This window comes from Zingiber officinale, chromosome 6B (assembly GCF_018446385.1).
Source record: "Zingiber officinale cultivar Zhangliang chromosome 6B, Zo_v1.1, whole genome shotgun sequence".
Taxonomy (NCBI): Eukaryota; Viridiplantae; Streptophyta; class Magnoliopsida; order Zingiberales; family Zingiberaceae; genus Zingiber; species Zingiber officinale.
Genome location: NC_055996.1, coordinates 79,653,307 through 79,725,395, shown reverse-complemented (window position 1 = coordinate 79,725,395; position 72,089 = coordinate 79,653,307). Strand labels below are relative to the sequence as shown.

At 39.3% G+C, this 72,089-nt stretch overlaps 1 protein-coding gene across 1 annotated transcript; it reads right to left on the bottom strand.

Moving 5' to 3' along the window:
- Positions 1-28,435: 28,435 nt before the first annotated feature.
- Positions 28,436-31,350, bottom strand: LOC121992816 (F-box protein At4g35930-like). Its single transcript, XM_042547402.1, has 6 exons — positions 31,164-31,350; positions 31,025-31,073; positions 30,186-30,568; positions 29,968-30,042; positions 28,926-29,035; positions 28,436-28,843 (listed from the first exon to the last, which is right to left on the bottom strand). The coding sequence occupies exons 3-6, from the start codon at positions 30,531-30,533 to the stop codon at positions 28,588-28,590; spliced, it is 789 nt and encodes a 262-aa protein (XP_042403336.1). The 5' UTR covers positions 30,534-30,568; positions 31,025-31,073; positions 31,164-31,350; the 3' UTR covers positions 28,436-28,587.
- Between the last annotated feature and the right edge of the window lie 40,739 nt (positions 31,351-72,089).

The window sequence follows — 72,089 nt, the reverse complement described above, 5'->3', positions numbered from 1 at the left end:
CGTTACATAAACGTGTTATAGATTTGATTGTCTTGGTTATTGCCTCTAGGTTTAGCTTTCTATTTGTTAGATTTGTTTTGTATTTCCGTTGTGCACTAATAAGCGTAGGAAGCGACGATTTGGGTGAGACTCTATTCATCCCCCCCCTCTTACAGACGTCAAGGTCCCAACAAGTGGTATCAGAGCAAGGTGAGCTCTTGTTGGACTAATCGCCAAGGGAGTAAGTGCTAGAGGAAGAAGATGGAGTTGGAAGGTCCGCTAGGATGGGACATCCGAATCCCACCTCCATACGAGCATGAGGACTTCGACTATTGGAGGAAGCGCATGGAGATGTGGTTCCAAATGAATTGGAACCAATGGATTGCATTGGAGGAACTGTTTAAAGCTCCAATGGATAATAAGGGAAAGCGTCTCCGACCTCGATATTGGACCGAAGAGCAAAGGGAGCAATCGGAGATGGACAAGAAGGTAACTAGAATTTTAATTAATTTATTGCCTCCAAATGTGATATTGAATGTAGGTGAATACGAGAACGCAAGTGACCTTTGGAAAAAGATAATTGTGCTTCATGAGAGTCCTACACAATCCAAGAAGAGGAGGAGCCCAAAGAGAAGGGCTCATTGGTCCAAGAAGAGAAGAATCAATTGGATGTTGACACGGGTTCAACATCTAAGGAGGAGAAGGAAGATGAGGAGGTCTCATCCACATCTTCAAGGGAAGAAGAAGTGGAACCGTCCACATCTTCAAGTGAAGAGGAAGAAGAGCAATCCAAGGAAGAGGAGATCTTAGAAGCTCAACTCTCCACCTCAACTATCAAGAAGAGCACAAAGGATCACATCAAATACTTTGAGTGTGGTAAGATGGGGCACTACAAGAGTAGATGTCCAATGCTCCAAAAGGTAAGGGAGGTAAAGCCTAAACTCAACAAGGTTGATTTAACTAATGTGAGTTGTAGGAAGGAGAAAAAGTACATTAGGTGTTTCACGTGTGGTGAGTGGGGACACTACGACACAAAGTGTCCAAGAAGAGGAGAGCTCAAGAAATTGGCGCATTTGAAGAAATGGGAGAAGAAGAGAGCTTCAAGGGTAAGGAAGGTAAACCCTAATTTGAATTCAAGTTCAAATTTAAATTCTTCCATACATTCTAGAAATAATTTTTATTATTTACCCAAGCATAATCATGGATTTAGATATAATGATAGGAATAGGGCTAATGTAGGTGATAACCCTAGGAAATCATTTTCAAATGATAGACCTAAAAGGAAATAACCTATCTTGCCTAAGGAGAAGAAGGTGGTTGAAAACCTAGGTATTAATCCCAAGAAGGGGAGACACATGCCTAGGAAGGGTAGGTCTAGGAATGTTCATGATGGACATGTTGATTCTAGGGTTAGAACCCTAGAATTGAAAAATTAAGCCTTGAAGGCAAAGCTTGAGGAAATAGAGAAAGTCCTAGAGAGATTCATTATTGGACCTAAAGGACTTGACATGTATTTGGGTGGTCAAAGATCCAAAAATGTCAAATTGAGTCCCTCCAAGACCAAAAGGAGGTCAAGTGCTAAGGTGACACATGATATTGGTAAGGGAGGAGTGACCAAGGACAAGGGAAAGTCATCCAAGGACAATAAAAAGGATTATGCTAGGGTGTCATATAATTGTGGCAAGGATAAGGTGTCCAAGGTTAAGGACAAAAAGAAATTAACCAAAGACAAGGTGTCTAAGGTTAAGAAGGTGAGTTTTGTAGGCTAAGTGTAACCCGAGGTGCACCGAAGTGGCCTAGCCATAGTAGATGAGTCACCTAGAGAGATGGCTAAGACTAAGAGCTCTAGGGGGAGCTCAAAGAGTCTTTGGGACATATGATAAATGATCTCAAGTGAACCAATATGTGTCAAAGGGATTAGAGATGGATTTAAGTCTCTATTGTAGTTGGTTGACATAATTGGGTTAAGTTTCATACATGAAAATATGATATTGGGGGGCATATTGCATGAAAAATTAGTTTTTGATGTATATATTTCATATAAACTAATGCTAGGGATGCATTATGGTTTAATATGAGCAGATACATAAAAAGGAAGCTAAAACTAGGACTTTAGGTCAAGGTTCAATTGAACTATTTAGCTAATTTTAAATTTTATGTCAATCTTGAGATATGTGAAAAATATATTTTTACATATATTTTTTCCAAGAAGACATGGATGAAATAGACATCTTTACAAAATTTGAGAATTTTTGGAGGTCTGTGGAATTTTTGGCGTATTTCTGAAAGTGGGTCAGAAAGGTTGATTTTTGCCAACATAGAGTACCAGTCAACTAATACAGTTACCAGTCGACTGGTAATAGTAATTTTGAGCACAGAATATCTCTGTAAACTCATTTTGACGATGTCAGTCGACTGGGACTTATTGCAATCGACTGATATGGTCTGAAAATATTTTTCAGCATTAGAAAATGACCAAAAGAGTGGTGAATATGTATGTAATTTTATGGAAGATTAATACATGATGTTTATAGTCATTAGAGGTCAAAGAGTCCAATAATTGGGATATTATTGGAGCTCTTTTTGATGTATAGCAAAGGAGGAGAAGTTTAGGTTTAAGTGGGGAACCTACATACCTTTGCAAGAAATCCTAACTCAAGGGAGAGCTTAGGTGAAGGGGGAGCGATTGCTTATTTATTTGTAAAGGGGGAGAAGTTTACCTTTTGCGGAGTAGCTTAGATGAAGGGGAGCCTAGGATTAGGTTATGCATGTGTAGATTGCATATTTATTTGTATATGTATTGCTATATTGTTTCCTTAACTTAAACGGGTAGCCAAACATCAGAAAGGGGGAGATTGTTGGAGCAATCTGGGCACCCTAGGTTTTGATGTTTGGATAAAGGTTTAAGTTAGGTTTATTGTTATATTTGATATGCATTGTAAGTGTGTAAGATACAGGTACAACAAGGAAAGTCCAAGGGTGATCTTGGCAGAGGAAAGTCCAAGGGTGATTGATCCTGTCCGAACGCTGACTCAACGGACGCTGGGCACGGGGCGCTCTCCTAGTCGATGACGTGGCCTCCGGTTAGTCGTACGAAGCTCCGGCGAACCTGCACAGAAGTCGGGCCGGGAAGGGGTTCCCGGCGGCAACCCTCCGATGCTCAAGTCAGGCAAGCAGATGGTGGAAAAAGTATCTCCAAAGCTTGTAGAACGCGTACCTCCGGCAAAGTCTGCGGCTCTTTATATAGAGCGGTGAAAGAGCTTCTACGCGCCCACCGAGGCGCGTACGTGTCAGCAGCCCATACCTCGGTATGGGTTTGTCAGAAAGCTTACCTGACGCCATACTGCAACAGTCCCATCGCGCCTTCGATGGGACAACAGGACACCCCGTTGTCAGACTAGGAGTATGGCCTAGCCATACGACTTGACGACTGTCAGCGGATGTTCCTGTCCCTAGTTACCCACCACCGGCCAGGACGTCCGTCCGGCCGGCTAGACGAAGAGCGCCGTCCGGACGGCCCTAATTCCCTGCGCCGGCCGGGCGGCGCACCTATTACGTCCTGCCTTCTCTTAGGCCTTCCGCTCGGTCGTTATTTACTGTTTCCTTGAGCGTCGGAACCCCGATCCCTGTCAGGGCGCCTTTTACTATCAGATGTTTACTGGCAGACCGATCGGCCTGCCCTTTTCTCATGAGTCCGGTCGGCTCACCCTTCTTCGACGGACCACCTGGCCTTTTGACCTCCACGTGGCGTTGACCCCTCGTTAGGGGGTCCCGGGCTTTTACCACCGGATCAGTGATCTTGGCAGAGGAAAGTCCAAGGATGAGTCTTGACAGTGTAAGTCCAAATATGTAGTCTTGACAACGTAAGTCCAAGTGTAACTTGACAATGTATGAAGTCCCGGAGGTGCGACCTCTTGGCAAAGGAAGACCCGACAACAATGACAAGGCTGATGGAAGCTCCATAAGGCAAGACATGAAGGATGAGGAGACATCCGAGGAACGCAAGGCTGATGGAGGAGGCTAGAAGGCTAGGTCTAGGTTGGTCGGGCGAGGACGAGTGCTGAGTGAATGTACTCGGGGGGTTAAATCCTAGGATTAGGGGTTACTGTAATAGTACTATAACGTTACTGTAGCAGTCAACTGGGCACAAACAGAATGCTTCTATTCGTTCGATTAGTGTGGAGCAGTCGACTGATGGAAGTATCAGTCGACTGGTATATAGCCGTTGGGTTGTAACGGTCGAATCTCCACAGAGGGCAGCCGACTGATGGTTTTAGCAGTCGATTAGTAGGCGGGATTTTCTAACTCGTGACCTATATAACCAAGCATTGGAAGCTTGGTTAAGGTTGACGAAAATAGAGGTGGTTAACCCTTATTAGAGTCTCCAAGGTCTTCTTGAGTGATCCAGAGCTTTTGCGAGTTTGTGGCGAGATTTCTCCACCCACAAGGAGCTACTCGAGCTAGCCAGAGGTTTTCCGGGGAGTTATCCACCGACGGATTAGGATCGCCCACCTTACGGACAGCCGTGGAGTAGTAGTAAGTGATCTCCGAACCACATTACATAAACGTATTAGAGGTTTGATTGTCTTGGTTATTGCCTCTAGGTTTAGCTTCCTATTTGTTAGATTTATTTTATATTTTCGCTGTGCACTAACAAGCGTAGGAAGCGAGGATTTGGGTGAGACGTTATTCACCCCCCCTCTAGCGGGCGTCAAGGTCCCAACACCAGTTACTCACTGGAAGGGAAAGTAGAAAATGGCGATTGATCTGCTATCCAGATCTGATAAGGCACTGTTAGTGGTCGCGAGGCTAGCCATGGCTGTTGCTAGTGGTGGTGGTGGCCGCAAACAGGCCGGGGTGGCTACGACAACCTGAACAAAGTAGAGCAAAGGTAAGATAGTAACTGCTGGTCGCGCTCGGCACAACCAATGGGGTGTCGGGCATAGGTAAACCAGTGGTGGAGATCGGAAGGTGGAATCAAGAAACCAACGATTTGTCCCCCATCATCGGCTCGAGTGCTTGACTTCTGGCAAGCTCCAGGTGTCCATGACTAGGAGAGGAAAGGCGGTAGCTAGATCAAGGCTCAAGTGGTCGGCATCGAACAAAGTGGAAGAGAGAGATCTCAGTCGGTGGTGGATCGAGATCTAGGGCACAACGTCAGTGTTGCTTGGCGCAAATGGAGCGCCGATATCTCGCAGTTGGTCGACAGCTGCTACGTCGCCGATTGATCTTTATGTTGTGCTTCGACCATCGGTGCTAGAGCAGTCGGCGTCGGCAATCGAGTGGCGGCGACAATGGATCGAGAGGAGAAGAGATGAGTCAGCGATAAAGGATCAGGAGAAAGGGATTTGAGCGAATAAACCTAGGTCCTGCTTTTATACCTTAGTTAATTAATCAAAACCTTAGGTTGATGAAATTAATCAACCCCTAAGTTAATTGATATTGCAAACAGACTTTCTCTGCCTATAAATTTATCCCCTTAAACATGTCATTCGGGTTCCGTTTAAATTACAGAAAATTTCTAAAAATTTCTGAAAAATCTAATAAAATTATTTCTCTAATAACACTTATTATTTAATTATCTTATTTTACATTCTCCCATACTAATAAAAATTTAGTTCTCAAATTTATTGCTCCAACTCAGGGATCCTCATCTAATGGCAACAACTAATCAACATACCCATATATCACTCCATCCAAGTATCGTGAACAAATCTCTAATCATGAGGGATTAAAGATATTCTTATAAAACTACAAATGATCCACTTCCAAGTAGATGATGATAACTCTATGGGTAATAAGCTCACCATGCTTCCACTACTCCCACATCGCTATCTAGCCAACTGAGGATAAATAAACTACCTTCGAAATCCATAATGCATTCTATATCACCTAATATCTATATAGTAAGCTCAGACTACCCATCTATCTAAGGGTGGAAAGTTGCACTGAAGCGGAGCTCCATACCCATGGTCTGCTATAAAATCAGCTAGAATCATAATAGGAATCATGGATCTCTATCCGATACAATACTTAGAGATATACCATGAGGTCTAGTAATCTCTCTACAGTATAACCCTGATAATCAATCCACAGAATCCGTCTTACAAATCGATAGAAAAGGTGCAAATTAGTCAACTAATCAACGATTACCCAAATTGTATCATATCCTCTCCATGTTCTGAGTAATTACAGAACAAAGTCCATCGTATCATGCTCCCATTTTCATTCTGGTATCTGAATCTACTGAGACAATCCTACTAGTCTCTAATGTTCATCCTCCACTTGTTGACATACTAGACATCAAGCTATAAAATTTACGATGAATGCGCTCTCCCAATAAGAACGCTCCAAGTCTCCAAACATTTGGGTACCATCCATATGTATTCCAACTCTGGATCAGTGTGCTTCCTGGACTAACTCCTCTCAGATAGGATATAACTTCAAAGCACACACAATCTCCCATGAAAATAATAAATCCCGTAAAAATAATGTCTCCACATTTTCAACGTGAAAATGGTAGCTACTAACTTTAAAATCATGAGTCGGATAATTCTTCTCATAATATTTCAGCTGTCGAGAAGAATATGGAACTACTCGACCGTGCTACTTCATAACTGCACCTAACCCTTAGTACGATACTTCTGTGTAGAGTATAAATCCTTCTACATGAGAAGGTAAAACTAAGACAAATACAGTTATCAGCTTTCCGTTTCAACTTATGAAGTCGGTCTCACAAATCTCTATCCAAGAAAATTTCATTCCTTTCCTAAACAGTCCAGTCAATAGCAAAACAATACTCGAGAAACCCTCAACCAATCTCCGGTAATATCCAGCCAGACCAAGGAAGTTGCAAATCTCCTATATAGACTTCGATTACTCCCAATTAGTAATAGTCTCTATCTTCTGTGATATGCCCCTGCTAGAGATAATGTGTCCCTAGAAATCCCACAGAAGATAGCCCAATATTCGCATTTACTAAACCTCACATAGAAATGTTCTTATCGAAGCATCTCCAGAAGTATGCGAAGATATTGTTCATGATCCACCTCGGATCAAGAATATATCATAATATTGTCAATGATGACAATATCCAAATTCTCTAGGAATACTAGATTCATCGAATCCATAAAAACATCTAGGGTACTGGTAAACCTAAATGACATTACCAAAAACTCATAATGTCTGTACAACAGCCACACTCAATTATAAAATTACTGACAACGAAACTGTAATATGATAATCCACCAATCACAATTCATCCTTAGCATCAATCAAAATTGATAGCTTCCAGGGCAATGATAGAGTTAGAGGAAATATGTTGGGGTTGCAAGGTTGTAAATATAGTCCCACATTGAAAATACATGGAAAAGATCATGGATTTATAAGAGAAAGTTATCTTCATTTGGCATGAGACCTTTTGGGTAGAGCCCAAGAGCAAAACCATAAAGGTTTAAGCCCAAAGTGGACAATATCATGTTATTGTGGAGATATCTAAATTCTTTTCGATCCAACAATTGGTATCAGATCCCGGACTACCAAAAGGTTTAACCACCGACTACGCATAAGAGTTATGGTCTGATTGAGCCATGCAGGTACAATATTGACCTTGAACAAAGAATTTTGGGACTCCTATGTTCGGATCAAGAGGACTAGACACCAGGCAGAAAGTCCTAGTTACGGCTAGGGAAAGAAGTCCTAGTAGGTCGGGTGGACCGAGGGGCAGGAAGACCTGGTGGGTCGAGGATCAGACATGGGAAGCCTTGTTGGGACCGAAAAGTAGCTAGAGGGGGGGTGAATAGCTCGTCACGTGCTAGGTGCTCGTCGTTGCTTGTTTCTTCAGAGATATGCAGCGAAAATACAAGAAACAAAAACATGCAACGCTAACAAGGATGGTTTACTTGGCATCCACCTCACAAGAGGTGACTAGTCCAAGGATCCACACCTACTCACGCACCCTCCACTATGAAACACTCCTTTATGGTAACTACCAAAGGCGGAGAAGCCCTACAAGACTCTCAATACAAGAAGAAAGGGAAAACTAATGGAATACAAGCACAAGCTTACAATGAGTACAAAAGCCCTAACCCTAGCTTCTTCTTGCTTTTGATCCGCCTCTTGACTTGGAAGAACCTCCAAGAACCTTCAAGAAATGGTGATCTGAAGCTTAGTGAGAGCTGTGGAGTTGCTGGTGAAGATCGTGATTGAACAGTAGAAGTTCTGCCAAAGAAGACGCACGCCAACGGCCTTTATCTGCGCCAATGATCGGATCCCGATCGATTGGATTGCTCCCAATCGATAGGGGAGGCTTTGGATCGATCCACGGATCGAACTAGAGCGCCTCTGTGCTCTGGAAATTCGCCTGGATCGATCGGCTGATCGATCCAGGGCTTATCGCGACATACAACACCTTCCCAATCGATCCACTGATCGATTGGGACCTCTGGATCGATCGGATGATCGATCCAGAGGCATTCTGTGCGCTCGCGACTTCCTCCCAATCGATCCACTGATCGATTGGGACGAAGGCTTCTCGCAGGGACACCCCAATCGATCCACTAATCGATTTGGCTCCAGCCAATCGATCAGCTGATCGATTCGGCTTCTGGTTTTTGCCCAAAACCAAGTCCCAAGCCTCCCAAACAAATATCCTGTCAACCTTGACATGTTGGTCCATCATGCCTAGCATCTGGTCACCCTTGACCTGCTAGGACTCCCTCACCAAGTGTCTGGTCACTCTCATTGACTCACTTGGACTTTTCTTCATCTTGCCACGTATCCGGTCACTACCTTGACATACTTGGACTTTCACCAGATGTCTGGTCAACCTTGACCCATCTGGATCTCTCCGTGCCAAGTATCCAGTCAATCCTTTGACCTACTTGGATTTTCACCAGATGTCTGGTCAACCTTGACCCATCTGGATTTCCCCGTGCCTGGCTTCACTCACCAGGACTTCCAATTTGCCTAGCTTCTCTCACTAGGACTTCTCTTCTGCCTGGCTTCACTCACTAGGTCTTTCACCTAGCTTCACTCACTAGGATTTTCACCTGGCTTCACTCACCAGGACTTCTAATCTGCCTAGCTTCACTCACTAGGACTTTTCTTCTGCTTAGCTTCACTCACTAGGATTTTCACCTGGCTTCACTCACTAGGATTTTTTTCTGCCTGGCTTCACTCACCAGAACTTTCACCTAACTTCACTTACTAGGACTTTCACCTGGCTTCACTCACCAAGACTTCCAATCTGCCTAGCTTCACTCACTAGGACTTCTCTTCTGCCTGGCTTCACTCACCAAGTCTTTCACCTAGCTTCACTCACTAGGATTTTCACCTGGCTTCACTCACCAGGACTTTCACCTAGCTTCACTCACTAGGATTTTCACCTGGCTTCACTCACTAGGATTTTCACCTGGCTTCACTCACTAGGATTTTCTTCTGTCTGGCTTCACTCACCAGGACTTTCACCTAGCTTCACTTACTAGGATTTTCCTCACTACCTAGCTTCACTCACTAGGTCTTTCTTTCTGCCTAACATCCCAGTTAGGACTTCCCAGTCAACTATCTGGTCATCCTTGACCTACTTGACTCTTCTTCAATTAACCTTGTATTGTCAAACATCGAAACTCAAACCAAGACTCAAGCTTGGTCAACCAGGTCAACCTTGACCTGAGGGATGTTGCACCAACAATCTCCCCCCTTTTTATGTTTGACAATACCAGCACCATCACTTACAATACCACATGTAAGTTAGGCTAATCCCATAGCCTAAACCTTCTTCATGCCACTAGGTAATGAATACATAAGTTAAGCCCTTCATTCTCCCCCTAAGAGGGCAAACTCCCTCTAGGTAATGAAAGCCTAACTTACTCCCTTTCATTCTCCCCCTATTGACACACATCAAACCATGCCTCATTTTTGGGCATTATCCACTTGAAACCACTTGAACAATGAGGATATTCACTCCCCATTAAAGTTCAAACGCTCAACTTTGAGCATGTTCTTAACGGAAGGTTAACCACCTTCCAAGGTTCATGAAAAATAATTTTCATGTCTTTAAAGTGTCCCTCCCCCTAAAGACATGGTGGTAACTTCTTTCATTACACCAACAATGACTTGGAATCCCTAAAACTTTAGGAAACCCAATTTTAGAAGTTTTGAGGTTCAAATATTCAAAATTTGAAACAAACCTCAACCTAAACTTCAACTTAGCCTTCCTTAACCAATCCATCCTTGTTTTTCACATGAAAACACCTTTTTTATGTATACAAATGTATTTTCAGGAGTTTGGAATGGTTACCTAGACTAAAATAGGTTCAAAGATGCTGAAATCAGGCCTTCCCAGCCAAAATCAGCAACTTGGATCGATTGGAGTTGAGTTCCAATCGATTGAACCTTGCTGAATCGATCAACTGATCGATTCAGGAGGGCTGGATCGATCCAGGAAGCTTCTGTTCGCGAGAAGCTTGCTCTCAATCGATCTCCTGATTGATTGAGACCCTTCAATCGATCAGGTGATCGATTGAGGTCTGATAGTTGCTGAAATTCACTTTCTGTGAATTTCAGAAGCCCCTAGAAAAATCTACAAAATTCCAAAAATCGTAAAAATTTGTGTAGACATTATTTAGGGTATATACTATCAAGGAAAAATAGTTTTCTAAGAAAATACTTCATATTTTCAAAGATTGACACAAACTTGAAACCTTGCAAAAACTTTAGTGTTTTCTTCAAGTTTGTGTTTAACTATTCAATGGTGATTACTCTCAAAAGATAGCCTTCACAAAGGTTTTTCCAAAATTATTTTTAAAACATTTTCAAAACCAATATCCCACCATATTCCTTGGGATTAATGCACATGACTTGTACATTAGCTTTCCCAATGATGGAAAAACACATAACTATGTGTTTTGATGAACTTAAAACTCAAAAGAATGCACTAAATCAACATCTTGAGTTTTGTTCATCATCCTAACATCTCACTTGTATCTAATGTGCACTAAAACACATACAAGTCATCTTATTGGTGTTTGTGAGATGTAAAGTTTTGTTTTGCCCTAATCTAAGGATCATGCATATCTATCTAGGCATTTTGTGGATATTGAACATCCACTTAGGATATTACTTGTTAATACCACTTGTTGACAACACTTGTTGATAAATTCCATTTGTCCTTGCTTTTAAGGAATTAAACATAATGCATGATAATGTTATGGCATACATCAAAATGAAATAGCTTTCAAAAGAAGGATTCCTATAATTACATGATGTATGTATGACATAACATGGTATTTTTTTATTTTTCATAATAAGTCATGAATAAAAAAATACAAAACTAAATATGGTGTCATGGCATGTGATGGGAAAACATAACATGGCAAGGTTTAGCATAAATAAAATTACCTAAATTACCTATCTAAGTATCCTTAATCTTAGCTAACTTAAAAATTAAACCTAGATTGCCCAAAAGTGCTTCAAGAAAATGCCAAAACCTATATTGGCATTTCTAATTCTCTTGATTAATTTTTTCCAATTGAAATTAAGCGTATTCCTCAAATATTGGCAAATTTCACTTTTCCACAAGAGTAGCACTTTAAATTAAGGCTTAGCTTGCCTTTAATTTCCTAAGAACATACCAAAATCCCAACTTGGTAGTTCTTATGTTTTCTCAAATTTTGCCAATTTAAAATAAAATCAATATTTCTCCAATTTGGCACATTTTACTCTTTCAAAGAGTAAATCATAAATCCATTTCATTTTCAAAGGTTAATAATAACCTTGAAAATGCTCCTTGAGTGTCAATTTCTTCAAAGTTGGGTTAACTACCCTTCTTCCTAGAGTTGACACTCTCTAGCCCATCTATAGGGTAGAGAAGATGCTCCTAGGAACCCAAAACCTATTGGTGCTCCTTGGATGCTCTAGGTATTCATTAGGGATAACTTCCCTAGATACCTTCCTAGTGACCTTGTTTGGCTTCTTAGAAGCCTTGGTCACTTTTTCTATGTCAACTCTAGGGATTGCTTCCCTTGTGACCTTGTTTGTGACTTTCTTAGACTTCTTAGAAGCCTTAGTCACATTTATTACAAAAATACTCTTAGGGATGACCTCCCTAGTATTTTTGGCTTGCCCACTAGACCTAGGATTCGTTCCATAACTATATGGAACCCTATGATAGGAAATTACATCCTTCTTGACCTTTGGTTTGTATCCCAAACTTCTATGGCAATTGGATGGTTTTGATACTCCTAGCCCTAGATTTTTACCCTTAGACCCTTGTGTCATATTTGTGATTTTTCTAAGGGTCTTCTCTAAATTATCAAGTCTTGACCTCAAGACTTGATTTTCCTGCCATAATTCTTCAACCTTAGGTTTTTCACTAAAACCTTGATTTTTCTTCTTCTTAGGCAAATACCTAGAATCCTTAGGGTTCTTGCCTAAATTTCTATCTACCTTTTTAAACCTAGGTTGAGAGGTTTTAGCATAATAAGCTATATGTTTTTCCTTAATACTATCATGCTTCCTATTTTCATGATAAATAGCATTAAAATGATATAGATTAGAATTAACATGCTTTTTACCATAATTTAAAGGGGTAGGCTCAATGAAAGTTACCTTTCTTTTTACCTTGGAGGCTCCCCCTTGAATTGAGCTTCCTCCTTGAGCCTTGACCATCTTCTTCCCCTTTGGGCATTGACTTCGGTAATGCCCCTTTTTATTGCAAGAGAAGCACACAATGTGCTCCTTGCTCTTCTTTGTTGTGGGGATGGACTCCTTGGGCTTTACCTTGCCCTTTAGTGCCACTTGGCCTTTTTTCTTGGCCAATTTAGGGCACTTGCTCTTGTAGTGCCCTTTTTCCCTACACTCAAAACAAATAATATGATCTTTATTATTTATTGAAATGTTTATACCTTCATGTGTAGGGACGACACTTGCTCCTCCATTTGACTTGAACGTAGAGGCTTCCTCTTGATCCGAGGATGATACTCCACCATTTGATTTTGCTTGACTTGTAGAGGTGGAAGCCTCTTCCTCCTCTTCTTCTCTTGACCCGGATGTAGAAACTTCTCCTTCTTCTTGATCCGGCATCACCAAGGATTGCTCCCCCTCAATCCTAGAGGTGGAGGCTTCATCATCTTGTACATGGAACAAGGAGTATGCTCCCTCCTTGTTCCCTTCATTGCATTCCCTCGAAGATGAAGCTTCTTCTTGGACTTCTTCTTATTCAGAAGTTGAGCATCTCTCAACTTCGGAGTCTTCCTCCTCTTGGTCTTGATCCAATGAGTCACCCTCTTTGGATTCTTCTTGATCTTGTATAGTGGAGGGGATCTCATGAATCTTTGCCAATTTGCTCCATAGCTCTTTAGCATCTTCAAATTCTCCTATTATCTCCAAGATGTTGCTCGGCAATAAATTGACCAAAAGCTTGGTCACTTTATCATTGGCCTCACATCTTTGGATTTGGTCTTGGCTCCACTTGCTCCTCTTGAGTACTTTGCCCTTGGAATTTGTGGGAGCTTCAAAACCTTCCATGAGAGCAAACCATTTCTCTATCTCCACCATTAAGAAGTTTTCGATCCTTGATTTCCAAAGATCGAAGCTTGTAGATGTGTATGATGGAGGCACCCTCGTGTTGAATCCGAGTTCATCTCGGAATTCCATTTGAAGTTGAGCTTCTTGTGATGAAGTCTTCGACTTGTAGAATTACTCCAACTTCTTCGCCCTCTAGCTTGCTTGCTTTGTTTGCCCCTTCCGGCGATGACTCCGGTGAAGAGCAACCTTGCTCTGATACCACTTGTTGGGACCGAAAAGTAGCTAGAGGGGGAGGGGGTGAATAACTCGTCGCGTGCTAGGTGCTCGTCGTTGCTTGTTTCTTCAGAGATATGCAGCGAAAATACAAGAAACAAAAACATGCAACGCTAACAAGGATGGTTTACTTGGTATCCACCTCACAAGAAGTGACTAGTCCAAGGATCCACACATACTCACGCACCCTCCACTATGAAACACTCCTTTATGGTAACTACCAAAGGCGAAGAAGCCCTACAAGACTCTTAATACAAGAAGAAAGGGAAAGGTAATGGAATACAAGCACAAGCTTACAATGAGTACAAAAGCCCTAACCCTAGCTTCTTCTTCTTGCTTTTGATCCGCCTCTTGACTTGGAAGAACCTCCAAGAACCTTCAAGAACTGGCGATCTGGAGCTTAGTGAGAGCTGTGGAGTTGCTGGTGAAGATCGTGATTGAACAGTAGAAGTTCTGCCAAAGAAGACGCACGCCAACGGCCTTTATCTGCGCCAATGATCGGATCCCGATCGATTGGATTGCTCCCAATCGATAGGGGAGGCTTTGGATCGATCCACGGATCGAACTAGAGCGCCTCTGTGCTCTGGAAATTCGCCTGGATCGATCGGCTGATCGATCCAGGGCTTATCGCGACATACAACACCTTCCCAATCGATCCACTGATCGATTGGGACCTCTGGATCGATCGGATGATCGATCCAGAGGCATTCTGTGCGCTCGCGACTTCCTCCCAATCGATCCACTGATCGATTGGGACGAAGGCTTCTCGCAGGGACACCCCAATCGATCCACTAATCGATTTGGCTCCAGCCAATCGATCAGCTGATTCAGCTTCTGGTTTTTGCCCAAAACCAAGTCCCAAGCCTCCCAAACAAATATCCGGTCAACCTTGACATGTTGGTCCATCATGCCTAGCATCTGGTCACCCTTGACCTGCTAGGACTCCCTCACCAAGTGTCCGGTCACTCCCTTTGACTCACTTGGACTTTTCTTCATCTTGCCACGTATCCGGTCACTACCTTGACATACTTGGACTTTCACCAGATGTCTGGTCAACCTTGACCCATCTGGATCTCTCTGTGCCAAGTATCCAGTCAATCCTTTGACCTACTTGGATTTTCACCAGATGTCTGGTCAACCTTGACCCATCTGGATTTCCCCGTGCCTGGCTTCACTCATCAGGACTTCCAATCTGCCTAGCTTCACTCACTAGGACTTCTCTTCTGCCTGGCTTCACTCACCAGGTCTTTCACCTAGCTTCACTCACTAGGATTTTCACCTGGCTTCACTCACCTGGACTTCCAATCTGCCTAGCTTCACTCACTAGGACTTCTCTTCTGTCTGGCTTCACTCACCAGGTCTTTCACCTAGCTTCACTCACTAGGATTTTCTTCTGTCTGGCTTCACTCACCAGGACTTTCACCTAGCTTCACTTACTAGGATTTTCACCTAGCTTCACTCACCAGGACTTCCAATCTGCCTAGCTTCACTCACTAGGACTTCTCTTCTACCTGGCTTCACTCACCAGGTCTTTCACCTAGCTTCACTCACTAGGATTTTCACCTGGCTTCACTCACCAGGACTTTCACCTAGCTTCACTCACTAGGATTTTCACCTGGCTTCACTCACTAGGATTTTCTTCTGTCTGGCTTCACTCACCAGGACTTTCACCTAACTTCACTTACTAGGATTTTCCTCACTGCCTAGCTTCACTCACTAGGTCTTTCCTTCTGCCTAACATCCCAGTTAGGACTTCCCAGTCAAGTATCTGGTCATCCTTGACCTACTTGACTCTTCTTCAATCAACCTTGTATTGTCAAACATCGAAACCCAAACCAAGACTCAAGATTGGTCAACCAGGTCAACCTTGACCTGAGGGATGTTGCACCAACAAGCCTGTGGTCATTTGTTTGAGAGGGGATTATTGGGTTTGCAAGGTTGCAAATATAGTCCCACATTGGAAACATATGGGAAAGACCATGGGTTTATAAGAGAAAAGATATTTTCATTGGCATGAGGCCTTTTGGGAAGAGTCCAAGAATAAAATCATGAGGGTTTAGGCCCAAAGTGGACAATATCATGTAATTATGGAGATCTCTAAATTCTTTACGATCCTACACTTACGACCATACAGGGATCATGGTGCAGAGGGGTGGGCAGGAGTGACCATCCATACATATGCTATTGTTATTTTACTTGCTTATGTTGTTGGTTGTTTACTTATGTAGTTCTCTTATTGTATCTATGTGATATGCTTACATATGTTGAGTTATATACATGTTGCATATGGTTCGACATTAGCTTACTTGTTAGTAGTATGTATATACCTCACATGTTACCATTGTAATTATGAGCAGTACTATGTTAGATCCTCATTATCCATGACTTACTATTATCAGCCTAGGATATGGTTTAGGTATAGACATTTACTATGATATCACTGTAGTATTTACTATTTTTCCTGTGAGACTATATACCTTTGTATCTCTAGTTCTTTATTATGTTCATGCACTATCTATCTATTACCTGCTGAGTCTTAGCACTCACCACCCCTTAAACTGCTATTCTTTCATCAGGGAACAGGTAGAGGATTTATGGAGTCACCTGGAGATCCAGTTTGCTAGTCCAATATCACATCTGAGGATGTTTTCTAGTTTTATTTCCTGCTCTACTTATGTTCTGAATTTGCGAACTTGTTATTGTAATAACACGATGTGGATTTGAAGTTTAGTCTTGTGGTTGCGTGTATTTTGGTTTGTTGTTGTTGGGTCAAGCCGGGTCGGCTCGCAGTTAGTTGTTTTATAGTTTTATGACCATTATTTTGTGACTTCTGTTGTGTTTTGTTACAGCCATGTGGGTTGCTTATTAAACAACTACGTGGTTATGTTCTTATTGTTCTAATCATGTGTGTTGTGTATATAATTGCGTGATTATGTATGTTCCAGTCGTGTGGGTTGTTGATAGCTTATGAGTAGCCTTGTAGTATTGTATACTGGTTTCATTTGTCACTACTACAGGGGTGGTGCTGTTCGATTTTCATTAGACAACCTTACCCTTGGGGTGTGATAATTTATTGGTATCAGAGCCACATGTTTATGATACCTATTTTCTCATGTCTTTAGATTTTCATGATTTGTTTCCTTGATGTGACTTTTCGAATTTTGGGACCAGGCAACGATGAGGCATCTCTAAGCTATAGGAGGCATATTTGTATATTGTTATCATACACTGATATACTTGTCCAATTATTTATACCATGTATGGCATGTGTGGGTCAACCGCCACTTTAGATTCATCAAACCCTACTAGAGATTAGGGATTATAGTCTCAGGGGATTTCTTCTATCATACCATCAATAGTACTAGCATCTGCAACTATTAGTTGGGTGAGAGTTAGAGTCACATACCCTTGTTTGTTCGGTCAGTAGATGACCGATTTACTCTTGTTAGTTCGATCAGTAGAGGATCGATTTACTCTTGTTGGTTGGTTAGTAGAGGATCAATTTATCCTTGTTGACTTGGGCAGTAGAGGACCGACTTACTCTATTTCATGGAGATTCTGACCCTTGGGTTACTTATGCTTGGTTAGATAACTTGGAAGCACATTTGAGTACACGACTTGTACCGACATAGAAAGGACTGAATTAGCCGTATACCATTGTCAGCTCTGTTAGGACCTTCGGATGGCGGCTAGAGAGGGGGGGTGTGAATAGCCGATCCCAAATTCTCGTTTCTTCCTACAATTTGAGTTAGCGCAGCGGAAATAAAAGATAGAAACGAAAATGGAGAAGATCAAATCTCAAACGCGACGATATAACGAGGTTCGGAGATGATACTCCTACTCCTCGGCGTGTCCGTAAGGTGGACGAATCCTATCAATCCGTCGGTGGATGAGACCCCGGAGAACCGGCTAATAAAAACTCCTTCTGGGTGGAGAAACCTCGCCACAATCTCTCTTGCAACAGCAAGATCAGTATACAAGAATTACAGCAAGAAGCCAAGAACAATATGAATGTAAAAACACTAGTTTGCTTGCCTTCTCGTCGACTGGTGATGAAGCAACCACTCCACGCCAACAACAGCAGCAACTGATCAGTTGGAGTCTAGCCGAGGGAAGCTCACACGAAGCTTCAGTAATGGAGAGCTCAGCAAAGCTCTGATCGCAAGGAACAAGAAGGAGCAAGAGCAACAACCCAGAAGAACGTCAGCTGCCCTGTAGTGGCCTTCTTATATGAACCTGCGAAGAAGACAAAGAAGAAATCTAGCTGTTGTGACTCAACGGCTAGACCTGGACTGATCAGGCTCCACCCTGATCGGTCCAGGGTGGATCTGATCGGTCAGGGGACCGATCAGGCCCTACGCTGATCGGTCCCCAGACTGATCCCAACTCTCACAGAGAGTTGGTTGCGATCCCTGATTGGTCTGTGGACCGATCAGCCTTGTTACTGATCGGTCACCAGACCGATCAGATAACTCACAGAAGGTTTCTGTGTGGTTACTGATCGGTCACCAGATCGATCAGATGACCCAGTGTTTCACTGGATTGGTCAGCAGACCGATCTAATTTCCCAGCCTTAAACCTAAAGCCTTCCTGATCTAGAGAACGAGCTACCGAGCCCTCTCTGGCCTAGTCCGGAGAACGAGCTACCAAGCCCTCTCCGACTTCCACGTCCGGTCCAGAGAACGAGCTACCGAGCCCTCTCTGACCTAGTCCAGAGAACGAGCTACCGAGCCCTCTCCGACTTCGTCCGGTCTAGAGAACGAGCTACCGAGCCCTCTTTGACCTAGTCCGGAGAATGAGCTACCGAGCCCTCTCCGACTCCATCCAGTCCAGAGAACGAGCTACCGAGCCCTCTCCGACTTCCACGTCCGGTCCAGAGAACGAGCTACCGAGCCCTCTCTGACCTAGTCCGGAGAACGAGCTACCGAGCCCTCTCCTACTTCGTCTAGTCCAGAGAACGAGCTACCGAGCCCTCTGACCTAGTCCGGAGAAGGAGCTACCGAGTCCTCTCTGACCTCCCATGCCAAGCTTCCATACTTGGACTTTTCCCCGTGCCAAGCTCCCTGCTTGGACTTTTCCCGTGCCAAGCTCCCTGCTTGGACTTTTCCGTGCCAAGTCTCCATACTTGGACTTTTCCCGTGCCAAGCTCCCTGCTTGGACTTTTCCGTGCCAAGTCTCCATACTTGGACTTTTCCCGAATCAGGTCAACTCAAGTCGGGTCAACCAGATCAACCTTGACCAAAGGTTGCACCCACAATCCCCCAAGTTCCTATTCTTGTCAAACATCAAAATACAACTTCTCTATTCTTGTCAAACATCAAAATATACCTCGAGTCAGGTCAACTCGAGTCGGGTCACCCAGGTCAACCTTGACCTAAGGTTGCACCAACAAGCTCGACAAGTTTTAGAGGATCGATAAATCTTATTCCACGGGGACTTTGACCATGGATTGTATGTACCTGATTGGATAACTTAAAAGGTGCATTTGGGTAACGCCCCCCACCGATGTGAAAAAGTATAGAGCCAGTTGCTAAACACTTACGAGATACAACCGTTATAGGATGTATAAATTGGAGAGTACATTTATATATATGACTTGTACCGGTGCGAAAAAAGATGAAGTTAGCTGCTTATCCTTAATGTGACCAGGCACCACGTGAAGGAAAATGTAGAAGATGACTTTTGGGAACAAAGTATCTCTTGTTGATGATTATGAGATGCTCTAGAGAGATAATATTTTTCTACCTCCTTTTGTATAGCTTGTCAGGACTTTTTGAACCAGAAAAAAAGTGGAATTATGACATAATGGTTTATAAGGCGATGGTTAGTCGACTTGTCTAACGTTGTTCCATAGGAGATCCTGACTCATGAATTGATCAAATATGGGTAGACATCTTCGGTGGTACATATAGATATATGACCCATAATAATGAGGAGAATGTGGTGTTAGTCGAATAACACCTATGAAATCCAACCGTTAATGAGGGAAAGTTTTAGATGATGATCTTCGAGGAGCAGAGCGACGATCGACAATTATGTCGGTTAGCTATTAGTGGTAGTGCTCCTCTACCTTTGTGTGCATGCCTTGTCACTAGAGATTTCTGATTCTTAGGTGGAGCAATTGTAATATGATGGATTTCAAGACAATTGTTAGTTGACTCAACTAACATTGTCTCCATCAAGTAGCTCAACACTTTGATCACGTGATCATTTACCCAAGGTCTTGAAGTCTATATTTCTGATTAGAGTGTGTGACCTTTTGTTGACATTTGTTAGGGAATATTTACAAGAATGATTATGAGAGTTGTGGGGATATCCTCCTAATTGATAGACTTTCAGTCAAGAGGTTAAGTGACCCTTTGGTCATTGGGTTGTTCTTTATTAGAGATATTTGAATATCGAAAATAATGAATTTGACATACTCTTTGGACATGTACGGGTTGATAATTTATTGTGCAATACTCAACGGTTGAGTAAGGGTAGCAAATCAATTTCTAGATGAACTTCTTAGCTTTCTACCTGAAAGTCAAGTGGAGTTCATGATTGAGATATTTTCGGGTACAACTTCAATACTCTATGTTAAGAAGGAGGAAGGATGATTTTGTTGGATCGAAAAGAATTTAGATATCTCCACAATGGCATGATATTGTCCACTTTGGGTCTAAGCCCTCATGGTTTTACTCTTGGGCTATATCCAAAAGACCTCATGCCAAATGGAGATATCTTTCTCTTATAAACCCATAATCTTTCCATGTATTTTCAATATGGGACTATATTTGCAACCTTGCAACCCTAACAATTCCCCCTCCCTCAAACAAAGGACCACAGGCTTTCCACGTCCGATCCTCGACCCACCAGGACGTCCTGCCCCTTAGTCCACCCGACCTACTAGGACTTCCTTGCCTAGACGCAACTAGGACTTTCTGCCTAGTGTCTGGTCCTCTTGATCTGAACATAGGAGCCCTCACTTTCTTTGTTCGAGGTCAATATTGTACCCACATGGCTCAATCAGATCATAGCTCTTGTGCACAGTCGGCGGTTAAACTTTCTGGCAGTCCAGGCTCTAATACCAATTGTGGGATCATAAGGAATTTAGATATCTCCATAATTGCATGATATTATCTACTTTGGGCCTAAACTCTTATGGTTTTATTCTTGGGCTCTCCCCAAAAGGCCTCATGCCAATGGAAATATCTTTTCTCTTATAAACACATGATCTTTCCCATGTGTTTCTAATATGGGACTATGTTTGCAACCTTGCAACCCCAACAGTAAGGTCGGGTCAGTGATAAATTGTACCACATTCCTGCTACCACTATTCTTGAGTGGCCGAGTGGACAGTTGCATAGTAGCTAACTAGCTACGTAACGACGGGAGTCTTGCTGCTCGCAACTCCAGCTATCACTACCCATGTGTGAGTGAGTGGGGGCACAACAGGACAAGCGGCATCTGCTCCAACTACCACTACCTATGAGTGGCTGAGTGTGTGACCCAAGATAACGACTCACTCAACCACAAGGTCTCATAGTCGTCGATATATAGGTAATGATATAATACGCAAGATGCAACAATCATTATAGATATATGTATAAATAGTAATCAGGTATGCTACATGAAACTAGTATGGTCAGTAAGGTACATGAATAACCAGTAATCAAAGCAAGTACACATGGTATCTAGTATCTACTAACTATTATATATGACAATGAGAGACTGTATAGATATAGAAACGAGTATCTCAAAGATCAAGTGGATAAGTATCAAGCACGGGAAAATATGAGTTGAGTCAAGGTAAATACAGTTATTATCCAAATATAGTTCATACACCAAGGTCAAAGAACTAAAAAATCAAGGTAAGACATACTACGCCTTTATTTGTCAATCGAATCAACATCCTACAAATCATATACTGTGCAGTTTAGCTAATCACATAAGCAACAACTAGCTAAATCCAAACCCAAACTAATTAGGAAAAATCATAATCGAATGATAATTAATTATTCTAATTAATGATTAATTTCAATTACCCTCATCCATGAATCCTTTAATTGTTCCAATCATAATCTATCATCCATTAATCAATCCAACAACTTAATCAATTTCTTAATCTATAATCAAATACTGACCAACATCATCACATTGCTATTCAATTCAATAATCATCAAATGATCACTCAACTAATCATATAACAGAACTAATCAACTAACATAGATAACAGATTAATCAAGTTAATCTCCAGATAAAACCCCCATTAATCTACAAATCTATCGATTAATCCTTACATTATCACAAACCTCAATTTACAATAATCATAATCACAACAAGACCCTTAATTCCAATTCATCCATCTGTTACCTTACTACTTGTTCCTACCAGAGGCTCGTTGTTTCTTTCTTCTCTCTGTCCGAGGAGGAACCAGTTACTCACTAGAAGGGAAAGTAGCAAATGGCGATAGATCTACTATCCAGATCTGATAAGGCACTGTCAGTGGTCGTGAGGCTGGCCATCGCTGTGGCTAGTGGTGGTGGTGGTTGTAAACTGGCCGAGTTGGCTGTGACGACCTAAGCAGAGCAGAGCAGAGGTAAGATAACAACTGCTAGTCGCACTTGGCACAACCAATAGGGCGTCAGGCATAGGTAAACCAGTGGTGGAGATCGTAAGGGGGAATCAAGAAGCCAACGACTTGTCCCCCATCATCAGCTCGAGTGCTTGACTTCCGACAAGCTCCGGGTGTCCACGACTAGGAGGGGAAAGGCGGTAGCTAGATCAGGGCTCAAGTGGTCAGCATTGATCGAAGTAGAAGAGAGAGATCTCAGTCGGTGGTGGATCGAGATCTAGGGCACAACGTCGGTGTTGCTTTGGCACGAGTGGAGCGCCGATATCTCGCAGTCGGGCGGCAACTACTACGTCGCCAGTTGATCTTCATGCTGTGCTCTGACCATCTGTGCTAGAGCAGCTTGCGTCGATAATTGAGTGGCGACGGCAAAGGATCAGGAGGAGAAGAGATGAGTCGGCGATAAAGGATCAGGAGAAAGGGATGTCCTGCTTTTATAACTTAGTTAATTAATCAAAACCTTAGGTTAATGAAATTAATCAACTCCTAACTTAATTAATATGTCAAACATGTTTTCTCTTAGCCTATAAATTTATCCCCTTAAACATGTCATTCGGGTTCCGTTTAAATCGAAGAAATTTCTAAAAATTTCTGAAAAATCTAATAAGGTTATTTCTCTAATAACACTTGTTATTTAATTGTCAGATTTTACAAGAGTTCATGTGGAGGGAAGTTGTGTTAACAGCTAATTACCTTTTAGATAAGGTGCCCCGAAAGAAAATAGATAAGAGCACTTATGAGTTGTGGAATGAAAGACAATCATCCTATAAATATTTACAAATGTGAGAGTGTCTTGCAAAAGTATTGATGCCTGATCTGAAAAGGATTAAGATACGATCAAAAACCGTTGATTACATATTTATTGGATATGCACATAATAGCAGTGCATATCGATTTTTTGTGTATGAGTTACAAATACTGGATATAAAAAAAACTCTATAATAGAATCGAGAAATATCTCGTTCTTCGAGCATATGTTTCCATATAAGACCTGAGAGGAAGCTAGCTTCTCAAAATAGGCATATGAAACACAAGATGAAGATGATGATAAGGAACCTGTCGAGGTTGAGCTTAAACGAAGCAAAAGAGCTCGAGTAGAAAAATCCTACAAATCAGATTTTATCACTTTCACGTTGGAAAGTGAGCCCCGAATTTACTCAGAAGTAGTAGGCTCTTCTGATGGTCCTCACAATGGAGAGACAATTGCATCTGAGATAGAATCTATCTTATAAAATCACACTTGGGAACTTGTGGGTCTTCCTCTAGGAAGTAAACTACTAGATTACAAGTGGATCTTCCTCTGGGAAGTAAATGAAGTCAGATAGCACAATTGATATGTATAAGGTCAGATTGGTAATCAAAGGATATCGACAACGAGAAGACCTTGATTACTTTGATACATATTCTCCGGTGCCAAGAATAACTTCCATTAGAGTGTTGTTGGATATTGTAGCTCTATAAAATCTCGAAATACATTAGATGGATGTAAATACCGTCATTCTAAATGGGGATTTAGAAGAGGAAATCTACCTGGAGCAACCTGAAGGGTTTTCTATACCAGGATAGTAAAATAAGATTTGTAGATTGGTGAAGTCATTATATGGCTTGAAACAAGTACAAAAATAGTGACATGAGAAATTTGATAATGTCATAAAGGAATGTGGATTCAAGATTAATGAATGTGATAAATGTGTCTACATGAAAGCCACAGAGAATGAGTACGTCATCTTGTGCATATATGTAGATGACATACTTATCATTGGAAGTAATAATAAGATAATCAAATCTACTAAAAATATATTGAATTTAAGATTTGACATGAAAGACACGAACTTAGCTGATGTGATTCTAGGAATCAAAATTCTTAGGACAACAAAAGGATTTGTTCTTAGTTAGTCTCATTATGTGGACAAGATTCTTGAGAAATTCACTAAGTGTGATACTGTATTAGCACGAGCGTTGATAGATATGAGTCAACATCTATCGAAAAATAGAGGTGAAAGATCTATCAGATAGAGTACTCTCGAGTGATTGGAAATCTGATGCACCTAATAAGTTGTACACGACCAGACCTGGCCTATGCAGTAAGTAAATTGAGTAGATACACGAGTAATCCCGGTATTGAGCACTAGAAAGGAATAACAAGAGTACTAATATACTTGAGGTATACTCGTGAATATGGACTATACTATATAAGATATCCTGCTGTGATCGAAGGATACAGCGATGCGAGTTGGATATCTGACATAAAAGAATCTAAGTCTATGAGTCGATATATATTTACTCTGGGAGATACAGTCATTTTCTGGAAATCTTCTATGTAAACCGTAATAGTCAGATTCACGATGGAATTTAAGTTTGTAGCTCTTGACAAATGTAGTGAAGATGTTGAATGACTTTAACAATTCTTAGAAGATATTCTGAGATGATCGAAATCGGTACTAGCAATTTGCATACATTCAGATAGTCTATCAGCAATTAGTCAGGCACAGAGCCATCTATATAATGGTAAGTTTAGGCATATATATTGTAGATATAATACCATTAGACTACTCTTAATGAGAGTTATCACTGTTGACCATGTGAAGTCAAAGAATAACCTAGCAGATCGACTAACCAAAGGGTTAAATCAAGAGTTAGTTGTGATACTGTTGTCAGCGATCAGTGTAGAGGACACCCAACCTATACTGACTGGAGATCCCAAGAACTAGGTTCAAAGGAACAACTAATTTGTATTGACTAAACACACTGTGAGAGATAACCTAATAAAACAGTAATTAAACCAAGGTAAGTCGATGGGCTTTTAATGATCAAGAAGAGTAGATGACTACTCTCGAGGGATCACCTATGTGAGAAAGAAGTAGGGTCGCTTCGAAGAAAATTAGAGGCACAATTCTTAAAACTTCTCATAGAATCAAATGTGTCCATGGCCAAAAATGAACATACTCATGAGAATTGAGTTGTATCAAGGAGAGTCTTGGATAAGATTTGTCAATGCTTACACAAACGACGGAATAGTTCAAGGATATCATGTCTACTGTCAACCAATATGCAAACAGATCTTCACAAGGGAAGGTTTAAAGGGTAAAACCTACCATAAATTCCATTCATGTAAGGAATTGTCGAAAATGTGAATGGAATAAAAAGGTGAAGACGAAGAGACTATTGTGCATGGGCTATTAGTCCCACATTAGAATTCTCTTAGCTTTATTGTTGGTTTAAATTATGACACACGTATTGATGTTATAAACATATACATGGGGAGAGACTCTCTCACGTGTGAGTGCGCCGGGGTGGGTGCAAATTTAGGACCCAGATTATACTGAACTAAGGTTGACTCATGTGCCAGCACGACTTACGGACGTTGAATGTCAGACCGGTTGACGCAAGATTTGCCTAAGTGAATAAACCAACGTTTTCCCACCTAATCTCTTTATGCTACTTGCTCAAGAGAGTAACAAAAGCATTAACATGAAATTAATGGTGATTCCGTAATGTCTCGACATTAATGGTGATATTAAACTCATTGCCAGTTATTTCGTAACGTCTCGACATTAATGATAGCATTAAACCAATGAATAATGATTTCGTAACGTCTCGATAATAATGAAGACATTAAACTCATTAATAACAACATTAAACCTAGCATTAAATGACTATAATTTGATCATTCATTACAGCAAGGTGAGAGCTCCTATATAAGAAGATTAGATCTTGAGAAAAGGATAGAGAGTAGCGAAAGAAAAAGCAAGGGGAAGAGCAGAAAGCGAACCTCTGTCCACCCGTGTTCTCCCACAAAACTCTCTCAGTCGTGCATCCGTTTGGCTAAACTACTCATGATAGCACTCGGGTGCATTCTCAGTTCGCCACGAAGAACCAGTGCTTAGTTGCATGCGTGGTTTTATCGTTGTTCCTAAGAAATAGACAACCTGAGTGAACCTCGAAGTACAGCTGGAAGTGGAATGAATCTGTTTCAAGGAAACTACGTTGATTGTAGGCATCGATATCTTAGTCAGTGAATTCTCTTCCCGATTTGGCAATCAACTCCTAATTCTGCTACGCATCGTATCAACTCCGCAACTTGGACCACCAGAAGCTTGGCAAAATTAGCCCCACTGGTAGCCTAAGATTATCTGCTCAAGTCATCTTAACAGATAAGTTAGAATTAATTGTGTAATTTTAATTCAATAATTTTTTCCAATATTTCTAGTAACAGATTGTCCGAGTTACAAAATTTATCTTAAATTTTATATTTTTATAATTTTTTTAAAAATATAGGTAATGAAATCTATCCCTTAAATATTAAAATATTATTTAATTTGAAAGAGAAAAAATAAAAAGAATGGATTGAATAATAAAAAAATAGTTATTACATATGGAAAGAAATAAAATAATAAAATTTTAGAATAACTGATGTAATGTGTAGTGAAAAATAATTATTTATTTTTAATAAAATGGATAATTTATTCAATTTTAAAGATGTTATAGAGAAACTGATATGGATATTCTTAGAGAATAGATTTTATTCCTAAATTTAAAGAAGTATTATTTATGAAATCTAAATTTAGCTGATATAAATTTTTTTTTTTACCTAAAATATAAAATTTAAGATAAATTATGTGTTTAGAAAAATTGATATAGATACCCTTATTGTGTTTATACGTGGCAAAAGATGATTCGCTCGCCCTCAGTGCCCCCGTCAACCCGTTCCTATACCAACACGGAAGAGGTAAATCACATATGGCTACTAGCCATTAATATAAGTGGTAAGACAAGGGAGGAGACATGCTCATACACACTTAATTTTGATTCCAAAACTTTATATGATAATACCTCATATTTCAACCATCGCAGAGGACCCTTATTGTATTTATATGATCTCTAATTGGGTAGCCAATAAATTCTTCCGTTTGATAAATCACAAGGGGAAAGCCGCTAATGTACCATCCTCATCTCTGAAAAGGGCAGGGGTTATGATACAATAATAATATATGTGGTTTAATCATCGCTAATAAATATGTATATATTCCTCAATCTTTCATTGTCATGGAAATTTATTAATCTACGAAATCATGGCTGGGAGTGTTAACTCAAACTAGACGATTTTTAGCTTTTTTTTTAGGTTAATATCTAATTAAATTCCAGATTTGAACACATTTACATTTCTTTGCCTGACCTATATATCCAGGGAAGAATCTAATAGTCAAGAAATCATGCTTAAATCAAGTATGAGAAGCTTGTATTTTAATACTCTCAGAAAGCAAAACATTGATGAACAATAAAGATAAACAATAAATAAATGAATACTTGCTATTTTGAATGAAAATTTAAAAACGAGAATACCTGTAGACCTTCAATTTACGGCCACATGAACAAGACAAGCAATCATGATTTCAGTTTTAAGCTTGAATGACACTAAAGGACCCAATAACTTGTTCTAGGAACTTAACCATTTGGAGGCTCATCCAATAAGATGTCTACCATCTCAAAGAACTTTAGGCAGCAGGAATCGAAAGAGATTGATGTTCAATTCTGTGCTATTATAAGAGATACAAAGGCTAAATTATACTCTATCAGGATCACAAATTGTTCTCATTGATACAAAATTCTTGCCAGATGTTTCTTATACAGCACATACCTGTGAAGATGTTATACATACCTGTTCTGGGATCCTATCGTCCAAAAGAAAAAGCCTATAAAATCTTGATACAAAAACTTGTAACAGAGTATGTCAATTCATAAACTGAAAAATAATGATTAGGCATACATGATGACAATGGAAAGCGAGTCTCCTATCAGTCTCTTCCTCCTCTTCATTTTGCTACAGAACGCTCTCAGATGACAGGCTTGGTCATGAGTTGGCTTCAGATGTTTTCAAGTTACATATTGAAGTTTCATATTGATATCCTCTAGAACAAGAAAAGGCAACTTTCCTAGAGTAAATTTTACACGTACTAGGAAAAACCAAAAATGCAAGTTAGCATGTTCTAAGGGTAAAAAAGGAGAGCCGGATCAATATCCAGACCTATGTACAATCAAGTGTCGGCTCATAAATTTCTTGCATATATGATCACTAATTCATAGTTTTCTGAAGACATAATGCAAAGTTTGCAAGCTGCAAACCTGCAGTATAGACTAGCATTACTACAACAAGAAAAAATAGTGCTTGTGGGCGTCGTACTCTGCCACAAGCTTCAAAGAAGTTTATTATGTGCCACTGCCTGGCAGAGCTCATCTTCATATAGTAGAACTCTGGTAGGAGCCACTGACTTCCAAGCTGGTCTAGGCAAACCTGGAGGTTTGCGTCTTGGATGTAATGAAGATTCATGGAAAAGAACAGCTGAAATCTGTTTCATGTCCATAGTGTGAAGATGAGAAGGGCGAGGCCCATGTCTTGGAGCTTTTGGGGTATGTGGGCTTGACATTTGTATGACCCTCCCATTTTCCATGCTAAAAGTGCAAAATGCAAGAATTCAAAATATAAAGAACTAAACACAATATCAAATTTAAAGGTCATGCTAATTCTTTTGACCTCGTGAATTGCCAATGCTCAGTAGGAGCAGGAGTTTTAGTCCTAAGCAACTCTTGCCTAGATCTGTCAGGAGTAGTGTAGTCAAAATGTTGTTGTCTAGCTGAAAGGACCTGGTTCAAGCACAACGTTGGTTTGTCAACATTTCTGTTATTGTTGCAAAAATAGTGAATAAGGCTAATCAAACGCTATGAGAATAATGCACTGGTTCATTATCATTTGTCATTGTTCACAAAAATAATGTATATAGCTAACCAAACGCTATGAGAATTATGCACAAGAAGACTGCCCACAAATGTGCACAAACATAAACTACGAATGATAAAAGAGGTGAAACAGGGAAAAAAAACTGAAGCTGCAGACGATTTGAAATAGTTTGTAAAATCACCATCAGAATCATCATTATCCATTTCTGTTTGTCCCACCAACTAATAGGGATAATTATTCAAAGTTTAAATAGGCAATTTCATTGGGCTTGACCATTGCTCATCATCATAAATAAGAACAAAAATTTCTTCAAATCAAACAAAATTATGCACATGCTATATTGAAGAAGTTAAGGATCACTTAGAAGAAGTCTCTTAATTATTTCATTAAGGCGGTGAATCCAGTAAGAAAATAGGGGAGCACAAAGGAAAGGAAAGACAGAAACTAGAGAAGGTGCTTAAGGCCAATAGTCAGGAACCTGCAAAATTTACTTGCCAATAGTATTCTAACCAGGATCAGAGTTTAAAATTCTGACAATTTCAGCAGGGTCTGTCTTATCATCAGGTGCAGAAGATTTTAAGTTCAGGACTACTGATAAAAAAAAGAGAATTTGTAAATAAATTGCCAAAATATATTACTCTCTCTGAGCAAAGCATAGTCGGTTAAAAGTTTCGAATGAATTTAGGAATCCTATGAGAATAAATCATTACCTTTTAAGGTAGGTGGGAAAGCAACCATTTAACATTTTTTTTTACTTTTCTTAATTGTAAGTTTCTCCATTATTTGACAGCCTAATTTAGTCAGCTTAGAAATAAAGAAGAAGAAAAAGGTAACTTACAGCTCCTCTAATCCGCTGGGAAACATGGAAAACAGCTCCTAACTGATCATGATGCAAGTAGCACAGGATTTTAACCTTTCAAAAGGAAAGCAGAATGGTAATTAAATTTGCAAAGAAATTACTCAAAGAGAAAATACATGCATCCATCCATATATATAAAAAATATTTTATAAAATTAATACAACCAAAGATCAATTCAATTTGTAGCCATTATTCACCAGAAGATCCATAGGCAGTGATTCAAGTCTTGACAAACCCTTGGGATTTACAGCTTTTGGTGTTTTTGGTGTTTGAGGCTGTCTGTGCAGCATATTAACTTCAGCTGCTGTCTGAAACTCCTTAATTGGAGAAAGGATACTATTTTGGACGGCCTCCTGATGATGTAGTTCATTTGTTTCTCCCCTCTTTTTAGACTCCAACAATAACTTTCTCTTACTAACATCTGTGGAATTTCTGGTGGTAGTCCTGCTGCAACTGAGCTGATCAAGTGAGCCAGCATTCAAGTACTTGTTTCTCGCATTCTTTGTCTTCCTTTTTGGCTTGAATGACATTAATTCTGGACTCATGGAAATGCATGTACCAAAATATGACCAACCTTTCTCTGTTTTCAGGTTTAGGAAATTAAAGAGGAAAAAAATATTCCAGTTAGATCTAACTTTACTAAAAACGATCGTCTGAACGTCAGAAATAAATGTTTCTTTTTTATATAAATAAGGTAGCTAACTTCAAAGTTCTTACAGCAAAGATAATCGAGAAAATTCAAAAGCATAAATATATTATATGAGATTTGTTGTTTCCGTTTGAAGTTATATTATAAGTATTAAAGCAGGACATTAACAAAGTATCTGAAATTCTTTTCTCAATCAAAATGGTATTGTCAGCGTTTGGGAGGACTAAACTAATGAATACAACAAAAATAACCATCAAATTCTGTTAAGGCAAAATCTGGCAGTAACCGTGGCCATTCAACAAGCGAAACCACAATAGAAAGGCAAGTTTTCCATTCTAACGAAGCTACCAGGAAGTAGAAACACTATGCTAAAGCTTTGCCACTAACCTCTCTGTTTGACGATTCAACCCTATCGAAAAAATCGATGAAACCAACACTGGCATCCATGAAAATAAAGATCATTAGGAAAAGATCAAGAAAGCAAACGAAAACCCTCTTTCCGAGACTAGATGGCCCTGAAACTTACGAAAGCGACAAGCTTCGACTCGCAGCTCCACCGATGCCTCGCTCTGCAACACGACCGCACCAGATCCGCTCGCCGGTATCAAAGGAACATTCCACAAATCCTGAAAGCCGCTGATGTGTTCGCCAACATCAGACTCACGAAGCAAACCTTCCGATTCGATGAGCGATTAAGCAAAAGCGAGAAAAAGGAATAAGGAAGGGCGAGACCGGGACCCGAAATCCGGAACCAACAGGGGTAGCACGGACACGCGGAGCGCTCTGATTCGCCGGACGTGCAGTTGTGGGCGCTCGGCGGGGCCGCCGCGCCGGTGATTGCGGAGGTGGCTTTGTGTTTTTACGGAAATTTTCAAAATTTTAAATCGAACATGATAGAGAGAAGGAAAAATAAAAATAAAAATAAAAATAAAAAGGATGTTTAATTATTTATTGAAATAATAATTGGAAATAAATATTGTATTTGATCTATAGGAACATTGGGTGAGTAGGGCCGGACGCGTGAGGAGAAGCCTAGGATGCTATGAGATGGTCCCTGACACCGCCTGTGTCAGTTTCCTGTGGGGATCCAAAAAGTATTATTTATTTTTTTAAAAAAAATGATAATGTTTTGATATGGGTAAATATTTTATAATTGTTGAAATGGAATCCGATGGGAGGAGATTCTTATCTTTTTATGGCCTTGGATAGGATTCGACAGACTCGGACAGAAATAAAAAATTTTGACGCTCGATTATAATTTATAATTATTGTAATAAAAATACTTCAATTTAAATCACACTAATAATGTTATCTTGTGATAATTATAAATTAAAAATTATAATATATTAATTTATTTATATATTAAAGGATGATTTCTTTTCTTAAATTCTAAATAAGATTTAAAATTCACTAACAGTCTTTTAATTTATAGATCCTAATAAAATATTTAAGTAGAGTAAAGATAGATCCTCCAATTAGTATAAAAATGGAGATCGATATAATAAAAAAGATACATACACTATCTTAATAATTTTTTAATATCGACTCCATTTATATAAAAGGAGAAATATATAGATATACCGATATTATGTGTATGGTGGAATAAATTTTATATCATTAATTTCTAAAAATTGATTCTGACATTATATAGAGATATTATGTATCCTCGAGATAGGTGATGAATATGATAAATTGGGATAGAGATGAAGAATATGAAATTCCATCCCTTTCCAATTCATTCCCTAATGATATTTTGATTTTTGCAAATTAGATTTTGAGTTTCGTAAGAAAATATTCACCTTATTTTTTCTCTTTAAAATCTAAAATTTTACGTATTTGAGGTCATGAAAAAGTTATTATAATACAATTATTATTTTATATTTTTATATATATTTATTTATTTCTTCGGGCCTTTCTTTCTGAAAACACAATCAAACATTATTATATTCTTATTTATAGATAGAGATTAGGGATTGCAATTGATGGACCAATTTTATATCCTTCCTCTTTATATCATTAAAAATCATATATTTATTTTCATTCTCATCTTCATACTCATAATCATATTAATAAAAGAATTAGATATTTTTAATATTCTTAATTTTCATCTTTACATCCAACTACCATTATTAAATCAAAACATATTATATATATCTAGATATATATAGAATTTAGACTTTTCACTAACTAATGAAAATCAAAATGAAATTATATTAATATCTATTTTTCTTTTCATGTTAAAATTAATTTTAAAATTTATTAATAATTTTCTCTGATTTGTTTTATAAAAAAACTTATTTAGTCTCATATTTTAAAATTGACAATACCGTAAATGGAGAAGCTTTCATAAATATCTTGCACCAATAATATTAGAAAACATATCTTTTTTAATCATTTGACTAAAATCAAATGTAATATTTGTCGTTATTAGTTTAATATTGGATATAAAAAATAATTTAATTTTTTATAAGAAAAAATTTGTTTCTGTATTCTCGAGCCCTCCAAATCGGATGATAAGAATAAAATTGTCTTCCCATATAGGATCAAACTATACCTATAACATATTTATTTAAAATAATAATAATAATTATTATTATTATTTTAGAGATGAATCGGATATGATTTATAACTTTAATAGCTCAAGATTATATTAATTTTAATTTCAAATTTTTAATCAGTTACTTAGTTACTAGAAATGATAATTCACAGACGGGCAAGAGGCCCCTTGGATCGTGTGTCATAATAGATGAAAGATTTAGAGTTCGAGATTCAGTAGCGATGTATTATTAAAAAATTTTCTTCACCAGATATGTGTATTTTTTCGATTTATCCTAGCGGATAGTGAGAAACTTCCGTGGGGCCGGTCGATTCAATCTGGAGGCGGAGAAACCTTGTACAACCTCATAACATGAAATACACCAAGAAGAGCAAGAACAAATACAATGAAATCTTACACGAGATTACAACAATGAAATCTTAGCTTGCTCTCTTCTTGTTGCTCATATCTATTTCTTGAATGTGGGAAATGCAGCAGCATTTGTCTCCCCCAAATCTCAAGAACTAGCATTGAGTGTTGTAAAGAGATGTGTCATTGAAAAGTCCACAAAATTTCTAGGGTCCTTCGACACCTCCCAATCGATTAGGCTCACTCATAATCGACTGTCACATCATCCGAACATCCAACACCTGTAGAACGGCTCTTTTTTTGAACCATAATCGATTGATGAGTCATCCCACTCGATTTAGATAGCCTTAATCAATTACCCAATCAATTTCATAACTCTCTATTCACTCATAAAAAAACCTTAATCAATTAACCCAATCAATTCACTCTCCTCGCGATAAAAACATTACCTAATCAATTGGCTCAATCAATTAGTAGTGGTTGAATTGATTAGGTCAATCGATTCAACCTTATTTTTTGTGAATTCCTTTTCGTGAATCTCTTGGCCCTAATCGATTAGTCCAATTAATTAGGCTCAGCCCAATCGATTAATCAATCAATTTGAGCCCTTTTTGTGTTCTTGCAAGTACCTTCTAATTGATTAGCTTAGGGGCAATCGATTGCCCCAATAAATTGTCCAACCCTAACTTGCTTAATTCAAGTTTAGGGTTCCCTTATCTAACATTCGGTCAATTACTGTGACTTGTTGGGACTTCTTCACCAAGTGTCTGGGCAATCCTTTAACCCACTTGGACTTTTTTCCTCATGTCAAGTGTCTGGTCCTCCATACCCCACTTGGACTTCTAAACATCAAGTGTCCAGTCAACCTTTGACTCATCTAGATTTTACTCCTCATGCCAAGTGTTCGATTCTCCATGACCCATTTGGACTTCAAATACCAAGTATTTGGTAAACTTTTGATCCACCTGGATTTTTCAATGCCTAGCTTCACTCACCAAGAATTTTTCCACCTGGCTTCACTCACCAATGTTTCCTCACTGCCTAACTCACTTACTAGTGTTTGTGCAACCTTAGGTCAAGGTTGACCTGGTTGACCAGACTCGAGTTGACTTGACTCGAGTTGTGTTTTGATGTTTGACGAGTTATGTTTAACAATGTTTAACGTGAACAGAAAAGTTGTATCTTGATGTTTAACCAGGATACAAGCTTGGGAGATTGTGGGTGCAACCCGTGGTCAAGGTTGACCTGGTTGACCCGAGGTGAGTTGACCTGACTCGGAAAAGTCCAAGCAGGGAGCTTGGCACGGGAAAAATCCAAGTATGGAGACTTGGCACGGAGAAGTTCAAGTATGGAAGCTTGGCACATGGGAAGTCGGAGAGGGCTCGGTAGCTCGTTCTCCCGACTGTGGTCAGAGAGGGCTCGGGAGCTCGTTCTCTGGACCGGATGGAAGTCGGAGAGGGCTCGGTAGCTCGTTCTAGGTCCGAGAGGGCTCGGTGGCTCGTTCTCCGGACCGGATGTGGAAAGTCTGGTGAGTGAAGCCGGAGACGGAAAAGTCCCGGTGAGTGAAGCGGGTGGGAAAGTCCCGTGAGTGAAGCCAGAAAACCCTAGTGAGTGAAGCTAGGTGAAAGTCCCGGTGAGTGAAGCGGAAGTCCTGGTGAGTGAAGCCGGGCAGATTGGAAATCCTGGTGAGTGAAGCCAGGTGAAAACCCTAGTAAGTGAAGCTAGGTGAAAGTCCTGGTGAGTGAAACCGGGCAAGGGAAAATCCAGATGGATCAAGGGTGATCGGACATCTGGTGTTGAGAAGGTCAAGTAGGTCAAGGGAGTGACTGGATACTTGACACAAAGAGAAAAGTCCAAGTGGGTCAAAGGGATTGACCGGACACTTGGTGGGGAGTCTTAGCAGGTCAAGGGAGTGACCGGATGCTAAGCATGATGTACCAAGAGGTCAAGGTTGACCGGATATTGGTTGGAGTTGGTTTGGGCAAAAACCAAGACCTGCATCGGTCTGGAGACCGATCAGAAAGCGAACAGAAGGCAAAGAGAAAAAGAGGGGATCAGTCTGTGGACCGATCCACATGCACCCTGATCGGTCCACAGACCGATCAGGAGACGATCAGAGAGTTGGGCGAAGAGTGCTGATCGGTCTGGGGACTCATCCACCGAAGGATTGATAGGCTTCGTCCACCTTACGGACACGCCGAGGAGTAGGAGTTTCATCTCCGAACCTCGTTACATCGACGAGTTTGAGGTTTGCTATTCTCCGTTGTCGTTTCTATTGTTTATTTCCGCTGCGCTAACCTTGATTTGTAGAAAGAAACGAACGATTTGGGGCGGCTATTCACACCCCCCCCCTCTCTAGCCGCAATCCATCAATCCTAACAACTAGGACTTTCCAACTACCTGGCTTCACTAACTAGGACTTTTTAATCATCTGACTTCACTCACCAGGACTTTCCAATTGTCTGACTTTACTCATTAGGACTTTCCAACTATCTGGCTTTACTCATCAGGAATTTCCAACTGCTTGGCTTCACTCACTATGACTTACAACTATCTAGCTTCACTCACTAGGACTTTTCAACTGCTTGACTTCACTCACTAGGACTTTCCAACTGTTTGACTTCACTCACCAAGACTTTTCATTTGCATGGTTTCACTCACCAAGATTTTCTTTACTGTCCGGCTTCACTCACCGAGACTTCTTATACCAAGTGTCCAATCAACATTTATCCATTTAGTTTTTCTTTTTCTGCCAACCATCTCGTTGGTCTTGCCTTACCTAACCTCTAGTTAGGATTTTTTTCAGCCAAGTATCTAATTAATCTTGACCTACTTGACTATTCTCTCACTTCAAACTGGTCAACCTTTGATCATAGAAGACTTGCACCAACATTCTCCCTAATAGATAATTGCACCTACAATCTCCATATATTGTAAAATATCAAAATTCAAGCTTGAGCCAAATTGGTCAACTTTGACCTAGGGATAATTGCACCAATAATCTCTCCTTTTTTTATATTTGAGAACATATTTAAGCAACACGTTTAAGTTAGGCTTACTCAATAGCCTTAACTTCTTCTTCATACCAAAATATAAATGAGGGGTTTTCTACATTTTTCCCCTTTGACACACATAAAAAATCTTCTCCTAAGATTTATTCCACTTGCTGTTCACAACCTCACTTGTTGTTCATAGCATCACAATAAAGGTCTCATACCCTTCATTGTCCTCAATGTTCACCCTTGAGCATCCATCATCCAATGCTCTTGCTAGAGTATTCATTTTGAATTCTCAAATCATGTTTTTAAGGAGATTCTCCCCCTCAAAACATGCTTCAAACTTCTATCATTACACCAAAAATTGTTGATGCGGGAAGCATCCGACGATCAAACCCAAGTTTTGATAATGGCAAAGGAATCAAAATTAAACTTATTTGTGATCTAACATGTCTGATGGAGATTGTAGGAAAGTCCTAAGTGTTCTTAGGCAAAAGTCCTAACTGCGGTTAGGCAAGGTGAAAATCCTAGGTGATGGTAACCCTATGTCCTAGGGGGTGGTAACCCTAGGTGAAGGAAAACCCTAAGGGGCGGCGACCTTAGGACCTAGGGGGTGGTAACCATAGGTGGAGGAAAATCTTAAGGGGGAGGGGGGGGGGGGGGTAACCTTAGGTCCTAGGGGGTAGTAACCCTAGGTGGAGAAAAACCCTAGGGGATGGTAACCCTAGAGGGTGGTAACCCTAGGTCCTAGGGAGTGGTAACCCTAGGTATAAAGTCTAGTCGGTATGGACGACTGAACTGACATCAGGTAATCTCTCCTAAGGGGAGTAGGTGAGGACGTGTTCCCCGCAGAGGGAAGAGTAGGCGTCGGGTCGACCTAGGGTTTCCGGACGGAAATCCGAAGTCAGACCCGGACAGTCCGATGACTGTCGATCACTTGATTTAACATGTTTATACCTGATCTAACTTTGTCTTGCAAGGTATGTTGTTGTGTTGGGACTAACTATCTTGTAGGTACAAAATAAACAAACTAAGCCTCGGATGAACAGTGTCCGAGGCGCCTCCATGGAGCTTGGAGGTGCCTCGGGTGCAAAGCAGAAGTTGGTTGCGAAGAGGAGTTGGAGGCGCCTCGGATCAGGGCTTGGAGGCACCTTGGAGTGACCATGGAGGCGCCTCAAACAGGATAAGAGGAGAAGATTTCAGCGCTGATCCACGCGGCTGACTCGGCAACTTGGAGGCGCCTTGAATGGGGTTTGAGGCGCCTCAAGCAGGCTATATAAGGGGACTCGAGCAGTAGCTTTAATACAATAATATACAAGTGATCTAGCCATTGTTCGTTGCTCAAGAGACGCCCTGAAGTGCTGTTACAAGTCACCGACGACCCGGAGCTTCGAGATTCCTAATTTGTGTTGTTGATATAACTTTTTATTTGCACTTATTGTAATACACACTTGTAACCGTTTTGCGCCATTATAGTTGTTGCCCATCGAAAGTGATCAACGATCGCGGGCCTTGGAGTAGGAGTCGCCCTGGCTCCGAACCAAGTAAACCCTTGGTGTCTTTCTATGTTTGTTGTTATTTCTTTATATTCCGTTGTTTACTCGTCGAGTTTTTCGAATCCGAAACGAGTGAAAGCCACGAGCGCTATTCACCCCCCCTAGCGCATCTCGATCCAACAATTGGTATCAGAGCGAGGTTGCTCTGAATTGGTACAACTACCGTTCGAGCATTTTTTTGCCGCTTTCTCGTTCGTTAAGAGTAAAAATAAAACCTTACGCCTTTCATTTTTTCCCTCCAAAATTAATTTCGAAAAATTCACTGTCATTTTTTCACCACTGGTCCGTATTAGCGAAATATCGCATTTTTCAGGAATTTATGGTAATATTATTTTAATATTATTTTATTATTTTTTCTCAAAATTCCTGAATTATTATTTTTATTTTTCTCCCGCACTACCAATCCAAGATCAAGTCCTGGGACATTCTTTTTGTTCGTTTTCCTTGTGCTAGATCTAAAATGACTTTCTAAGAAGGTTTTAGCACTGCTCGCCCACCACTCTTCTCCAGAGATGACTTCGGATACTGGAAGGGCCACATGGAGGCGTATCTCCAGACTCACTTTGAAGTCTGGATGATCGTCAAAACTGGTCTTGAACTACCAACTAACAGCGCCGGCAAACCGATACCTTACGAGAATTGGGACGCGAACATAATCAAGAAGGTCGAGGTCAATGCTAAAGCAACCTATACTCTTCAATGTGGCTTAACCAATGAAGAGCTAAACCACGTCGGCCCCTTCTTAAGTGTAAAGGAGTTATGGGAGAAGCTGATCGAGCTACACGAGAGTACATCAGACATGAAAGTAAGTAAGTGTAATTTAATAGATGAATTATTTGAGCAGACTAATACTACTCCGGCCGAGAAAGGTGTTACGTTATTTGCAGGAATAAGCAAGACGAAGAAAGCACTGAAGGCAACGTGGTCCAAGTCATCAGACAAATCTGACTTCGATAAAGAAGAACCGACAAGCTTCCTCGCTCTACCAGTACTAGCATCTGTGGCGGAAACCAAGTCCGAGTTCGAGATCAAAACCGAGAGCGAATCAGAGACTGAGTCCGAGCGAAGCCACAGATTTGTATACGTTTCCGAAGGGCCCAAACCCACTGTAAGGTCTCTGATTTCCAGTACAAATGTAGATAAATTAGAAAATTTAATTTCTTATCTGTTAAATAAATTAGCAAAATCCAACATTCGGGTCAAGTCGCTTCTAAAGGAGGTAACATCCCTTAAAGAAGTGACTAATACTGAATCCTTGGATGACCCTATTCAGACTAGAACATCAACTCAAGTCCAAAAGTTTAAGGAAGAGAATTCTAGCCTGAAAAATCAAGTCAAGGACTTGAAGACTACATTAGAACAGTTTACACTGTGTTCCAAGAATCTTGACTTGATTCTTGGAAAATAGAAAGCCGTATACAATCGAGTTCTGCGGCTGATCGCCGAAGGTGTTGCGGCTAGGGCACAGTGACGGATCAGATCTCGCGTTGACTCCCAACCAATTGTCCACCGAAGCTTGGAGAGGTGCCCTAGTCCAGATTTGTGCTACTCGATCGTCAGCGTGGGTAAGCTAGCCTTAACCGAAAACCCCTCTTCCCGATTTGCCTCTTGATTCATCACTGGATCCTTGTTGATTCAAGGGTTTAGCTAGATTAGGGTTCTCCTTTTGGAATTGACTCTTCTTGTGCTGGATTCTTTACCTGATCGGATTAGTCATCTTCTTGTGGTTGGATTAGGTTTCGGTTGAAGATGATGGGATCAATGGTAGCTGTCGGCAGAGACAAGTAGGGTGGAATCCAGTGAGGAGGAATTCCAAGGAGGTCTTGATGAGGTGTTCTTGAGCTGCTGGGCAAAGGCTAGAAAGATGGTTAATTGATCAGCTATCTCCCTGCTTGACCTCCTGTTGTGATCCGATTGATTCCAATGAGGTTGAGTGTTGTGGATCAACAAGCATGACTATGAGGTGAGGTTCTGTGTACTGTTGGTGTTTCCTTGCCGTCAGCACTCAAACCAGCATCAACAGTAGCTTGATTGAGGTATGTGTAGGAGTAATTGATACATGAGCATGTTGTGGATGAATTATACTAGTTGTTGATTATATGTAGGTTTTTGATCTTGTTGTAGAACGGTTGATTTAAGGTTATAATTGGTTGTTGAATTGTGATTAGATTTAATTTAATGGAATGATTGGGGTTAGGGTAATTAACCCTAATCAACTATTGGATTTAAGTTAGGTTAAGATTACTAATCTAATTGGTGATTATGGATTATATAATTAACCCTAATTGACCGTCAGATTTAATTCGGTAGATTGAGGTTGTGTGATTAGGGTTTTGCCCTAATTTAGTTTTAGGAATTTTATTTAGCTATTCTTGTGGATTTAACTAAATAATATATATATATATATATATATATATATTATTTGACACAGGACTCTGATTTGAGACAAGCGTCTCGACGTTGGATTTGGCGTGATTGTACCTTCTATTTGAGGTGGGTACCCTTTAACTTATCTCTTGATAGTGTCTTATGATATGTGCAGTTTATATATACTTACTAGTGTTGGTCATTAGTACTTCCCTGGTTTAGTTTAGTTGATACATGATATATGCTTCTACTGTTAGCTGCTATACCTTAGTCTAGAATGATTTTCTTTCTGGCTATGTTTATCTGTGTTCATAGAGATAGAGGTATTTATTGTGCTTCCCTCTATACTGGATTAGTTGATAGATATGTTGGATATGTGATGTTGGATTCATGTTGTTTGTTATCCTTGTTATATATGTGTTTATCTTTTTGACACCTACACATATGGAGGAGGATATGTTCAGGTATGACATATTGTAGCCGCGTGCACCATATTGCATGATTGCATGCTGGGCGATTGACGACTCCATTATTGTTGAGCTCGTCGGCCGACTACATGGGACCTGCACACTACGTGACCACTACATGGGTAGTGGCACAGCACACAGGGTATGTAGGTTGCTCGGTGGTGCTCCGCTGGGGTGCTCATGGGTAGTATGATGACAGCGTGGTAGCATGTCGGGGTCCCTCCCCGTCATCGTGTACCGGGAGATGAGAGCGTTACGCTCCCTCACTATGTTTGAGGTAGGAGGATAGGTGTACTCCGACAGCATCCCGTCCACTCGGTCACTCTTCAGGGGTAGTGACGGCAGAGTGCACGGTGTCACAGCCCTACCCACTCGGTCTCACCATCGCGTGTGAGATGGTTGATTGGCGTTAGGGGTGACCATGTCATATTGCATCATATGCACAGATTGCATTTATTGTGATTGTTGCATATTGGATGGTGCACTTGGGTGACTGCATATGATTGACATGCATATAAAATACATGCTTATTTGCTTTGACTATCTTTATCTGTGTATGTCCACAGTCATTTGCCCAAGCCTCGCAGGTGAGTACAGTTTATTTTAGTATTGCATTTCTTATTATTCTTGCAGTAGACTGTATGACATGTCTATTGTTGGTTACTGCAGTTTATTCAGTTATGCATACCTGTTTACTGTTAGGAGACTGTACTATATGTTGTACTGTTAGGATACTGTATCGTAGGATTGTTACTGGTAGTTATATATTGCTGTACATATCTATTGGATTACCTGCTGAGTTCTTTGGACTCACACCGTTATATTACTATTTTTCAGGTTGAGGCCGTCAAGAGAGATTCCAGTCGCTAGCCCCCTTGTCACGAGGATTTTCTGTAGTCGATCTCTATTTTCGTTACTACATTTTTTCACTTGTGATGTGAGTTTTGTATTGTGGACTTTATGTTGAACCTTTGGGTTTGCTACTTTTATTTTCCGCTGCGGATATTTTCATTACTTCATGGATTTCATTTCTTCGTTGTAGTGGAGTATGACTTACATATATCTACGATGATTCTATATTGTCTTTTCTTTATATTAAACTGCGTGGATTGTTCATATTAAACTATGTGGAATGTTGATATAAACTGTGTGGTTTGATTATTATTTGTATTGTATTGTTCCGGCTGTGTGGGCCGAGGATTAGATATATGTATTCTGGACTCATATTGTCACCCGTACAGGGGAGATGCTACCGAAATTTCTTCAGGCAGGGACTACCTGGGGTGTGACAGCTGACCAAGCACAAGAAATGGCTAAAGCTAGTATCCATCCACCAGTATTCGAGGGGGAGTTCACGTTTTGGAGACGTCGAATGGAGGTATATTTTAAAACTGATTTTAATATTTTACTAATGATTAAGTATGATTTTGATATGCCCAAAGTGAAGAAGGAAAAGAACTTGAGGAGCATCGATGAACTAAGAAGCAACGCAATGATTTTATGGCAAATGGTAAAACCGAGTTCCACCTTTTGAGTGTTCTGCCAACTCAGGATCTCGATAGAATTGACAAATACAAGAGTGCAAAATAACTTAAGAAAAGTTCTTGAAACTCTATGAAGAACCAAAAGAAGTTGAATCCAACTCCTCGATGGACATTGAGTCGTCGTCAGAAGAATCCGAGACTGAGGAAATTGTCGGGACAACTCTTATAGCCGAATACCTACCTGAAGACATAGAATGCTCATCCCAGATGAGTATCGATGAAGGGGGAGAGTCTTCAGAAGAAAGCGGCGTTGAAGGGGGAGGAACATTAGAAAAAAGTAGCTCTATTGGGGGAGCATCAGATTCTGAGATCGACAAGGTAAGTCAGGTACAATCTCTACCTCCTGATAAATTATTTAAGTTTATAAAAATATTATCAAAAAATTCTTGTAAATTAGAAATAGAAAATACAAAATTATTAAAAGAAAATAATGAGTTAAAAGGGAGAGCAGATCCTCTGGTCCGCAAATTGCGGACCAGGGGATGGTCCATTACATGAGGATCCTTGATTTGGATGGATCCCATCTTTAAATAGGTGGGGTCCATCCAAATCAAGGGTCCACATCAGTGGACCATCCCCTAGTCCGTAATTTGCGGACCAGAGGATCCCTACTGGTTAAAAGGAACTCTAGCAACAGCTTGTCAATTAGAGGATTTCGATAAACTAAAAATAGAAAATCAAAATTTAAAAGAACAAATACAAAATTTGAAAAATTCTGTATGTTCAACTTTTATTCATTCAAATTTTAGAAATAATTTAAGACTAAATTAATATTTTAGATATAATAAGGGTCAAATTAGAAAGTTATCACCAAAATATATCCCTAAAAAATTTTTAATTAATCCAGTAGGAAGGAACCTATTTTGAGTTCCAAAATCATGCTTGTATTAAATTTTTATGGCTTACATTTAAATTGATTGAATATTTTTTTCTTACTTAGAATTGACTAAATAATTTTTTTTGTATAATTTCTATTAAAAATTAATTTGATTCAAAATTTTGTTGAGAAAGAAGATTTCATTACTTATCTATTTAAAAAAAATTAAATGTTTTGACCATTGTATTATTTTTCTATGAATTTTTTTAACAAAATTATTTTTTTTTAATTTAAAATTATTTCGCTGAGTAAATTTCAAAATTTATCTTTTTGTAAAACATTATCATTTTCTATATCTATAAAAATTGTATCTGAAATTTTTTAACCATCGGTGAATTTTCTATAAATTATCCAAATGAAAATCTTTAATATTAAAAACTCTCAAAAATTTAATTTTTGAAATTTTATTTTTTCTGCAAAGTTACTTGCTATTATACATTCTCAGAAAATATTTCAAGATCTTTCGAGGTTAATAATTATTTTTTAAGCATTTTTTAGAAAATATATGTTTATATAGAAAATAATTTATTTCTGCTTAAAATAATATATATATATATATATATATATTTAAAAATTATATCTGCTTTATATATGACTGTTGAACTGTTATAAAAATTTTCAAAATTTTTCCCAAGTCTAAAATTCTTTAATTAATTTTTCCAAAAATAGTTTATCCATTTTTTCGAAACTTAAACTTCCTGATCTTTTCTGGATGATAGTTAGTTTTGTTGGTGCAATATCCCTTGCGTCGAGGTCGACCAGGTTGATTAGGCTTGAGTTGGCTCAAGCTTGAGTCTTGATGTTTGGGTTTTGATGTTTGACAATACATGGAGATTGCAGGTGCAATCGTCCGATTGGGGAGATTGCTGGTGCAATTCCCCTCTGGTCAGGGTTTGACCAGATTAATGTGAAGAAGAGTCAAGTAAGTCAAAGCTGACCGGATACTTGACTGGGAAAGTCCTAACTGGAGATTAGACAGATGGAAAGTCCTGGTGAGTGAAGCTAGGCAGAGGAAAATCCTAGTGAGTAAAGTTAGGTGAAAGTCTTGGTGAGTGAAGCTAGCCAGAGGGTAAGTCCTGGTGAGTGAAGCTAGACACGTGGAAATCCATGTGGGTCAAGGTTAACCAGACACCTGGTTTTGGGAAGTCCAAGTAGGTCAAAGGATTGACTAGATACTTAGCACGAGAAAATTCAGATGAGTCAAGGGTGACCGGACATCTGGTGGAAGTCCAAGTAGACCATAGAGGACCGGACACTTGGCACAAGACGGTAAGTCCAAGTGGGTCAAGGTTGATCGGACATTTGGCACGAGGAGAAAAGTTCAAGTGGTCAAAAGGATTGATTGAACACTTGATGAAGGAGTTCTAGTAGGTCAAAGTTGACCGGATGTTGGATTTGGGGACCCTATACTTGGGTTAAGCAAGTTAAGGGGAGACCAATCAATCAACTGATCGATTGAACAGTGGTTCAATCGATCAACTGATCGATTGGCACTGTGTTGTGACAAGCAGCGACCCAATCGATTGGGAGTCTTTGTCACAGACACAGAATGCTTCCTAATTGATCAACCAATTGATTGGGCACCTCCAATCGATCGGTCGATCGATTGGGGGTTGGTTTTTCTCGCGCGATAGCGAGAAGGCCTGAATCGATCGATCGATCGATTCAGGCATTTTCTAGAGAGCACAGAAGAAGGCTGAATCGATCAGCCAATCGATTCAGCCTCCCCGATTGGGAGGCGACCGTTGCGCAGGATAAAGCCGTTGGCGAGCGTCTTTCTTTGTAATTCTTCCACTCCACTTCCAGTGATCACTCTCAGAGAATCACGTTGGTTCTTGAAGTCTTCTTGGAGCAAAGTGTTGCTGCACTTCCAAGATCAAGAGGCGTTCCACACAAGAAGAAGAAGCTAGGGTTAGGGTTTCATGGTGTAAATCTTGTAAAATTTTACTTTTATTTGCTTCCCTTTTCTTTCTTCTTGTATTGAGAGTTTGTACAAGTCTTCTCTGCCTTCGGTAGATACCAAGAAGGAGTGTTTTGATTAGTGGAGTATATGTCTTGTGTGGATTCTTGGATTAGTCACCTCTTCTTGAGGTGGATACCAAGTAAATCCTATTGTTAGCATTGTGAGCTTGTTGTGAAGACTATCCGCTACAAAATCATCATCATGGAACAAGCAACCAAAGCGCGACGAGCTATTCACCCCCCCTCTAGTACCAAACGATCCTAACAAGTGGTATTAGAGCGAGGTCGCTTTTTACTGGAATCATCGCCGGAAGGGGCAACAACGCTAGAGGGTGAAGAAGTTGAAGCGAGTTCATCAAAGTCAAAGAATTCAAAAAGCTCAACTTTAAGATGGACTTGGATTCGATACAAGGGTGCCTCCACCTTTCACAATAATGAGCTTCGATTCTTGGAAATCAAGGATCGAAAACTTTCTTATGATGGGCATAGAGCAATGGTTTGTTGTAATGGAAGGTTTCCAAGCTCCAACAAATAGCAAAGGCAAAATTCTCAAGAAGAGAAAGTGGAGCCAAGAGCAAGTCCAAAGGTGCGAGGCGAATGACAAGGTAACCAAATTATTGGTTAGTTTATTGCCAAGCACAATTCTATGTAAAATTAGAGAATTTGAAGATATAAAAGAATTGTGGAGAAAATTGACCAAGTTTCATGAAGAACCCTTCACTACACCAAACCAAGAGAAATCCAAAGAGGACGACTCATTGGAGCAAAGACCAAAAGGAGGAGGGCACCGAGGTTGAGAGATTCTCAACATCGGAAGAAGAAGAAGCTTTATCCTCAACGGAGTGCAACGAGAAGGGCCAAGAGGGAGCATACTCTTTGTTCCATGTAGAGGATGAAGATGAGGAGGTCTCCACCTCAAGGATTGAGGGGGAGCGACCTTCGTTGACACCGAATCAAGAAGAAGGAGAAGCTTCTAGATCCGGGTCAAGTGGAAAAGAAGATGATGCAACCTCCAAAAGTTATGAAGAATCAAATGGAGGATCGAGTGTCATCCCTACACATGAAGGTATAATTAGTTCAACTAAAAATAAAAATTATATTATATGTTTTGAGTGTAGGGAACATGGGAACTACAAGAGTAAGTGCCCTAAATTGGCCAAGAAAAGGACCAAGTGACACTAAGGGCAAGGAGAAGCCCAAGGAGACTGCCCCCACAACAAAGAAGAGCAAGGAGCACATTGTGTGTTTTTCTTGCAACCAAAAAGAACATTATCGGAGTCAATGTCCTAAGGGGAAGAAAACGGGCAAAGTCAAAAGAGGAACCACGAGTCAAGGGGGAGCTTCCAAGGTAAAACCCAAGGTATCATTTAGTGAGTCTATCCCTTTAAATCATGGTAAAAAGCATGCTAGTTCTAACTTATATCATTTTAATGCTATTTACCATAAAAATAGGAGGCATGATAGAATTAATGAAAATCATGTGACTTTTCATGCTAAAACTACCTCACCTAAGGTTAGGAAGGTAGATAAACTAGACAAGAACACTAAGGACTGTAGTTATAAGCATAGAAATAAAAATGCTCAAGGACTAAATGAAAAACCAAAATCTAGGGATTTATGGAAAGAAAATCAAGTCTTGAGGTCAATGCTTGATAAAATGAAAAATACCCTAAAAAAGATGGAAAATATACTAAAAGGGTAAAATGAGCATAACCTAGGTCTAGGAGTACAAAAGTCATCCAATGACCATAGAGATTTGGGATACAAACCTAAGGCTAAGAAGGATGTGACTTCTTACCATGTAGTTCCATATAGCTATGAAACCAACTCTAGATCTAGGGGTCAAGTCAAGAATACAAAGGAAGTTATCCCTAGGAGTATCTTTGCAACGACAAATGTGACTAAAACTTCTAAGAAGTCTAAGAAAGTCACTAAGAAGATCACAAGGGAAGCAATCCCTAGAGTTGACCTAGAGGAGGTGACCAAGGCTTCTAAGAAGCCTACGAAGGTCATTAGGAAGGTAACTAGAGAGGTTATCCCTAGTGAGTACCTAGAGCATCCAAGGAGCACCAATAGGTTTTGCGTTTCTAGGAGTATTTTCTCTACCCCTTAGATGGGTTAGAGAGTGTCAGCTCTAATTGGAAAAGTAGCTATTCCAACCTTGATGAAGTTGACACTCGGAGAGTATTTTCAAGGTTATTATTAACCTTTGAAAATTAAGTGGATTATTGATTTACTCTTTGTAAGAGTAAAATGTGCCATAATTTGAGAAATTTAATGTAATTGGCACAACAAATCAAGAGTAAAAGAAATGTCAAATTGGGATTTTGGTATTTTCTTAAGGAGTTAAGGGCAAAATTTAGGCCTTAATTTAAGATGTTTATTCTTGTAAGAGTAAAATGTGTGAAACCTTGAGGAATTATGATTAATTTAAATTGGCATAAATTGAGAAAAGTAAAAAAAAAATGTCAAACTTAGGAGTTTGCCATTTTCTTGAGAAAAAGGGGGCAATCTAGGATTTAATTTTAAGTTAACTAAGGTTTAAGGATACTTAAATAGGTAATATAAGTATATTTTATTTATACTAATTTTCCATGATTGTTTGCCCATCATATGCCATGACATCATATGCGCATTCATTTTTACTATGAAAAACTAAGGGTGAGCATTTGGTTAATTCAGTCCATAAATTAATCGAATTAATCGAAGACCGATTTAGTGTTGGCTAACCAAATTAAACCAAAGTTTTACTAAAACTGAATTAACCGAATCAATTATTTCAGTTAACACCGAATTAACTAAATTTGTTTAAAATAATAATAAAAATAATGTATACAAAATTAATATCAAATTAACCGAATTAACCGAATGCTCACCCTAGTGAAAAACACAAAAAATACCATAGCATGTCATGCATACATCATGTAGCAATAGTGTAATTTCTTTTGAAATTTTTTTTTTTTTTATGTATGGCATAACCCATCATGCATTATTTTAATTTCCTTGAAATTAAGGATAATGACATTTACTAATAAGTGACATCCTAGGTGGATGTTCATAATCTCTAACATGCCTAGATAGATATGTATGATCCCAAGTTTAGGGCAAAACCAAATCTATATCTCACAAAGGATCATAAGGTGGCTTGTATGTATTTTAGTATACATTAGAGACAAGTGAGATGTTAGGATGATGAAAAGACTCAAGATGTTGATTTAGTGCATCTATTTGAGTCTTGATTTCATCAAAACACATAGTTATGTGTACTGCAATCATTGGGAAAGCTAATATACAAGTCATGTGCATTGAGCTCAAAGAACATGGTTGGAAATTAGTTTTGAAAAAAAATATTTTAAATATACTTTGGAAAACCTTGGTGAAGACTATCTTTTGATAGTAATCATCATTGAAAAGTTAGACACAAACCTAGAATAAACATTAAAGTTTTTACAAATTTCTAATTTTGTGTCAATGTTTGAAAATAAGATGTATTTTCTTAGAAAACTATTTTTCCATGGTAGTATATATCCTAAATAGTGTCTACAAGAGTTTTCATGATTTTTAAAATTTTGTAGAATTTTTAGGGCATTTCTGAAATTCAGCTGAATTTGGATTTCAGAATTTCAGAAAACCAATCGATCAGCCAATCGATTGGGAAGCCTCAATCGATCAGTCGATCGATTGAGCTGCGTTTCTTCGCGAGCAAAGTCTTGCTGGATCAATCAGTGGATCGATTCAGAGGCAATTTTCGCGAATAGAAGCTTGTGGAATCGATTAGCCGATCGATTGAAATGGTTTCAATCGATTGAGTCCCAACTTCAATCGATTAAGAAGGTTGTTTTCGACTGTAAATGTCTGATTTCAGCACTTTAAGTCATTTTTAGTATAGGTAACCATTCCTAACCGCTTGGAATACTTTTGTATACATTTAGAGGGAGTTTTTATACTGAAAGCAAGAATGGATTGGTTAGGGAAGACTAAGTTGAAGTTTAGGTTGAGGTTTGGTTTCAATATTAAATTTTTGAATCTCAAAACTTCAAATTTTGGGTTTCCTAAAGGTTTAGGGATTCCAAGTCATTATTGGTGCAATAACATAAGTTATGAGCATGTCTTTAGGAGGAGTTACTCTTTAAGGACATGAAAATTAATTTTTCATACACCTTGGAAGGTGGTTAATCTTCCTTAGCGTAAATGCTCAAGGTTGACCATTTAAACACAATGGAGAGTGGATATCTTCATTGTTTAGTTGTGTAAGCTCAAGGGCGAGCATTGGATACAATGAAGGGTATGGGACCTCCATTGTGTTTGTGAAGAGGTTAATGCTAACGGATGAGCATTAGATACAATGAAGGGTATGAGACCTTCATTGTAAGGTTGTGAACAATGTTGGGTAACTCTTTAGGGGGAGAGTTTTTGATGTGTGCTAATAGGGGGAGAATGTAGGGTTTAAGTTAGGCCTTTGCCCCTCTAGGAAAGTTAGGGGGAGAATGCAGGGTGTGTACTATGCTTTCATTACCTTAAGAGGGAGTTTGTCCTCTAGGAAAGGGAGAGAATGAAGGAAACCCTCATTCATGCTTTGGCATAAGGAATAAGTCGAGGCTATGGATTAGCCTAACTTAAAGGTATTGTCAAATATCAAAAAGAGGAAAATTGTTGGTGCAATATCTCCAGAGTCAAGGTTGACTAGGCTTGAGTTGGCTCAAGCTTGAGTCTTTATGTTTGGGTTTTGATGTTTGATAATACGTGGAGATTACAGGTGCAATCGTCCGATTAGGGAGATTGCCGGTATAATTCCTCTCTGGTCAAGGTTTGACCAAATTGGTGTGAAGAAGAGTCAAGTAAGTCAAGGCTAACCCGATACTTGACTGAGAAAGTCATAACTGGAGGTTAGACAGATGGAAAGTCCTGGTGAGTGAAGCCAGGCAGAGGAAAATCCTAGTGACTGAAGCAAGGTGAAAGTCCTGGTGAGTGAAGCCAGGCACGTGGAAATCCAGGTGGGTCAAGGTTAACCGGACACCTAGTTTTGGGAAGTCCAAGTAGGTCAAAGGATTGACCAGATACTTGGCACGAGAAAATTCAGATGGGTCAAGGGTGACCGGACATCGGGTGGATGTCCAAGTGGGTCATGGAGGACCGGACACTTGGCACGAGACGGTAAGTCCAAGTGGGTCAAGGTTGACCGAACACTTGGCACGAGGAGAAAAGTTCAAGTGGGTCAAAAGAATTGACCGGACACTTGATGAAGGAGTCCTAGCAGGTCAAGGTTGATCTGATGTTGGATTTGGGGACCCTAGACTTGGGTTAAGCAAGTCAAGGGGAGACCAATCGATCAACCGATCGATTGAATAGTGGTTCAATCGATCAGCCGATCGATTGGCACTGTGTTGTGACAAGCAGCGGCCCAATCGATTGGTCGATCTATTGGGAGCCTTTGTCACAGGCACAAAATGCTTTCCAATCGATCAACCGATCGATTGGGGGCTGGTTTTTCTCGTGCGAACGTGAGGAATCCTGAATTGATCAGTCGATCGATTCGGGTATTTTCTAGAGAGTACAGAAGAAGGTTGAATTGATCAGCCGATCAATTGATCAGTCAATCGATTGGGAGGCGACCGTTATGCAGGATAAAGCCGTTGGCGAGCGCCGTTCTCCGTAGTTCTTCCACTCCACTTCCAACGATCACTCTCAGAGAATCATGCCAGTTCTTGAAACCTTCTTGGAGCAAAGTGTTGCTGCACTTCCAAGATCAAGAGACATTCCATGCAAGAAGAAGAAGGTAGAGTTAGAGTTTCATGGTGTAAATCTTGTAAGATTTTACTTGTATTTGCTTCCCTTTTCTTTCTTCTTGTATTGAGAGTTTATACAAGGCTTCTCCACCTTCGGTAGTTATCGAGAATGAGTGTTTTGATTAGTAGAGTGTGTGTCATGTATGGATCCTTGGATTAGTCACCTCTTCTTGAGGTGGATACCAAGTAAATCCTATTGTTAGCATTGTGAGCTTGTTGTGAAGACTATCCGCTGCAAAATCATCATCACTGAACAAGCAACCAAAGCGCGACGAGCTATTCACCCCTCCTCCCCCCTCTAGCACCAAATGATCATAACAAGTTTTTTTTACCCTTAGACTCTATTTTACATTTATTTCAAGTTGTTTTCATGGCTAACCCCTATTTTTAAAGTGATCAAAGGGGGAAAATAGAGATTAAGTATAGGGGGAGGGTAATTAATCTAATTTTTTTTTTTCACATTTTGTAATTGCAAAATTTATTACCTTGTTATATGTTTCTTGATTTACCCTAACTTAACTTGGGTTATTCACATCAAAAATGAAGAGATTGTAAGTACCCCGTGGTAGTTTTGATATGATCAACCAATTCAAGTTAGGTCCTGTTATGTTTTGATGCTCTATCTCTAAGTGTGTAGGAACTTAGGAGCATAGGAAGTTGAGCAAAAGGCGCAGCTAGCGAGAAGGACAACACGGAAAAGAGTCGACGGGCTCGGTGTGGCCGAGGGACGAGGTGCTGCGGAAGAGTACGTTGGCGGACGAGAAGGAAACGCACTGCGATTCTGAGAGATTAGAAGCCAGAACATAAGGTTGCTCGAGAAAGTCAAAAAATGGGTCCAGGTGATCCTTATTCCAGATGTTCGAAATCACCCAGCCGACGCGAGAGCCCAGACTAAAAAGTGAACACAGAGGTTGACTTTGGTCCGGGCGCGTGGACTAAGTCCTGGAGCCCGGACCAGAAACCTTATCGAAACTTGACATGGTGCAATCTATTGCGAAGAGGATAAAATTCTATCCTCGTCCAGTCGCCTGAAACCCTTCCAAGCGCCTCGATCAATGCTATAAATACAGTCCTAATCCCAGAAGCTAAATACAACACTTATAATCAATTCTATTTGAGTTTAACTTTGTCATTCGGTGCGTCAACTGCTTCAAGAGGCTTCTCTGCTCGAAGGAGACTTTAGTGAGCTTTCAACGTCTTGGATTAACAATCTCCTTATTGCAAACCAAATAAACTTCGGTGTCTCTTTTATAGGTGCAGCGGAGGCAGGCAAGAGAGAGGTGAATTGCCTGAAAAAATTAAAACTATACCCTCCTCGGATTTTTCAACTCAAAAGTACAATAGCAATAAAAATAACTAAAAATTAAGTAACAGAAATAAATTAGAGACTCAATACTTAACCTGGTTACAACCAAGAAGGTTGTTAATCTAGGGCGATGAAAGAGCGCACTAGAAAAATCTCTTTTGCTGAAGGCGAAAAAATCTTTTACACACTGATGGCTCAGAACTATTGCTAGGAAGTTGTTACAGAGTTGAATGAATAATTGATTAATATTTCCTAGCTCCAGGGGCCTTTATATAGCTCTTGGAAAGTCTATCCCGAGGGTCCAAGGCGCCTCTAACAAGGTTCAAGCCGCCTCAAAGGGGTTTGATAGGATAAACATCTATCCGAACACAAACGGCTATGTTGGCCAGGTCTGAGGTGCCTCAAACAACCTTGGAGGCGCCTCGGACTGTTTGAGGCGCCTCCAATGGGTCTGAGGCACCTCCAAGCCTGGATGGCCCAATTTCTGCATAGTATAATAGCCCAATTTATGCATGGTTTAAATAGCTTCCAGCTTATCTTTTTCCTTCACTTTGACTTCCGAAGCACCGATAACTTGGGTGATTGCGACCAACCGAAATAGGGCTCACCCGAACCCAATTTTCGGCCTTCCTCGAGCAGCCTTCCTCCCCGGCTTAACGTCCCTCAAACGCCGCGCACGTTCTTCTCGCCCACCGGTGCACTCTTCCGCAGCTCTCTCGTCCTTCGGACGCACCGAGCCCGTTGGCTCTCTTCCCGTGTCGTCCTTCTCGATAGTTGCGTCTTTCGCTCGACTTTCTGCACTCCTAAGCTCCTGCACACTCAGACACAGGGATCAAACACAGAGCAGGACCTAACCAACTTGGTTGATCATATCAAAACTACCATGGGGTCCAACAATCTTCCCCTTTTTGATGTGCATCAACCCAAGTTCAAGTTAGGGTAAAAATAGACACAAAAAATAATTTTAAAGAAAATTACTAAACTAACATGTTAAGCATAAATTTACAATAAATAAAATTGTAACACAGTTTAGAAAAATATTTAAAAATTTTAATTTTCCTAACTCCCCCTAAACTTGTACCTTTTTCTCTCCCCCTTTGATCACAGCAAAAACATGGTAATAATAAATATGATATTGTGAAAATGTCTTTTTAGTATTTTCCAGAAAATTTTTTTAGTAAACTTAATTTTTTGGAATTTTTTTTAAAAAAAAATTCTAAGTAAACTGAGTTTTTTTTTTGAATTTTCCATAAAAAAAACTTTCAAAGTATTATTTAACTTTTAACTTTTAATGCTTTTATCAAAAAGTTAATTAAACATTTCATTTTTATATTTGGCTTCCTGGCAGTGGCGAGGCACTAGGCCTTCTTGGTTATTGGAGCAACAATCACTTTCTAGTCAAAGCCGCATGAGGAAATTTTCTGTTTAATTTTCTTTTCTGAAGGTGCTAAGTCTAATCATTTGAATTTAAAAATTCTCTATGATTCTTAAATTTCCATTTTAGTTTCTCATAATTTCTCAAATCACAGTTTTTTATAATTGTAGCAAAAAATATTGAGCATGCAAAAAATTGTATATTTTCTATTGTTAATTTGTTGAAATCTCTTAATTGACAAATTGTGTCTTTTAACTCAATATTCTTTAATATTTTTTCAATTTTTAATTTAAAATATTCTTTCGGCAAAATAATTAGTAATTCACAAGAATCTTTCGGCAATATTTCAATTGAATCAATTAATTTGCTAAGAGGTGGAGACCATACCTGACTTACCTTGTCGGCGGTTGATTCTCCCCCTGTTGAGTTGTTTTCTTCCATAGATTCTCTCCCTTCATCGATGCTCATTTGTGATGAGCACTTTAGGTCTTCAAGTTCAAGTTCGGTTGCTTGTTCTGTCTCGGCACTTACCTCGGTTTCAGACTCTTTTGACGTCGGATCAGTGTCCATCGAGGAGTCGGATTCAACTTCAATTGGTTCTTCGTGGAGTTTTAAGAACTTTTCCCAAAGTTCTTTTGTACTTTGGTAGTTGCCAATTCTGTCGAGATTTTCATTTGGTAGTACGCTTAGAAGGTGAAATTCAGCTCGAGCGTTTGCCATAGACTCGTCATGTTGCTTATTGTTCCAGAGGTGTATCTTGAGTTCTTCTCCATTCATTGTCTTTGGTGCTTCATATCCAAATTGCATTATTGATAAAATATTAAAATATGTGTTAAGATATACCTCCATTTGTTGTTTCCATGTCGCGAAGTCTCTGTCAAACTTCGGGGGATGAAGGATCGCTTCGGCCATCATCTTGATCGTTGTGCTTCAGTCGGCGGTTAGTCATTCTGAGGCAGTCTGGCTCTGATACCAATTGTAGGTGTAGCGGAGGCCGGCAAGAGGGGGGTGAATTGCCTGAAAAAAATTAAAACTATACCCTCCTCGGATTTTTCAACTCAAAAGTGCAATAGCAATAAAAATAACTGAAAATAAAGTAACAGAAATAAACTAGAGACTTAGCAGTTAACCTGGTTACAACTAAGAAGGTTGTTAATCTAGGGTGATGAAAGAGCGCACTAGAAAAATCTCCTTTGCTGAAGGCGGAGAAGCCTTTTACACACTGATGGCTCAGAACTATTGCTAGGAAGTTGTTACAGAGTTGAATGAATAATTGATTAATATTTCCTAACTCCAGGGGCCTTTATATAGCTCCTGGAAAGTCTATCCCGAGAGTCCAAGGCGCCTCTAAAAAGATTCAAGCCGCCTCAAAGGGGTTTGACCGTATAAACATCTATCCGAACACAAACGGCTATATTGGCCAGGTCTGAGGCGCCTCAAACAACCTTGGAGGCGCCTCGGACTGTTTGAGGCGCCTTCAATGGGTCTGAGGCGCCTCGGACTGTCTGAGGCGCCTCCAATGGGTCTGAGACACCTCCAAGCCTGGATGGCCCAATTTCTGCGTAGTATAAAAGCCCAATTTCTGTATGGTATAAAAGCCCAATTTCTGCATGGTTTTAATAGCTTCTAGCTTATCTTTTTCCTTCGCTTTGACTTCCGAAGCTCCGATAACTTGGGTGATTGCGACCAACCGAAATAGAGCTCACCCGAACCCAATTTCCGGCCTTCCTCGAGCAGCCTTCCTCCCCGGCTTAACGTCCCTCGAACGCTGCGCACGTTCTTCTCGCCCACCGGTGCACTCTTCCGCAGCTCTCTCGTCCTTCGGACGCACCGAGCCCGTCGGTTCTCTTCCCGTGTCGTCCTTCTCACTAGCTGCGTCTTCCGCTCGACTTCCTGTACTCCTAAGCTCCTACACACTCAGACACAGGGATCAAACACAGAGCATGACCTAACCAACTTGGTTGATCACATCAAAACTACCACGGGGTCCAACATCTTTCTCTCTTTAATTAGTTGTTTAAATTTTGTTTATGCAAGTGTTAATTTTAATCAAGCTGTAAAGATCGAGAAGAGTGTTCATTTTTTGTGCAGGGTAATTCACCCTCTCTTGCCATCTTCCAAGGGACCAATAAAACTACTTGGATTTCCAAACACCAAGTATCTGGTCAACCTTTGATTCACTTGAATTTTCCAATGCCTGGCTTCACTCACCAGGAATTTTCCCACCTAGCTTCACTCACCAAGGTTTCCTCACTACCTAACTTCACTTACTAGGATTTTTTAACTGCCTGGCTTCACTCACCATAACTACCAACTGTCTGGATTCACTCACCAGGACTTTCCAACTGTCTGGTTTCACTCACCAGGACTTTCTAACTTTCTAGCTTCACTCACCAGGACTTTTTCACTGTCTGAATTCACTCACTAGAACTTTCCAACCGCTTAGCTTCACTCATCAGGACTTTCCAACTGCCTGACTTCACTGCCAGGACTTTCTACGCTACCTGACTTTACTCACCGAGACTTTTCACATCAAGTATCAAGTCAACATTGGCCCACTTAGTTTTTCTTCTTCTGCCAATCATCTCGTTGTTCTTGCCCTTATTTGACCTCTAATTAGGACTTTCCCCTTCAAGTATCTAGTCGCCCTTGACCTACTTGACTACTCTCTCACTTCAAGTTGGCCAACCTTTGATTAGAGGATACTTGCACTAATATTCTTCCTAATGGACAATTTGTAATGCCCGAAAATTCTCAAAACTATTTTAGAATTATCCTAAGATTTTTCTGGAATTTTTAGATATTTCTCCGGAAAAATCCGAGTATCGGAAGTAGCAAAAATAATTAGAACCGTAAAATAGCTTAGGCGGGAATCGAACCCGAGACCTATGGTTTACGGATAAGATTAGTAACCGGTGAACCCAGCAGGGCCGTGCTGAAAGAAAGGAGAACCAAATATGTTTATATTAGAGTTGGGTTCATTAAACCACTTAATATAAATAATAAACTTAAGTTGGGGTTGGGTTATTTTTAATTTTTGGTTCGGCACCTTCTCCTCTCAAACCCTCATGCCGGCGCCCCTCTTCTTCTCCTCTTCCTCACGCACGGCACACCAAGCCCAAGGTCCATCGGTTCACCTTCCGGCGACGACTCCAACACGAAAGAGGTTCTTCTCCGCGAGAGGAACGCGAAGACGTGATCGGATCGTCGAGAGGATCATCTCCACCGGAACTCTAGCGAATAGAATCGTAAGAAATTATGATCAAGAGGTAAGAAACCCCTCACCTGCAGTATAATAGCTTTCGTTTGATTGCATACTGTTAGATTTAGCTATATGCAGGTTGTTCGGCACATAGGGTGTGTTTTAACCCTCCTCGAGGATTTAGGGATCTAGTTGAACACCTCTAGACGGGCCGGACACGTTGTTCTCCTTTAGTTGGAGATTCTAGGCGTTGTCGGTGCCTAGAGGTGATCTCCCATTAGAGGAGAGAGTTGGAGCACACCAAGTGTTCTAAAATGTTAGTGTAGCTAAATACCACCTCGGTTATGTTAACAGCTCAGTTAGATGCATTAGAGGCATTTAAACCAGCACATTAGTTTAGTTCAGTTCTATGGGACTACGGTCCAATGGGTGGGCTTCCACAGTAGGTTCAGATAACCTAGCTCTAGGTTCAGATAACCTAGCTCTAGGTTCAGATAACCTAGAAACAGCATGTTATATCGATTAGCTATAGATATTAGTATTTTATTTTCATCTATTGGATTAGATATCCATTGGGTTGGACTCCCATCGTCCCTAGGTTCAGATAGCCTAGAGGGTCTAGTAGGGATGCGCGCACAGCAAGTACAGTTGCCGGGCCCAAACAGCATGTTTAGTATTTTCACCTATTATGTATTAGATTTCAAAACTCAAAATCAATTATGCTAGTTGAGTTTGTTTCCAGTTACAGATTTAGTTTCAGTTAGTTTAGCTTATATTCAGTTCAATGTTTATTTGGTTGCTTTGCCATGATCCAGTGCTTATGTCATGCTTATATGTTATGCTTTATGATTTCAGTATACCATGACTTAGCAAGTTCAGTGCATATTTTCAAATAGCATGATTTAAAAGCATATTGCATCGAATGCATGATTTTGTGAGGTAGATGGTTTCTTACTAAGCTTTAAGCTTACAGATTCTACTTTTCCTTATACTGCAGATAAAGGTAAAGGAAAGATGGACTAACAGAGGAAGCTGGAGGGCAATGTGTGTGGCGGGAACCGGAATCAAAGGTCCTTAGGGGACTTAGCAAGTTTAACCAATTAGAACTCTAGCAATTTTTACTTTCATGCACTTTCAATTGTTAAATGTGTTTAGTGACTTGAAATGCCATGAACCAGTGAACCTTACTCTAGCTTAAGTCTAAAATTGTTATTACATGTTGTTAGAATAGTTATCATGCATGGGATAGTTGATAGGTGGAGTCTTGGCACAACCAGTGCAAATCGAGTTGATTCGAATCGAACTCGATCGGTCTCGAACCGATCGTGGCGTGATCGATCGGACCGATTGACGGATCTGATATCTCTTGTATCCTCATGGATCGCCACCGACCCGATCCGAGGCAGACATGGTGAGCGGTCGGTCTCGACCGATCAGGTGCTCTGGATCGATCGTGGCGATCGGTGCGAACGCATCGGACGGAGGCTCACCGATCGGTCCGACCGATCGGTGAGGTCTGGATCGGCGGCGGCCGATCCAAAGAAGAAGAGAAGCTTTTGGATCGGTGCCACCGATCGAGACTTCTACCGTATCAAGATTTCGATCGATCCGACAGCCCAATCGATCTGTGGATCGATTGAAATGCCTGATTTCAGCCAGCAGGTCATCCGAGAGGCATAGGTTGTCTCCCCTAGCAAGTGTACAACTCCTAGGTACACCCAGAGCATTAAGTTTTGATCAGTTTAGTAGAAAAATTTTAATTAGCCTAGCTTTCCGCACAGCATAGTTTAGCAATAACTGTAGCGATTCGCCTTACAGCCTAGTAGTAGAAGGTGGGTCGTTACACAATTACACCTGCAATCTGTATATATTATCAAATATCAAAACTCAAGTTTAAGCCAAACTGGTTAACTTTGACCCAGGGACAATTACACCAACAGTTTAGTGTTACATGGTTTTGTTGGTGCAGGAAGCACCAGACGATCGAACCTAGGTTTTGATTATGTCAAAGAGTCCAAAGTTAAGTTATCTTGTGATCTAACAAGATTGATTGAGCTTGTAGGAAAGTCCTAAGTTGTCTTAGGCAAAAGTCCTAGTGGATTCTAGGCAGGTGGAAAACCCTAGGGGGTGGTAACCCTAGGTCAGAGGGGGCGATAACCCTAGGTGATGGAAAGTACTAACTGAGGTTAAGCAGGTGGAAAACTATAGGGGGTCGTAATCCTAGGTCCTAGGGGGTGGTAACCCTAGGTCCTAGGGGCGGTAACCCTAGGTGATGGAAAGTCTCAATTGTGATTAGGCAGGTGGAAAATCCTAGGGGCAGTAACCCTAGGTCCTAGGGGGTGGTAACCCTAAGTTATGAAAAACCCTAGGGGGCGGTAACCCTAGGTCTTAGGGGGTGGTAACCCTAGGTCCTAGGGGGTGGTAACCCTAGGTCCTAGGGGGTGATAACCCTAGGTGAAAAATCTAGTCTGTCTGGAGGATTGATCTGACAATAGGTAATCTCTCTTGAGAGGAGTAGGTGAGGGTGCGTTATCCGGTGAGAGAACAGTAGGCGTCAGTTCGACCTAAGGTTTCCGGAGGAAATCCGAAGTCAGAATCAGACAGTGCGAAGGCTGTCTAAGTTATTGATTTACATATTATCTGCTATGTGAACTACCGCACCAATCCCAAATTATATTTTGGGCTCCTTCTTATCATGAGTGTCTTAATCTCCCTGTGTTTAAGATGTCAGATGTCCGCTAATTAATTGAGTTACTGACAACTCACTTTAATTAATATCTTAGTCCAAGAGTAGTACCACTCAACCTTATTGTCGTGTCGGACTAAGTCCACCTGCAGGGTTTAACATGACAATTCTTATGAGCTCCTCTTAGGGATATTATCAACCTAGATTACTAGGACATAGTTTCCTTCTATAATCAACAACACACACTATAAGTAATATCATTTCCCAACTTATCGGGCCTATTGATTTATCGAGCTAAATCTCACCCTTTGATAAGTCAAAGAAATAAATACTAAATATATGTGCCTGTTATTATATTAGGATTAAGAGCACACACTTCCATAATAACTAAGGTCTTGTTCTTTTATTAAGTCAGTATAAAAAAAATTTACCTTAAATGGTCCTGCTCAATACACTCAGAGTGTACTAGTGTAATTTATCAGTCAAGATAAACTAATACCTAATTACACTGCGACTATTCCAATGGGATGTTCCTTTCCATCTTAGTCGTGAGCTACTGTTTATAATTTATAAGAAATTGATAACATGATCTTCTGTGTGTGACACCACACACCATGTTATCTACAATATAAATTAATTGAACAACTACACTTAGTATATAAATGTAGACATTTGACCAATATGATTCTTATTTCTAAATAAATGTTTATACAAAAAGCTAGGCTTTTAGTATACACTCTAACAATCTCCCACTTATACTAAAAGACTATGCTGCCATATTTCCTTCCATACATCTGATTCCCAACCCTTCAATATGTCCATCAAAAGCTCTTGTCTTAAGGGCCTTAGTGAAAGGATCTCCTAGGTTATCATCTGATGTAATCTAAGCGGCAACAACTTCTCCTCGTTATACGATGTCTCGTATTAGGTGGTACTTGCGTTCTATTGTGTTTACTTGTCTTATGGACTTATGGTTTCTTCGAGTTTGCTACTGCACCACTATTATTACAATAAATTGTAATAATTTTTTGGGTAAACCAGAAATCATGTCTAAGTCCATCATGATGTTTCTGAGCCATTCAGTTTTTATGGTGGAATCTGAAAAGCACCTATGCTTAACACTCTTCCATTGTTATGGCTTCACTTCCTAAAGTAAACACAAAACCCCGAGGTTGACTTACTATTGTCCCTATCTGATTGGAAGTCAAAATCTGTGTAACCTTCAGGGAGTAAATTATCTGCTTGATAAACCAGCATATAATCTCTAGTCATTCTCAGGTACTTTAATATATGCTTAACAGCAGTCCAATGTCCTTGTCCAGGGTTACTTTTGATATCTGCTAACCATACTCACGGCAAAGCAGATATCCGGTCTCGTGCATAACATACATTAGGCTTCCGATAGCCGAAGCATAAGGAACTGTCTTCATGTCCTCTATTGTTATGATGTATACTAAAAGTCTAGCTTTTGGTATAAACATTTATCTAGAAATAAGAATCACATTGGTCAAATGTCTACATTTATGATAAATGTAGTTGTTCAATTAATTTATATTGTAGATAACATGGTGTGTGGTGTCACACACAAAGGATCATGTTATCAGTACCTTATAAATTATAAACAATAGCTCACGACCAAGATGGAAAGGAACAAACCATTGGAAGGTCGTAGTGTAATTAGGTATTAGTTTATCTTAACTATATAATTACACTAGTATACTTAGAGTGTATTGAGTAGGACCATTAGAGGTCGTTTCTTTTTATACTGACTTTATAAAGGAACAAAGACCTCAGTTACTATGGAAGTGTGTGCTCTTAATCCTAATATAATAACAAGCACATATATTTTATATTTATTTCTTTAATTTATCAATGGATGAGATTTAGTTCGATAAATCAATAAGCCCGATAAGTTGGGAAATGATATCACTTATAGTGTGTGTTGCTGATTATAGAAGGAAACTGTGTCCTAGTGATCTAAGTTAAGAATGTCCCCAAGAGGAGCTCATAAGGATTATCATGTTAAACCCTGTAGGTGGACTTAGTCTGACATGATGATAAGGTTGAGTGGTACTACTCTTGGACTAAGATATTAATTAAATGAGTTGTCAGTAACTCACTTAATTAGTGGACATTCGACATCTTAAACACAGGGAGACTAACACACTCATAATAAGAAGGAGCCCAAAATGTAATTTGGGATTGGTGCGGTAGTTCAATAATAGTTCTCTAGTGGAATGAATTATTATTGATAAAATTAAGTTGTGTGTTCGGGGCGAACACGGGATGCTTAATTTTATCGGGAGACCAAAACCAATTCCTCCTCTCGGTCCTTATCGTAGCCTCTTATATATAGAGATTTACACCCACCACATACCCACCTTCTTACCCATCCAATGGGGCCGACCAAGCTAGCTTGGAACCCAAGTTAGGGTCGGCCAAGACCAAGTGGATGAGCCAAGTTGGTGGCCGGCCAAAGCTTGGGTCCCAAGCTTAGGTGGCAGGCCACTAGAATATTTAAAAGGATTTTTATTAAAATTATTTCTTATGTGGATATCATGGTTTTAAAAGAGAGTTTAAAAATTAAAAATTTCCTTTTATAGCTTTCTACAAAAGATTAAGAGAAGAGATTAATCTCTTTCCTTATTTGTAGATTAAAATGATGGTTTTAATTTTTGGTAAAAACTTTCCTTATTTGTAAATCATCTACATGTTTAAAAGAGAGTTTAAAATTTGAAATCTTTCCTTATTTATTGATTAAAAGGTGGATTTTAAATTTTAAGAAAACTTTCCTTTTTAACCATGTTCATGATATAAAAGAGAGTTTAAAAATTAAATATTCTCTTTTATAAGTTTCTACAAGAGATTAAGAAAAGATTTGATATCTGTCCTTATTTGTAGATTTAAGGAGATTTTAATTTTTAGAGATAACTTTCTTTTTATCCACATGTTTAAAAGAAAGATTTTAATTTATAAAAATTTCCTTTTTACTAACCATGAAGGGATTAAATTATTGGAGAAATTTTATAAATTTCTGGAGACAAATTAGGAAGTTTTAATTAATTAAAACTCTCCTTGTTTATAGTTTGTGGTGGCCGGCCATATGAATTGATGAGAAGAAAATTATTTTTAATTAAATAAATTTTCTTTTTCAATGGCAAAAGAATTAAGGAAATTTTTATTAAATTTTCCTTATTTGCCAAGACCAAGGATTATAAAAAAGGGGGTAGAGGAGGATTCATGGTGAACGACTCTATTTTATTTTCTCCCTCTTTTCTTCCTTGGTGTGGCCGGCCCTTCTCCTTTTCTCTCTTCCTCTTGTGTGGCCGAAATCCTTTATCTCTTGGAGCTTGGAGAAGGTGGCCGGATCTAGCTTGAGGAAGAAGGAGAGAAAGTTTACATCCCTTGGAGCTTGGTTGGTGAAAAAAATTCTTCATCCTTTAGAAGATATGCTTGGACGAAACTTGAAGGAAGGAAGAAGAAGGTGCCTTGGTGGTTCTCGTCTCGGAAGATTGTTGCCCACACAACGTCCGGGATTAGAAGAGGAATACGGTAGAAGACCTAGAGGTTTTTGTTTACAAAAGAAAAGGTATACTAGTATTTAATTTCCACATCATACTAGTTTTATTTCTTTGTAAAAATACCAAATACAAGAGGCATGCGATTCTAGTATTTCGAATTAGTTTTCGATGTTGTGTTCTTTTATTTTTCTTTTTCTTGTGATTTGATTGTTCTTTTTGGTTGACCTAAAGTTATTTAAGGAAATTAAATATTAGCTTTCTTTAAAAGGCTTTGTCTAGGCGGTGGTGGTTGTTCCCATATCCAAGAAGGTCATGTGCCTCGCCATGCAGTCTTGGAAGCCAATTTTGGAAATTAATATTTAATGGAATTAATAACCTAGGTGATTTGGATCGAACGTGTTAAGTTCCACAGGAGATCTAAGTCTAAACCTAAACGAACAAATAAATTAAACTTTGGATCAAACGTGTTAAGTTCCGTAGGCGATCCAAGTTTAATTTAAAAGAACACATGGTAGCTAGGAAAAGGTTCAGACCTTTGTATAAAATTTTTGTACAGTGGAACTATTAGGTTTTCCAAGTAGCAACCAACAATCCTTTGATGTCTTCGGAGACATCTCTTTAAATAAAGTTACTCCATGTCTAAAGGTAGAAGACCTTTCTTGGAGTCTTGTATGCTAAAACGAGCTAGGATCGTATCAATATATGAAGCTTGGGATAATCATAATATTCTTTTCTTGCGATCCCTTATTACTTTGATCCTAAGAATTTGTGCATTCTCCCAAGTCCTTCATATTGAATTGTTTGGACAATCATACCCTTACTTCTAACAACACTTTGATATTGTTTCCAACTACCAAATATGTCATCTACGTATAGTACAAGAAATACCACCACGTTTCTATCACACTTCTTGTATACACAAGACTCATCCGGACACTGAATAAATCCATAGGTCTGGATTACTTCATTAAACCGGATGTTCCAAGACCTTGAAGCTTTGCTTCAGTCCATAAATAGACTGATTAAGCTTATATAATAGATGCTCTTTGCCCTTCGCAATTAGAGCTGTCAGACGGGCCAACCCATGGCGGGGCGGGTCATCCCGTGGCGGGTCAACCATTTGGCGGGGCGGGGTGGGCCGTCAACTTGGCGGGTTGGGAAATTTCCAACCTAACCCAATCCAAGGCGGGTCGCGGGTTTGGCGGGCCAACCCGCGGGCCTATCAAATTTTTTAAAAAAATTAAAAAAAATAGTTCATATCTTCAATGTTTTACTTCAAAAATATTTTATCAATCAAATGTATTCATAAACAAGTATTTTAAATATAAATAGAAATAAACAAGTACTTATGTTGGGTCAAAAGTACTATTTTTATTTTAAAATTATAATAAAGAAAGATAATAAACTGGCATAAAATTGTGCAATGAAGGGGAATAGTAATTAGGACTCCTGGTTGTGCGTCGAGCAGTTTAGATCAATGGTACCCTGGCTGTGCGTGTGTAAACGAATCAAATAAGAAGGTCATCTACTTTTAAGAAGGTCATCTAGTTTGGGTACACACACCAAGCTCTTCATTGTGCATAATGTATATTTCAGATTTATCCCATAAACGAATCAAATAAGAAGGTCATCTACTTTTAAGATTAATCGACTTTGTGTGCATATATATTTATGTAACTTTTGTCTATCAAACTCAACTTCACAAGTATGAGCTTTTCCTAATTAGTATTCCTCTCAATGAAGAAGATAATGAAATGCTACAATTTAACCCCTGGTAATCTCGCAGTTGCAACATTGACTACTGATCTAAACTACTTACACAATGTGTTTCTCAACCCGCGGGCCAACCCAAGCCCATCGCGGGCCGACCCGCGCAGGTCACGAGCCTAGGCGGGTCGACCCGCAACGGACTTGGGTTGATAAAATTTCAACCCAACCCGCTAAAATTGTTTGTCAGGGCAGGCCAACCCGACGGGACTAACCCAAATTGACAGCTCTATTCGCAATGAACCCCTCTGGTTACTTCATATGGATGCTTTCTTCAAGACTTCCATTAAGGAAAGCTGTCTTTGACATCCATTTGCCAAATCTCATAATCCATATGAGCAGCAATAGATAAAAGAATCTGGATAGACTTAAGCATTACTACTGGTGAAAAAGTTTCCTTTTTCAACAAGCCTTGTTTTGAAATTTTCCACCTTCCCGTCTATCCCTCGTTTCCTATTGTAGACCTATTTACACCCAATGGCTTTTACACTATTTGGTGATTCTACAAGCTCCTAGACTTTATTAGAATACGTAGATTCTATTTCAGTATTCATTGCTGTTTGCCAAGATGTTGTATCTTTATCTTGGAGCGCTTCGTCATATGTTCGGGGATCAGGCTCATGTTTACCAGGGATAAGTCCAAAGACTCTCCCAAAACATGAATCTTTCAGGTTGCCTAACAACCCTCCCATTACGACGAGACACTGTCTGTAATTGTGCATTATTTGTGACACGTGTTGCAGTTTCTTGTGCTATCTCATCTTGTACTGTTGGTACTAGATTAGACGTGTCTTTTATTATTTCTTTAAGAACAAATTTACTTATGGGTATGTGGTTCATTACATAGTCCTCTTCTAAAAATCGAGCGTTGGTACTAACAATGACCTTTTGATTTTTAGGACTATAAACCTCCTTTCGTTTCTCTAGGATAATCCATAAACAAGTGAACTCTTGTTCTTAATTCCAACTTATCAGTGTCTCCCTTTAGCATATGTGTTGGACTACCCCAAATCCGAATATGCTTTAGACTAGGCTTACGCCTATTCTACAACGGAAGTGAACATAGTATCTTCTAAAGTCAGAACCCTCTACTCCCATAGAATTTGATAATTCTGAATAACTCATCATTGATCTAACTATTTCCATAAGAGTCCTATTCCTTCATTCACTACACCATTCTGTTGGGGTGTATCAGGTGCAGTCAATTGGGATTGAATCCCGACTTTTGATAAGTGACTCATAAACTCTCCTAAGAGGTACTCGCGACTACGATCTCACCGTAGTGTCTTGATACTTTTACCTTAACGTTTCTCCACATCAGCCTTGTACTCTTTGAACTTATCAAAGCACTTAGACTTGCGGTGCATCAAGTAAATATACTCGTATCTCGAATAGTAGTCTATAAAAGAGATGAAATATTCGAAACCATCTCTTGCCTGGATAGTTATAGGTCCACACAAATCAGAATGAACCAATTCCAACACTTCTTTGGCTTTATACCCCTTAGACTTAAAAAGCCTCTTGGTCATTTTTCCTTCCAAGTAAGACTCGTAGGTTGGAAAGTTTTCCACCACCAATGAACCCAAAAGTTCATTGGCTATTATCCTTTGAATCCTACTCAAGTCAATATGACCTAGCCTTAGATGTCAAAGATATGATTTGTTCATTTCCGAAGGTTGCTTTCTCTTATTAGAGTTAGAAGATGTGTTATTAATTTTCATTTGTTGCATCGTGGGAGTTATTGGATTATAAATTGTCAACCAACATACCAGAATAGATAACTTCCCTATTATTCTTGATAACAACTTTGTTATCAAAAGAGACAGAATATCAAGTTCTTTGATAGTTTAGAAACCGAAATCAAGTTCTCTCTAAACTTGGTACGTAAAGACAATTTCTCAAAATCCATATTTTATTCCTATCAGAGGATAAACATCTCCCACTGCAACTGCTGCTACTTTTGCAGTAGTGCCCATGTAGACAGTGTTTTCCCTTTCATATAGTTGTCGGGTTTCCTGGAACCCTGCAATGAATTGCATACATGATCAGTGGCTCCTCGTATCTACACACCAGGTACCGGTAGATAACACTACTAAATATATTTCAACAACTAATGAATAAACTACACTTTTATTGTTCTCATTTCTGAGAGGACAGTCCACCTTAGAGTCCAAGTTTTGTTTCCAATCATAATTGAGACTACTAAGTTTATTCTATAGTATAACAGCTAAGAGATTGACTAACATTTGAAATTCTAAGAATCACAAAAATATTTGGTCAAGACCAACACCTCAAAATCCCCGTGAATTTTGTATGTCACGTTAATGTGGACGTATACAAATTCAATCTTTAAGAGAAGATTTTATCCATTAATTTTATTATCTTGTCAACCTAACTTTATGACAAATAAAATTAATAGTTGGTCTGTCTTTGATCAAATATTTGGTCAAAACTTTGAATTTAAAATAATATTGATTCCTCAAAACAATATCATTTAAATTCACCAACACCTCAAACACCGTGAATTTTGTATGCCACGATAGTGTGGACGTATACAAATTCAAACATTTGTAAGAGGAGGATTTTACTCATTAATTATCTTGTCAATCTCTCTTTATGACAAATAAAATTACCTCAAACACCATGAATTTTGTATGCCACGATAGTATGGACATATACAAATCCAAACATTTGTAAGAGGGGTTTTACACATTAATTTTATTATCTTGTCAACTTGACAAATAAAATTACCTCAAACACCGTGAATTTTGTATGTCACGATAGTGTGGATGTATACAAAAATATACATTTGTAAGAGGGGTTTTAATTTTATTATCTTGTCAACCTTTCTTTATGACAAATTAATAGTTGGTTTTCCTTCGGTCACACAAATAATAGCAGTGACTTCGATAGGGAGGATACTATTAAATGCACCTAAGTGTATACCATTACTTGATACTTAGTCCATTAAATAAGATTGTGCCCCTTCCGATAGGAAAGATCACACACTCCTAATGAATTTCCTATAACCATCCATAAAGGAAGTTTGATCTAGTGATCTGCAAACAAACTCATCCGATGGGGAGGGAGGCACTCAGAGCCAACACGCAAGTTTGTCGCATCACTTACAAACCAGTAATGGAGACCGTGGAATTTATCTACTAATCCCTCTCCCACTTAGTTATTTAAGGTGAGAAATTTTAACCTAGCAAGTACACATCACATGCACACATACATCACAGTAAATAAAAGCAATAAATATGGAAATTAATTTTCCAACTATTATGGCTTCTTCCATCACTGTCCTTCGCGTGCTGCCAACCCTAGGGTTCATGCTGTCGGGTCCATCGAGTTTCCTTTTCTACTGCGCCTCTGGTCCTCCAATAGGACCATGCCTCGCAAGGATACGATCCGTGACAGAAATAGAATTTTATATATATATCGATCCTATATTCCACAAAGGAATGTACATAAAGTCTAGATCAAACAAAAAAGTAAAATCCTAGAGCTAATACAGCTCCTACAGTATTTAATAAATACAATCATGCACACACATAAAATACCCTTGACATGCCCAAGTGTCCAATCACACACAATCACATTAAGTCATAATAGTTGAAGCCTGCAACCACAGAGTTAGCATATCCTACTATTATCCTGTCTAAAATATGTATGACATGTGCATAATTAAACTAAAAACAAAACACATAGAGGCAAACCCTATCTCTGATACCAATTGTTGGTTGGTCCTAGGAATATCGTATCGGTTCCTCTGTACAAAAATTTTGTACAAATCCTGAACCTTTCCAAAAAACCTATTATGTTCTTTAGAAATTAAATTCAGAATCGCAAACGGAACTTAACATTATTGATTCCAAATTTAACTTATCTGTTCTTAGAGGTTTAGACTTGGATCGCAAACGATACTTAAAATTATAGATCCAAATCCACCTATGTTATAAATTCAATTAAATATTTATTTCAGAAATCGGCTCCCAGGTCAAACATGGTGAGGCACTTGGCCTTCTTGGGTATGAGAACATCCACCACTGTCTCGACAAAGCCTCTTAACGAAATTCAATATTTAATTTCCTTATATAACCTTAGGTTTAACCAAAAGGAATAATCGAATCACAAGATCGACAAATAAAATAAAAGAAACACAACTTCGAATTACAAATCCAAAAATCTAGAATCTCTAGGCTCTTGTGTTTGGTATTTCAAAATCCATACAAAGAAAAAACTAGTATGATGCGGAAAAGAATTACTAGTTATACCTTTCTTTGTAAGAAACAACCTCTTGATCTTCTATCGTATTCCTCTTCTTATCTCGGACGTTGTGTGGGCAACGATCTACCGAGACGAGAACCACCCAAGCCCTTCTTCTTCCTTCTTCCAAGTTTCGGCCAAGCAACTTTCTCCAAGAAAAACAAGTCTCGACCACCAACTAAGCTCCAAGGAAAACTAGGAAACAAAATCCTCCTTTCTCTTCTTCTTCTCCAAGCTAGATCCGGCCACCAAAACAAGCTCCTAAAGATTGATGAGGTTCGGCCACAAAGGAGGAAGAAAAGGAGGAGGAGATGCTAGGGCTGGCCACCACCAAGGAGGAAAAGAGAGAGGAAAAATAGAAGAGAGTTCATTTTGTGAAGGCACCCCCTCCCTCTCTTTTATAATCCTTGGTCTTGGCAAATAAGGAAAGTTTTAATAAAAACTTCCTTATTTTCTTTGCCATGAAAAGGAAAATTTAATTGATAAAAAACAATTTCCTTTTCTTCTATTAAAGTGGTTGGCCACCTCTAATTCTCCAAGCAAGGAAAGTTTTAATCACAAGAATTAAAACTTCCTAATTTGTTTCCGAAAATTTTTAAAATAAAAATTTCTCTATTAATTTTTCCCTTCATGGTTGGTTATAAAAGGAAATTTTATAAATTAAAATCTATCTATTAAAACATGTGGATGATTTTCAAAAAAAAGAAAGTTATCTTTAAAATTAAAATATTCCTCTCAATCTACAAATAAGGAAAGATAGCAAATTTTTTTTAATTTAAAACTCTCTTTTAAAATCATGAATATGATTTCATAAAAGGAAAGTTTTATCAAAAATTAAAATATTCCTTTTAACTACAAATAAGGAAAGATATCAAACCTTTCTCTTAATCTTTTGTAGAAATCTATAAAAGGAAATATTTAAATTTTAAACACTCTTTTAAAACTATGGTATCCACATAAGAAAGATTTAAAAAATAAAATCCTTTTAATTTAATGTGGCCGGCGACACCAAGCTTGGATTCAAGCTAGGGCCGGCCACACAACTTGGCTCATCCTATTTGCTTGGCCAACCCAAGCTTGGGTTCCAAGCTTGCTTGGCCGACCACCTTAGGATGAGTATAAAGGTGGGTATAGGTGGGTATAATACTTTATTAATAAGATGCTACGATAGAGACCGAGAGGAGGAATTGGTTTTGGTCTCCTGATGAAATTAAGCTTCCCGTGTTCGCCCCGAACACCCAACTTAATTTCATCAATAATAATTCATTCCACTAAAGAATTATTATTGAACTACCGCACCAATCCCAAATTACATTTTGGGCTCCTTCTTATCATGAGTGTGTTAATCTCCCTGTGTTTAAGATATCGGATGTCCGCTAATTAATTGAGTTACTGACAACTCACTTTAATTAATATCTTAGTCCAAGAATAGTACCACTCAACCTTATTGTCGTGTCGGACTAAGTCCACCTGCAGGGTTTAACATGACAATTCTTATGAGCTCCTCTTGGGGACATTATCAACCTAAATTATTAGGACACAGTTTCCTTCTATAATCAACACACACTATAAGTAATATCATTTCCCAACTTATCGGGCCTATTGATTTATCGAGCTAAATCTCACCCTTTGATAAGTCAAACAAATAAATACTAAATATAGGTGTTTGTTATTATATTATGATTAAGAGCACACACTTCCATAATAACTAAGGTCTTGTTCTTTTATTAAGTCAGTATAAAAAAAAACTTACCTTAAATGGTCCTACTCAATACACTTAGAGTGTACTAGTATAATTTATCAGTCAAGATAAACTAATACCTAATTACACTACGACTATTCCAATAGTTTGTTCCTTTCCATCTCAGTCGTGAGCTACTGTTTATAATTTATAAGGAATTGATAACATGATCTTCTGTGTGTGACACCATATACCATGTTATCTACAATATAAATTAATTGAACAATTACACTTAGCATATAAATGTAGACATTTGACCAATGTGATTCCTATTTCTAAATAAATGTTTATACAAAAAGCTAGGCTTTTAGTATACACTCTAACAAAGGGATACTATTCTTCATGAGCGGAGTTGTTTAAAATCCATTAGCTAGCATACCAAGTTATTGATCATATTTTTTCATCGAAATCGAAACCAACTGAGATGGAACAAGAAGAGGTTGTCGAGACTGAGAAAGCATTATGGTTATGCTTGGATGCAATAGTCCTTTAATAGATTTATGGTACAATCTCCATCGATCTCTTGCACACCATCTTTGAATCAGATTCAACTACACAACATGCATGAGAACGATTGCAAAACATTTTCCAGGATAACAAAACTTCTCGTGTTGTTTACCTAGAAAACCAATTCACTCATGTTCAGATGGACAGTTATCCTAACATCTCATCCTATTACCAAGAACTCAAAATGCTTGTCAATTGACTCTCTAACGTTGGTGCATCGATTTCAAATCAACAGTTAGTTCTTCAGTTAATTGTAGGTTTAAATGAGAACTACAATGGTGTTGCTATATTCATTCAACAAAGTGATCCTTTACCGCCTTTTTATGAGGCATGATCAAGGTTAATCTTTGAGGAAACCTGAACGGCTAAACAAGTAGTTGTCGCCGCCAGCGCATTCAGCACCGCCCTCCTCACCACCAACGATTCCATTGATGCTGCATGAATATAGTCGAAGTTCGATATCACGTTCTAATAATACATCAACCCGCAATAATAATGGTCAGAAACATGGTCAGAATCGCAATACTAATCAGGAAAAGTATGGTGGCAGTAGAGGAAAAGGTCGTGGTAGCAGTAACCATGGCAGTGGACAGCAACAACAACGTCCATGGTAATAGC

Excerpts from the sequence above, each read along its gene's own strand:
- LOC121992816 (XM_042547402.1), bottom strand. The coding sequence starts at position 30,533 with ATGAGTCCAGAATTAATGTCATTCAAGCCAAAAAGGAAGACAAAGAAT. Across the intron at positions 30,043-30,185 it reads CACTGCCTATGGATCTTCTG|GTTAAAATCCTGTGCTACTT; the intron begins GTGAATAATGGC and ends TCCTTTTGAAAG. Across the intron at positions 28,844-28,925 it reads GAGCATTGGCAATTCACGAG|CATGGAAAATGGGAGGGTCA; the intron begins GTCAAAAGAATT and ends TTGCACTTTTAG.